The sequence below is a fragment of the Symphalangus syndactylus genome, chromosome 8, assembly GCF_028878055.3.
Source record: "Symphalangus syndactylus isolate Jambi chromosome 8, NHGRI_mSymSyn1-v2.1_pri, whole genome shotgun sequence".
NCBI lineage: Eukaryota > Metazoa > Chordata > Mammalia > Primates > Hylobatidae > Symphalangus > Symphalangus syndactylus.
In genome coordinates this window covers 143,079,171-143,151,259 of record NC_072430.2, presented here as the reverse complement: position 1 = coordinate 143,151,259, position 72,089 = coordinate 143,079,171, and the positions used below count along the sequence as shown (strand labels likewise).

The 72,089-nt window shown below is 49.8% G+C and overlaps 1 long non-coding RNA gene across 1 annotated transcript; it reads left to right on the top strand.

Annotated features, from left to right (window-relative positions):
* Positions 1-54,977: 54,977 nt before the first annotated feature.
* Positions 54,978-65,704, top strand: LOC129488649 (uncharacterized). Its single transcript, XR_008659703.2, has 2 exons — positions 54,978-60,144; positions 60,228-65,704. It is a non-coding gene; the product is annotated as an uncharacterized lncRNA (long non-coding RNA).
* The last annotated feature ends 6,385 nt before the right edge of the window (positions 65,705-72,089 follow it).

The window sequence follows — 72,089 nt, the reverse complement described above, 5'->3', positions numbered from 1 at the left end:
AGCTGCCTGACCCAGGCCTCCACGAGAGCCGGGAAGAGGCACAGAGACGTTCCGTGATGGCTGGGTGAAGAAGCAGGCAGTCGGGGTGAGCTAGGTTAAAACCGAAAGGCCCTTGTGGCTGGCCCTTTCCTGGCTGTGTGCTGTGGGGCCTGGACTCCCTCTCTCTGAATCTGTTTCCTGTCTCTAAAGTGGGTGTCACAATGACAGCCACCACCATTCCTCCACTACAAGAATCATAGGTGGTGACCTGCCTCATATTCCCGCAACGTCTCTGCATGGCAATATCCTCCTTTGAGCCTCGTCTCATCCCATCATTACCTCCTCCTGAAGGTCTTTCTGCTGCTGACACATCAGGTGCATGGGGACATCCGTAGCACGTGGCCAGCCAGGAGGACACTGAGGCCTGCCCGAGTGTCCTCCTGGCTGGCCACGTGATCATAATGCCACCAAGAAGAACAGCTCTTGTGCTTACAGGGTGCTAAGTCCTGACCATCTCGGGAAATCCTTGACACTGCCCTACAAGGTAGGGACTCTCGCTGCAGATGAGGGAGGTATGTCTCAGTGGGGTAAATGGTTTGGCCAAGGCGGTACAGGTCACCCTCAGGCTGGCCGGCGCATAGCACTCCACAGCCAGAGCAGACAGCAGCACAATGAACTACTCAGGAGCAGAAGGGCAGGCTCAGGCCCCAGGAAGAGGAGCGTGGCCACAAGCAGGATTACATGCCTGGCCTGGAAGGGACAACCGAGCAAAATTTGAAATAAGCAGCAGGGAAGAGATTCTGGTTTCTGTGGGGCCCTCACCAGAAACCCTCTGCCTGCAGAGACCACCTGCAGATGGGGCCCACGGCTGCCTGCAGTTGCCCGGGGCATGGAAGCACAAAGCTCATTTCTGTTACCACATCACTAACTGCAGGATTGGACCTCGACACGCATACTGGTTCTGGCACAAAAGGAGCTGATTTCTTGTTCTTGCAACTGTCCCAGGCAGGGGTTCCTGCTCAGGAGATGGTGCCTCTCCTAGAAGTAATTCAGGGACCAGCCACCTTCCATCCTATGCCTCCGTCACAGCCCTTGGGCCTCGCTGTGATATGCACCCCCAGCGTCAGAAAAGAGGGAGATTGGGAGCACATCTGTGTGGCTGCAGGCATCGCTTTCTGCTGTTCTCTTGTCTACACTTTCCGTGTTTTGTTGGACAATCCAGCCGTCAGGCCATGCCCACCTGCCATGTTGGATGGGCAATGTAGTCTAGCAGTGTGTCCAGAGAGAAGGGAGAAATGATTTTGGTAAACAACCACCCATCTCCACTGCAGGTGATGCAGGCAAATCCCAAAATGGGGGCTCAGCCTGGGTTGGTTCTTGGCTTCATTCAGGAAAGAATTCAAGAGCAAGCCAACAGTGAAAGAAAGCAAGTTTATAGAGCGTAGTGAACAGCAAGATGGCTGCTTCATTGGCAGAGCAGGGCTATCCCACAGGCAGAGGGGCCCAGAGTAGCACCTGTGGGTTGCTGGCTGGCTCTATTTATACCCACTCTTAATTATATGCTAAATAAGGGGTGGCTTATTCACAAACTTTCTGGAAGTGGGGTAGACTTTATCCAGTCTATCATTGATGGGCATTTGGGTTGATTCCAAGTCTTTGCTATTGTAAATAGTGCTGGAATAAACATATGTATGCATGTGTCTTTACAGTAGAATGATTTATAATCCTTTGGGTATATACCCAGTAATGGGATTGCTGGGTCAAATGGTATTTCTGGTTCTAGATCCTTGAGGAATCCCCCCACTGTCTTCCACAATGGTCTAACTAATTTACACTCAAGACTATGGGAAGAATTTTAACTGAGGTAGGAGACGTGCCTGAGAGACCAAGGAGAGGAGAAGGGATGCAGTGGCTAAGAATGGAGCCACAGAACTGGTGAAATCAGAGCTAAGCCTAGAATGACAAATAGCAAGTTTCAGTTGCAGAAGGAAAGGGTGATACGAACAGGATTTCCAAGGAGAAGCCGAGGCACGTGAAAAGGCACAAAGGTATAAATATGTGGTGCTTGCCGGGGAACGGCAACCAGGCCAAAGAACTTGGGGTTCAGTTTTACCAAGAAGGTTACCATCGCCCAGAAAAGCCCAATTAGGAGTCTTCGAATAGAACTGATTTCTAGACCAATTGCTACTTAGCAAGGCTGCTCTCACTTGGTTAGAGTCGATACAGGCTTTTGGTGCCTGCTCTGCCTCCTCACTGAACGTCTCATCTGTTCATCATGTCAGCGGCACTGCTGGGTGTAGGTTCAGAACACTGACACTAGGGCCCGAAGGTGTGAATTCAAACCCAGATCCCCCTTACCAGCTGTGTGTCACTGAGCAAGTTTCTTATCCTCTCTGTGCTTCAGCGTCCTCATCTGTAAAATAGGAGGAATAGTAGTGCTCACCTGATAAGCTGGCTGAAAGGATGGAATGGGATAATTTAAGTGGGAGACCTTAGCAAAGTGCCAGGCATTTGAAGAACATTCTAGAAGCATTAGGATTACCTTAAGCCAAGATTGTGAATCACGTTTTGGGCTAGGACTTGAGGAGATTCAGGCCATTCCAGGAGAGCAAGACACAGACCCTGCCTCCAGGGCTTGCCCCACTGACAGGGAAGACCACGTTCAGAGGGTCGCGCCACAGAGTGTGGCCAGGAGGGAGGGAGGCCCCGGCTGCTTGGGGAGGAGGGGTACGTGAGATGGGCACTTGGTTTTAAGTTGTGAAGGTTTGGGAGGTTTGGGGAATCAGAGCCCTACAATCATAATTCGAATTCAAAAATGAAACAAAGGGCCGGGCGCGGTGGCTCACGCCTGTAATCCCAGCACTTTGGGAGGATGAGGCAGGTGGATCACCGGAGGTCAGGAGTTTGAGACCAACCTGGCCAACATGGCAAAACCTCATCTTTACTAAAAATACAAAAATTAGCTAGGCATGGTGGTGCATGCCTGTAATCCCAGCTACTCAGGAGGCTGAGGTTGGAGAATCACTTGAACCTGGGAAGCAGAAATTGCAGTGAGCCACTGCACTCCAGCCTGGGTGACAGAGTGAGACTCCATCTCAAAAAAAAAAAAAAAAAAAAAAAAAAAAATAGAAATGAAACAAAGGAAAAGCAGAAACTGACTCGTTTTCTTTCCCATCAAAGGCTAACACCAAATTTTGAGACACAGGTTTGTTTCCTGGGAGTGCTCAGCTTATTTTTCTGGTCCTCACAGGAGCTTCTCTCACCTCCTGTAAAACATTTGCTTGCATTAAATATTTGCTTCTAATCGTATGTAGATATACGGTTTCTTTATATCTGATATTCTTCTCTTTTTATATCGGCCACATCAGGTAATGCGTGAAGCTGAGCTTCAGAGTTGGTCTAAACGCAGGATTTTAAAACTTGAGAGGGCCAGTCAGCTGGTGGTCTCAGCCAGAGAAAACCCAGGTCTTCCTCTTGGGCAGGTAGGCACAGTCCTCTGGGTTTACCACACCACGTGCACGCTTCCTCTTTCAAATACTCATCAAAAAACTGGCAGGGGTACTCTGCATTCACAGGGACGGTGGAAATAGTGCTCTATCCATTGTTGGTAAAAGTGCCAAGTATTACCTTTCTACTGTACAGTTCAGCAATTGATTTCAAAGCCTTAAAAATATGTACATCCCACTTCACAGTCATTAAGGTAGCTACTATCAAAAAAAAAAAAACAAAAAAAAAAACAGAAAATAACAAGTGGTGGCAATGATGGGGAGAAACTGGAGCCCTCGTGCACTGTTGGTGGGAATGTGAAATGGTCCTGCTGCTGTGGAAAACAGTATGGCAGTCCCTCAAAAAATTAAACGTACAGTTACCAGATGATGCAGCAATTTCGCTTCTGGATATGTATGAAAACAATAGAAAGCAGGGTCTCGAGGAGATATTTGTACATCCATGGTCATAGTAGCACTATTCACAACAGCCAAAAGGTAGACGCCACCCAAGTGGAATAGTATGCAGCCTTAAAAAGGAGGAGAATTCTGACCCATGCTACAACATGATTAAACTTGAAGAAATTAATGCCAAGCGAAGTAAGTCACAGAAAAACAAATACTATATGATTCCACTTATATGAGATATCTAGAAGAGTCAAATTTATAGAGACAAAAATCAGGATGGTGGTTGCCGGAGGCTGTGGGGGAGAGGGAATGGGGAGTTAGTGTTTAATGGGGACAGAATCTCTGCTGTCCAAGATGCAAAGAGATGTGAAACCTTGGCAAAGTGCCAGGCATTTGACGAGCATTCTAGAAGCAAGCCAGCTCTCCTCTGTGGAGGAATGGCGGAGTGGTGATAAGGGTAGTGCAACAACTCGAATGTATTCATAGTTAATGCCACTGACCTGTGCACTTAAAAATGGTTGATGGTAAATTTTTGTTATGTTATATTCAGGTTATATCACAACCTGAAAAAATGCACATCATTTGACCTAACATTTCTACTTCTTTTTTTTTTTTTTTTTTTTTTTTTTTTTGAGACGAGGTCTGGCTTTGTTGCCCAGGCTGGAGTGTAGTGGCACCATATCAGCTCACTTCAACCTTAACCTCCTGACCTCCAGCAATCCTCCCACCTCAGCCTCCCGAGCAGCGAAGACCACAGCACACACGACCACGCTCAGCTGATTTTTTTGTATTTTTTGGAGAAATGGGGTTTCGCCATCTTGTCTGGGCTGCTCTGCTTCTAGTTTATTATTTTACCTGATTGATTTTCAATTCCAGTGTTCTAGCTACAAGCAGGTTCTTATCCATATTATTATTTTAAAAATTTTTTAACAACCTAAATATGCAATAAGAAAGAATAAGAATTCTGGGCAAGCATTAAAAATGATATGAGGCCAGGCACAGTGGCTCACGCCTGTAATCCCAGCACTTTGGGAGGCTGAGGCGGGTGGATCACCTGAGGTCAGGAGTTCAAGACCAGCCTGACCAACATGGAGAAACCCCGTCTCTACTAAAAATACAAAAATTAGCCAGGGTGGTGGCGCATACCCATAATCCCAGCTACTCGGGAGGCTGAGGCAGGAGAATCGCTTGTACCCGGGAGACGGAGGTTGCAGTGAGCCAAGATCGCACCATTGCACTCCAGCCTGGGCAACAAAAGCAAAACTCCATCTCAAAAAAAATAAAAATAAAAATAAAAAAATAAAAGTGATATGAAAATATGTGTTGATCCAATTTTTGTAAAAAATAATATATAGTCATATATATGAAAAAATCTGAAAAGATCTATAACAAAACGTTAATTATAGATTAGATTATCTGTGAATAATTATATTTTATTTTTGCTTAAATCTCTATTTTCTGCTTTTTTTCTTATACATATATAATAGTTAAAATTTTACAAGCCAAAACATTATCTTGGAAATGGAACACTTTTTTTATATTGATATTGCAGAAGCACCTTCAATATATTAGCTGCCATCACACAGATTATCCTATTCCGTCATCAGAGAATTAAATAACAAAAAGACTTTCCCCATTTCACCATTGAAAAGCCTGAGTTCCGGCCGGGCGCGGTGGCTCACGCTTATAATCCCAGCACTTTGGGAGGCCAAGGTGGGCAGATCACGAGGTCAGGAGATCGAGACCACAGTGAAACCCCGTCTCTACTAAAAATACAAAAAATTAGCCGGGCGTGGTGGCGGGCGCCTGTAGTCCCAGCTACTCAGGAGGCTGAGGCAGGAGAATGGCGTGAACCTGGGAGGTGGAGCTGGCAGTGAGCCGAGACTGCGCCACTGCACTCCAGCCTGGGCGACAGAGCAAGACCGTCTCAAAAAAAAAAAAAAAAAAGAAAAGCCTGAGTTCCATCCAGGCTTGGTCTCTAACTACAGCACGCTTTCATAGCACCTCCTCATTTCTAGAACACATTAACACACAGGTTTTTTGCATGTTTGACGTAGATACAGTGGGTAAAGCAGAAATTGTCATCTCTGTTTTTTACAGATGAGAAAACCCAGGTGCACAGAAGTTAAAAATCCCTGCCCCTGCCATCACCAATGCCGCCGCTGGGGCTAGCGGTCCTGCTTCTTGGCTTCACGATATCACCTGCCCATCTCACAAGTGGGAGAAGAAGCAGCAGTTGGAACACTGGTGTAGACCACGAGAAGTGGATCAGCACACAGGCCCCCAGCCTGCCTCTGACACCCCAGGGGTTGGGTAGTGTAGTGCAGGGCCCAGTGACAAACCAGCAGATTCCTCGGGGGCTGAGCCAGCCACTGAGCCCTCCAGAAGCCAACCTTTGCCTCCTTGCCTGGTCCAGTCTGCAAAACAAGCCTCCCTGCTCCATGCCCCCATGCTCAAATGGAGCATCTGTGAGGACCTGGGCCAGGCTCAGCGGTCAGGGGCTCCGGCCACACAGAGGTGTCCATCTACCTGTGAATTCGGCTGACACAGTGAGTGGGCCTGGCGGGTCTCCACCCAGAACTGCTTATTCCAGTCCTCTCCCGGCCCCCCAGGGAGCTCAGGGTCACCCACTCCTGCTCTGGGATGATGCAGCTGCCACCTCCCCCAGGTGCTAGGGCAGGGCCTTCCTCAGGACAAAGCTGAGCTGAGGCAAGGGCTGTTCCTGGTCTCCTTGGTGACCCTGTGGTCCAGCCCAGCCCAGACCCCAAAGTAGGGCCCAGGGTCACCTGCTGGATCTTAGAGGGCTTCCCCGATTGCCCTGTGCTTCCAGTAAGGGGGGTGTATAGAGGTAGAGCTTGGCAGCGCCCACTGCTAGGCAAAACGGCCTGTGAACGGGTTAGGAAGAGGCGTCCCTGCTGGACAGCATAAGCCTGCGGGTGGGGGCTTGGCACCCTATCCTCCAGGTGAAGCTGCCAGGTGTGGGAAGCCAGCCTGCCCTCCCTGTGGTGGCCCTGAGAAGGGTCTGCAGACCTAAAACCCACGTGGCCCCTGGCCAGAAGTCAGTAATGGCATGTGGGCTATTGGTTCGGGACTTTTACTCCAGACAGTAGACTATTCTTAGGATGCTAATGACAGCATTTACTGTAAAAGTTTTACCAACGTAAGAGCTATTTGGAATCCTCTCACTGAAGAAGCACTTCTTGGGTGTCCTAAACGAGCCCTAAACAGCACATAGGCAGACTGTACCCCAGTAAAAGTGCCAAGTATTACCAAATGCCCACTGAAGCGGGGCTTGGCATGAGGAGTTTGGGTTTTCAAAGCTCTAGGATAGAAAACTTCAGACAGTGGCTGCCTCGGGGTAGCCTGGCCAGTCATCCACTCTTCTGTCACTGTTGTGTGACAGCTACATGCCTTGTCCCTACACAAAAGGACCCTGGGGCAGGACACCACCCACCCCCCGCCCCCACGACCAAAGGATGGGGATGTGAATGCCTCTTGATGCCTCTGTCCCTCCAGAATGCACACCTGGCACATGACCTCTGACCCTCACTACACTTGACCAGGAGAGGCCTCCAATCCCAGGGCTCTGCTGCTACACCCCATTCCCCCCTTAAGGGAAACTCCAAGGGGCTGAGTAGTCATAGTCAGGGGTTATCTCGTGGTGCCCAGTTCCTGGTTACATTTGAAACGCTAATCGTTTAAATTAAAGAAAGGATGCTAGTATAGGCTACAAATCCCAGATTCAGTGCAGTGCATGGGAAATGGTGAAAGTCTTCCATCTTACCATATTCCAGGGCGGGACCTAAACGCACGGGCTGAGATTGGGAGAGAGAGTGAGGGGATGAGTTCAGGAAGGCTTGAGTCCAGGAGCCTGCAGAAATCCACCCTGGCTCACCCAAATCATTGTCACTTATGGAGACAAGCTAGAAGATGAACCAACAGGCAGGGATATTTTGTCAGTAAATACTTCAGAACAATTGCCATGGGATGCCGCTGAAGAACAAATAAAGGATGGCTCTTCAAGGGAGGTGCATGATCCATTGAAACAAGAAGAGAGAGTTTTGTAGTTTGTTCAGTAGGCCAAGTCCTTGCTGGGCCCCATGTGGGCATGAGAGACCGAGGCTCCCAGCCCCACCTGCAGCAGGAAAGCTGGTATTATAATATGTGGTTGAAACGTGCAAATTGTCCCCAAAAGCCTGTCATTTCTCAGTCTCCCATGCAGGCTGTAGTGGGTTGAATGGTGGCCTCTAAAAGATATGCCCACCCAGAGCCTGTGAACGGGATCTTGTTTGGAAAAAGGGTCTTTGCAGATGCAATTAAGAATCTTGAGACGAGATCTTCCTGGATTAGGATGGGCTCTAAATCCAATGACAGGAGGCTTCATAAAGAGAAGGAGACAGATGCAGAGAAGGGAAGGTGACGTGAAGACACAGGCGGAGGTTGGAGCAACACATACCTAAGCCTAGGACCCCAAGGGTGGACACGTCACCAAGCCTAGGACCCCAAGGGTGGCAGCATCTCCAGAGACTGGATGAGAAGCAAGGAACCAGTTCTCCCCTAGAGGCTGTGGGAAGAGCATGGCTCTGTGGACCCCTTGGCTTTGGACTGGCTGGTCTCCAGGACTGTGAGGGAATGCATTTCTGTTGTTTAAGGCCCCAGGTCGGGGCAGTTTGTTACAGAAGCCCTTGGCACAGACCTAAGAGCGCCCATTCAGTGGGCGGTTTCTCTGATTAACCTTGAGAGTCTCTACCTGCCCACCCGCTGACTGACCTGCTGATTTCTTTGAACTCTCTTGTGATTGGGCTCTGCAAGAGGACAAAAGAGGGAGGAGTCATCGAGGTGGGTGCATGACTCGTTGAAACCAGGAAGAGATGCCTGGGTTTGCTCAGTGGGTGGGCCAAGTCCTGGATGTGTCCATGTGGGCATCAGAGGTCCAGGCTCCTGGCCCCACTTGCAGCAGGAAGCTCTGATGTGACCAGCGGGTCCTGTGATGGCACCAGGTGACCCTGCACAGCCCAGGAGATGCCAATTGGTGATGGTTCTTGTGGCCAACAGCCACTGCCCAAATGGCCCTCAAATGGAAGCTTCAAGTCTTGGCTCAAATGTACCCCTCTCAGTGTCCCCTTGGTCCCCCCGGCAGTACCCCTGCCTCACCCACCCTCGCTCTTCCTTTTTTCTGTAGCTCTCATTACCATGCTGTATACTATGAGGTTTTCATATTTATTATATTCTGGATGGAAGCTCCAAGAGACAAGCTTGCTTAGTCTCTTGCTCCCTGACATTCCTGGTCCCTGGGACCCTGCCCGACACGTGGCAGGTGCTCTGTGACACACCAGCTTGATGAAATGGGGGATCGAGTTTGCATCCAGGAACCAGATGGAATGCTACGTATTGCATTCTCTGCTCCCTGCCTGGGGGCTTTCTCTGGCCAAAGGAACTGCTTAGCCCTCTGTAGGGCAGCCCAGAAGTACCAGGGACTTAAAGCAGAGCCAATGAAGCATGCAGCCTGCTTTAGAGTCCCTTGGGGGAATGACAGTTCCTCAGGGGGTCCTGGGGCTGAGTCCCAACGACCACTGCAGGACCCTGCTCACTGACCTCCCTCCCCCTCAGCTCTCCTCCCTGCTCTCTCTCCCAGGTCACAAGTCTCACCTGGCGTCTCCTCCCAACTAAACCACTTGCATCCAAGTCTTCCTTCCCTGTTTTCAGGGAAGCCCAGACTAACACACGGCCGTGGGATTCCACTGACTGCTCCCTCACTCAGCAGCTAAAATATGCTTTGTAGTCGCACGACTCACATGGGTCCTGAAATGAAGTCTGGGAAGGCTTACTTCCAAAACCACCAGGCACTTTACGCTGGTTAGTAGTCATCTAGATTCTGAATCTGCAAAGAACTATCCCCCACCACACAAAATAGCCATTCAGAACACATTCTTGGCAGGGGAATTGCTCACTCAAAGGCTCAAGACACAAGCCAGAGGCCAGCGCGCCTCCTTTTCATGTTTGAAAGGATTCACGTGGACAGCTCACGGAGCTCGGAGAATCGGGCTTGTTCTGCGGCTGCTGCACTTGGGCAGAGAGCAGGCAGTCACAGGCAGAGATTTTCACGGACTGATTTCACTCCAAGTGGGAAACGTGTAGTCAAAGCAGGAATGCTGCCGTGGAGTGTCTTGGACCCACATGTGGCGGGGACTGTGCCTGCCAGTGCACAGAGCCTCGTGGTCTGGTCATCCGCCCCAGCGCACCCCCAGCAGCTCCCATCTCCCAGAGGCTGCCACACTTCCACCTGGACACCCCACGCTGGCCCTGCCGCCTGACGACCACTCCAGGGCTGGGCCCATCAGCCTGCTTGTCTTGGCCGGGAGACCCTCATGGCTTTTCAGTCATTCTGTAAAGCAGCTTCTTGCTGTTGCTGTTTTTAGTTTCTCGTTGGAAGAATGTAAATACCATGGGCAGGTGAAAGCCGGACTGACAGTGCAGTGGCAGCAAATAAGGAACTTTGCTGAACTGAACAAGGGAAACTGGAGGGTAGACCCAGCAACCACGGAAACCACTTTCCCCCAAATAGACCAACTTGACCGAAAAATCGGCTACCAACTACATGTGGCTCAGCTGGGAGCCAACACAATGCAGGAAAGTTCAGCCTCACCAAGGTTCAGCTCTAGGGCAGAGGCCTGGCTACCACTAGAGGGGTGAGCAGGGCGGAAAGATGAGGGGGCCTTCACTCAGTGACATTTTATAACAGTTTTTCTAAATATAAATGTAACAAATATTTATACTACGGAAAATTTGGAATCTATAAAACGTTGAAACACTGAATTTACAAGCTCAGGTCTGGCCTTTCCATGTTGCTCTCAGGATCTTTCTAAACCTAGGTTTCACGTCGGCTGCCCTCATTCCGTTCTAACATCAGAGCACATACGGTGTTTCCAGACTATTCTTGAAGACTGACCACTGTGGACATCTTTGTTCATGAAGTTTATCTCCCTTTACATGAATTTTATTCTCCCTCTCAGAAAGGAGCACGGTCTCAAGGGTGAGGGGGAGCCAGGTCCCGGCCCCGCTCTGGGCTTAGCGTCATACATAAAAGCGTAAGTAGTGGGTCAAAGGTAAGATCCCCCCTCAAAATTTAATATTTAAATAACAATTTTTTATAGAAATAACACATTCTCATCATAGAAAAATAAATTTTGTATGATGATTTTTTGGTCAAGTCCATCTATTCGGGGGAAAGTGGTTTCCGTGGTTGCTGGTTTCTATTCTCTACTTTAAATTTTAAAATAGTGTCAGAATTCAGGTTGCCTGTTCGTCATGTAAGGAGCTTAGAAGTCATCCCTTTACCCCAACAAGTGAAAAGCTTAGTGAACTGAAAAATGAACAACTATTCTTGGGTCTACCGGAGAAATGAGGTTACAGGGCAAACTGCTGCTTTCCAAATTGAAGATAAAAACAGGTTGGGGGGTGGGGGGCTAGGGGAGGGATAGCATTAGGAGAAATACTTGATGTACATGATGGGTTGATGGGTGCAGCAAACCACCATGGCACATCTATACCTTTGTGAGAAACCTGCACGTTCTGCACATGTATCCCAGAACTTAAAGTATAATTTTAAAAAAATTGAACTATGAGAAAGAAAGAAAAAATAAAAAACAGGTGGATACAGAGAATCCCAGCCCACCAGAGCAGACACATCTGCAGGAATCAGGGTGGGGTTGAAATCCTGAACTGTAATTGACAAATTGCCAGAGGCTCAGGGTGGGCAAGTTTGAGAGTTAAAAACTCCAGGCAGGCCCAATCACAGGGGGCCCTGGCCTCTTTTGTAAATTTTACCTCCAGGAGCTCCACCAGGTTCTCACAATGAAATCAGGGGAGAATCTCCTCATGCTTCTGGCAGGGGGAGAGAAAAAGGAACCAGTTTAAACTACACTGGGGCATTCTGAGGCCTGCCCTCAGAAGAAACTACGTTACCAGAGCCTAACCTGCTGGGATTTTAGCAGAGCCTAACTACCTAGGAAGGGAAATACCCAGCTCCAACCCCCTCTACACATTATGTCCTAGCTAGGAGGGGAGAGAAAAACTGAGAAACACTTGTGAAGTTCACAGTCCAGAGACACAGTCTTACCAAAGGACCAAGACCTACCCATAGAACTATAGGACGCTCCCTTCACTTCTCTCCCCATGCCTTGTACCACATCACTGAAGGCCTGTCTTCCAGAGTTCCTTTTACCCAGGATGTCATGTCAGGCTACCAAGAAAATAATTACAAGGCATACCGAAAGGCAAAAAACACAGTTTGGAGAGCTAGACAAAGCATCAGAACTAGACTCAGATAGGGCAGGAATGTTGGAATTCTCAGACCAGGAATTTAAAATAACTGTGATTGATATGCTAAGGAAAAAAAAGAAAGGAGACATGAATTACTAATAGCAGACATAAAGGAGGGTACATCACTACAGAGCCCATGGACGTTAAAAGGGCAATAAAGGAATACTATGAACAACTCTATGCCCACAAATTTGATAACCCAGATGAAATGGGCCCGTTTTTTGAAAGATACAATCTGCCAAAACTCACACAAGAAGAAACAGACAATATAAATTGGCTTATATCTGTTAAAGAAATTGAAGCAATAATTAATAACCTTCCAAAACAGAAAGCACTAGACTTAAATGGATTTCCTGGTGAATTCTACCAAACATTTAAGAAAGAAATTATACCAAGACTCTATAATATCTTCCAGAAGACAGAATCAGAAGGAATACTTCCTAACTCATTCTAATACTACTTAATACTTCCAAACTCATTCTTCCTAACTCATTTCAGCATTAGGCCAGCATTACTCTAATATCAAAACCAAAGACATTGCAAGGAAAGAAACTACAGACCAATATCTCTCATGCATATAGACGTAAAAACTCTCAACAAATATTAGCAAATTGAGTCCAAGAATGTATAAAAATAATTGTACACCATGACCAAGTGAGATTTATCCCAGGTTGGCAAGGTTGGTTCAACATTTGAAAATCGATTAATGCAATCCATTACATTAACAAGCTTAAGAAGGAAAATCACCTTCCTTCCTTGATATGATGTTGATCAATCAATAGATGTAGAAAAGCATTTGACAAAATCCAACCCCAATCATGATAAAAAATAAAATAAAAACTCTCAGGAAATTAGAAACAGAGAGAAACTCCTTCAAGTTGATTATTTAAATCTACAAAAAAACCTGCAGCTAAGATCATACTTAATGATGTTGTATGTATATATGGAATATGTATAGCATACTTAAAACTAGAAGCTTTCCCACTAAAATCAGAAACAAGTCACAGGTGCCCTCTCTTTCCACTCCTTCACAATGTTGTACTGAAGTCCTAGCTAATGCAATAAAACAAAAAATGGAAATAAAAGGTATACTCATCAGGAAGGAAGAAATTAAATTCTCTTTGTACATAGATGACATTATCTGTGTAGAAGGTCCAAAAGAATTGACAAAAAAAGTCTGGAACTAATAAGTGATTATACTAAGATTGCAGGGTACAAAGATAATATACAAAGGTAAATCACTTTCCTATATTGCAGCAATGAACAAGTGGAATTTAAAATTAAAAACATATCATTTACATTAGCACCCAAAAAATAAAATACTTAGGTATAAATTTCACAAAATATGTATAAGAGCTCTATGAGAAAAACTATAGAACTCTGATGAAAGAAATCAAAAAAGCACTGAATAAATGGAGAGATACTCTACATTGATGGATAGAAAAACTCAATACTGTCAAAATGTCAGTTTTTTACAAGTTGATCCTAGATTCTACACAATCTCAATCAAAGTCTCAGCAAGTTGTTTTGCGAATATCAACAAACTGATCCTAAAGTTTATATGAAGAGGCGAAATGCCCAGGATAGCCAATGCAATCAATATTGAAGCAGAAGAACAAAATTAGAGGACAATTATTACCAGACTTCAATACTTACTATGAGTAATCAAAACAGGTTCAAGCCTGTAATCCCAAAACTTTGGAAGGCTGAGGCAGGAGGACTGCTTGAGCCTAGGAGTTCAAGACCAGCCTGGGCAACATAGTGAGGCCTCACCTCTACAAAAAATGTTTTAAAAAATTAGCTGGGCCTGGTGACATACATCTGTAGTCCCAGCTACTCAAGAGGCTGAGGTGGGAGGATCACTTGAGCCTGAGAGGTCAAGGCTACAGTGAGTCATGATCATGCCACTGCACTCCAGCCTGGGCAACAGAGTGTGGCATTAGCAAAAGAATAAACAACTAGATCAATGGAACACAATGGGGAGCCCAGTAATAGACCCACATAAATAGAGACAACTGACCTTGGACAAAGGAGCAAAGGCAAGTCAATAGAGCAAAGATAGTCTTTTCAACAAAGAGTGCTAGAACAACTGCCATCCAATTGCAAAAATTAATCTAGACACAGACCTCACACCCTTAACAAAAATTAACTCAAAATGGACCATAGACCCAAATGTAAAACACAAAACTGTAAAACTCCTGGAAGATAACATAAGAGAAAACCTACATGACTTTAGGTGTGGAAATGACTTTTTACATATAAGACAATGACACAAACGATGAAAGAAAGTTGATAAGCTGGACTTAAGTAAAATTTAAAACTTAAGCTATGTAAAAAAAAAACCTATCAAAAGAATGAATAGAATAGCCACAGACTGGGAGAAAATATTTGCGAAATATACATCTGATAAAGGACTATTATCTAAAATATACAAAGAACTCTTAAAACTCAACAAAAAAATGTGCAACTCAATTAAAAAACAGGCAAAAGTCTTGAGCAAATATCTCACCAAAGAAGATATACAGATGGCAAATAAGTGTATAAAAAGATGTTCCACATCATATGTCATTAGGGAATCGCAAATCAAAACAATGAGATACCAGTACACACCTATTAGCACGGCCAAAATCCAAAACACTGACAACACCAAATGCTGACAAGGATGTGGAGCAATAGGAATTCCCATTCATTGCTGGTGGGAATGAAAAAACGGTATAGCTACTAATATGGTTAGGCTTTGTGTCCCCACTCAAATCTCATCTTGAATTATAATCCCTATAATCCCCATAATTCCCACATGTCAAGGGAGAGACCAGGTGGAGGTAATTGGACCATTGGGGTGGTTTCCTCCATGCTGTTCTCATGATAGTGAGTTCTCACAAGATCTGATGGTTTTATAAGTGTTTGGTAGTTCCTCCTGTGTTCATTCTCCTTCCTGCCGCCTTGTGAAGAAAGTGCTTTGCTTCCCCTTTGCTTTCCACCATGATTGTAAGTTTCCTGAGGCCTCCCCAGCCATGCTGAACTGTGATCAATTAAACCTCTTTCCTTTATAAATTACCAGTCTCTGACAGTTCTTTATAGCAGTGTGAAAATGGACTAATACAGCTGCTTTAGAAGATAGTTTGGCAGCTTTTTACAAAATTAGACACAATCTTACCATATGATTCAGCAACTGTGCTCCTTGGTATTTATCCAGATGAGCTGAAAACGTATCACTAAGGTCCTAATTTGTGGATCCCTATAAATCTTACCTCATTTGGAAAAAGGGTTCATGCAGTTGTGATTAAGGATCTTGGGATGGGGCTTGAGGCTTAACCTGGATTATACAAGGGGGCTCTATATGCAATCACAAGTATCCTTGTAAGAAAGGGGCAGAGAGAGATTTGATACAGAGGAAAAGGTGATGAGACCACAGAGGCAGATCCTGGGTGATGTGACCACAAGCCAAGGAATGCCAGCAGACAGCAAAAGCTGGAAGAGGCAGGAAACATGCTCCCCTAACGCCTCTGGAAGGAATGTGGCCTTGTAGACTTCTGGCCCGCAGAATGAGAATAAATTTCTGTTGTTTTAAGCCGCCACAACCATCTGTTGCTCTAATGCATTACAACCACCACAGAAAATTCATGCACAGTGACTACCCAGATACTCTACCTCAGTTACCACTCACATCTTAACTACACTGGCTTTACCAGTTATCCATCCATCACCCCTCTAGCCATGCACTAATCTATCTTCTTTATTATGCAACTCAAAGTAAATTACAGATATTCATGCACTTCTAAATACCTCAGCATGCTTAGCATTAATTATAATTCAATAATTTTTTCTTCTGATGTAAAATTTATATACAATGTACAAATCTTACATGTGTATTTGCTGAGTTTTGACAAATGTGTGAGCCAACCTCCTGTCAAGACATAGAATAGCACTTCACCCTTCCCGGCCAATCCTCTCTTGCATTCCACAAAGGCAATCACTGGCCTGATTTATTTTACCATAAAACAGTTTTGCCTATTCTAGAAGACTATGTAATTGGACCATAAGTATGTAACTTGTAGGTAAGGCTTCTTCCAATCAGCATAATAGTTTGAAGTCCATCTATGTTGTACGTATCAACAGGTCACACCTTGTTTCACAAAGGAGTATCCCATTGCAGGGCTATGCCCCAACCTGCGCAACCAGGTAACTAGTGATGTATGCCTGAGCTGTTTCCAGTTTGGGGCACTGATGAACAAAATGGCTGTGGTCATTTTTGTACATGTTTTTTTGTGAATGCATGTTTTTCTTTCTTTGGATCAATACCTAGCAGAGAATCATTGGGTCAAATGATAAGAAGCCACCAGAACTTTCCCAAAGTGACTGCACCAGGTACTCACCCACAAGGGTGGTCACATCCTGCATCCCCAGCCTTGCTGGCATTGGGTGTTGTCAGTCTTTTTCATTTTAGTCCTTCTTGTAAATGCAGACTGCTGTAGAAATCACCACATTCAGCATTGTATATAGAAGGAAACTTTTCTAGTGCTGCTACGTATTTTTCTAAGGCATGATTTTAATAGGCCACATGTTACTAATGGTATGAATGTATTTCATCACACCCCCTTCAACCACTCAGTCTTTTAAAAAGTAAATGTCACTGCCTCCCATGTTTCAGCCACAGGCAATCCTGTCTGTCCCCTGAGTCTGTAATCCAGTGAGGGACATGCACAGGTCCGCAGGCATCTGTAGGATAACATGATGTATTCAGGCAAACATAGCAGACTTAGGAAGCCTTAGAGCAGAAGCCTGACTCTGGGAGATTGGAAAAGGTCTCTAGAACTGATGGCCAAGCTCAGTCCCAAAGGATGAGTATGAATTCCTCAGGGCAGGGTGAGGATGTGTACGGAGGAGGAAGATGATGGAAGCAGAGAAGGCTCCTGCCAGGTCTAAGGGGTCAGGGGAGGGAGGAGACAGAGGGGCCTAGGAACAGTCCTTCCTGGCTGGCCTGTCCTGTGGACATAGGGTCAGAGTGCCTGGAGCTTGAATCCAAGGCTTCACCTTTGGTGAGTTCACCGAGATCCCCCTCCCATCCCTTTACTGGATCTCTCATCTCAGTCTCTTGGCCAAGGCCAGTATGGCTCAACCCTCCCTTAGCCCAGGCTGGTGGCCCCATCTCTAGTTCCTGTCTGCCCAGGTCTTTCCAGCCTCTGGGTGGCCCCTGGTGGACAGGATGTCAGTTGACTCCAAGCCAGCTCTCTGATGGTATAGGGCCTGCATGTGGGCACCCCACCTTCCCCAAAGCACCCTGGGGATGCAGTGTTTCCCAGACAAAGGCCCCACTCCGCAGCTCCAGCCTGTCTCAGGGTCTCCCAAGTGCAGGGGACTCATCTCCAGTGCCGCCCTGGAACCAGAGTCAGAATGAAACCCTCCTCCAGGGCAGGGCTCCCCAACCCCTGCACAGCACTCTTCAAAGGAATCGCCTTCCAGTCTCCAACCATCTCTCCTCAGCCTCTCCACCTCTTTTGTAGGCTGGAAATGGGTGGTCCACTGAGGTTATAAACTGCTTTTCTTCCACCTCTGCAGGGCCTCCATGACAGTCTTCAGCTCACTCTGGAAGACGGTGCCTTGGGTAGGACCCATGCCCTGTTTGCATGTCCTGGTTCATTTGCTTTTGCTCTGAATCTCCTCTCTCTCCCCAGCCTGTGGAGTGTGTATCAAGTTGTGAGGTGGAGAAACTGCCTCACATTCATCCTGCATTCTTCCAAAACTGTTGTTTATTGTGTGAATATGTTTATAACATTGGGGACAGAAAAATTTAACCTTCTAAGACTGCAAAAACCTGTTCTCAATATACTATCTCATGTGGGAAGTTTCAAAAGTTGATTTTGAAGGTCCAAATGCTGAAAATAGGCTCCTTTGTTTTCTATTGTCCTAGGAGGCCCTCCCTTCCTTGAGGCAGGGATCTTGGACCATGCTCATGGCTGCAGGGTCTCCAGGCAAGTGTCCTCGGATAAAACATCATTGCCAAGAATGGACATCACTCTGCAGAACGGCCCCCAGCCCTTTCGGCTTCTCCCCCACACCCAGGTCTGTGCTGCTCCAGGACCTTGGCATGCCCTGCCTCCTCTGCTGGCCATGCTTTCCTCTGGTCTTACTATGGTTGGGAAGAGTTTTTATGAGTTAACCTCAATACTACCTCCTCAGGGTGGCCAGCCCTGAGCACACGACCTAGGTGAGGTCCCATCGTTTTTACTGTGCATTGTCTTTCCTTTATAGCATTTATCACAAATTACAAGTATGCATGTTACTGGCTGCTTACTTACTTATTAAAAGTCTCCCTCACTCTAAACATAAGTTCCTGAGACTCCATAACACTTTTTAATATCTGGCATGTAGTACGTAGTAAGTGCTCAGGAAAATGCCCTTACTAAGCGAAAGTAAGTGAAGGAAGAAATAAACCAATCAAGAAAATCTGCATGTCAGGAGTTCTTCCTGTACTCAATTAATTGTACATTGCAAGAAAATCCAGACACACAGAGAAAAATGCGAAACAGTGCAGTGAGAACGAAGTTGTTTCCAGATTTTTCCTACTATTAACGACGAGGCCAGGAACCTACTGGCATGTTAATGTCTGTGTGTCTCTGATTGTTTTTTAAAAATAAGTAAGTAGAGGCTGGACGCGGTGACTCACGCCTGTAATCCCAGCGCTTTGGGAGGCCGAGACGGGTAGATCATGAGGTCAGGAGTTCAAGACCAGCCTGGCCAAGATGGTGAAACCCCATCTCTACTAAAAATACAAAAATTAGCCAGGCATGGTGATGGGCACCTGTAATATCAGCTACTCAAGAGGCTGAGGCAGAGAATTGCTTGAACCCGGGAGGCGGAGTTTGCAGTGAGCCAAGATCACGCCACTGCACTCTAGCCTGGGCAACAGAACGAGACTCCATCTCAAAAAAAATAAAAAATAAAAAAAAATAAGTAGAAGTGGAATTACTGAGTCTAATGGCAAAAACATTCTCAAGAGTTTATAGACTTCTTGCTGTCTAGAAAACTGTCAGTCAGTAGAACTGCGTATCTAGTCCCTAACTCTATGGATACTGGGTGACATTGGCATTAGACAGAGACAGAGACATGAAAAAGAGGGAGATATATATAGAGAGAGATGTGTGGCCCTATCAGATAGTTGGCATAGTGCTGACTGCTGGAATAAGCAAATCTAAATGCAGTCTGCGCTGGGCTGTACTGCTTGTCCACATTCTTCTCTTCCTCCCCTGCCCTGCCATGACTCCACCCATCCATGGAGGAGTATAACTTCCCCATCCTGTTGGTGCTGGACTGGGTTGTGTGACTGGCTTTGGCCACTGGGGTGCCAGCAGGCATGAGGGTAGCAGAGGATGTGAGTGGTTCTTGCACTTCTGCCGGGAGAGGAACATGCCCTGGGCAGCCAGCAGTCCCAGGATGAGGAGGTACCCACAGCAGACCTAGAGCCACTCTGACCTCAAGTGAGACCATCAGAGTCCCAGCCAATCCCCAGGTCCATGTGCTGTGGGGAGATGGGGATAAGGTGGCAAGGAAGAGGTGGGGTGAACACTGGGAGGCTGTTGCAATGCTCCAAGCTAGAATTGTTGATAATTTGGGTCAGGGTGACAGGTGGATGTAGTGAAAAGAACAAGAGTTATAAGTACATCTATATTTTGAATATGAAACTGAAAAGACTTACTGACAGATCGTGTGGTAGGTTAAAAATGACTACAAATTCTTTGCCATTTCTTCCATCAAAGTGACTGATAGGGTTTGGATGTTTGTCCTCTCCAAATCTTGCAATGAAATGTGATCCCCAGTGTTGGAAGGGGGCCTGGTGGGAGGTGCCTGGATCATGGCGGCAGATCCCTCATGAATGGCTTAGCACCATCCCCTTGGTTATGGGTGAGTTCTCACTCTTTTCCTCCATGCAAGAGCTGGTTGTTTTAAAATGTGGCATCTCCCCCCACCCCTCACTCTCTTGTTCCCTCTCTTGCCATGTGATACACCTGCTTCTCCTTCACCTTACACCATGATTGGAAGCTTCCTGAGGCCTCACCAGAAGCAGATGTCAGCACCACACTTACTGTACAGTCTGCAGAACTGTGAGCCAAATAAACCTTTTTCCTTTATAAATTACCCAGTCTCCAGTATCCCTTCACAGCAATGCAAAACCGACTAATACAGTGATGGAGACTTCTTCCCTTCTCCTTGAATATGGGTTGGCTCCTGCTTTGACCAATAAACTGTGACAGAAGTGACACTGCATAAATTCCAAGGTTGGGCCCTAAGATCTGTAGTTTTCACCTTTGTTCTTGGAATGCAGCCACCAAGATGGAGAGGCCACCTGGAGCAGAACCAGGGAACTCTGATTGATAGCCCTTGCTGAGCTCCCAGCCAACAGCCAACATCAACTTCCAACAATGTGAATGAATGTCCCATCCTTCAGACAATTACAGCCCTCCCAATACTAGGTGGAACAGAAGAATCAGCCAGCTAAGCCTAATCAACCCAAAGAGTCATGAGAGAAAATACATGCTGGCTGTTATTTAACTATGGCAAGTATTGTCTTTATAGTGTCCTAATGTAGAGGAGCAGCATCCAAGTAGCTTCAACCAAGGAGCCCCACCCATATCTGGACCTGATTTAGAGACGAGATCCTGGACCTCAAGCCTGAGTCTGATGCTGTAATGGGATAGAATGAAAGGACTTTGCTTAGGAGAGAGATATAAATAATTTGTGGCCATAGGGAAGACTATGCTGGATTAAAGATGGCCCCACATTATCTGACACTCTTCCCATAAAGAAGCCAAGCCATGTTGAAAGGCCATGTGGAAGACCACCAGGAACTCAGCTCCAGCTGAGCCCCCAGCTGAAAGCCAGCACCAACTGCCAGCCATGAGGTGAACCATCCTGGAGATTCCAACCCAGGTGATCCTCCAGGTGACTGCAGCCCCAGCCAAAACCACAAGAAACTAAAGAACCACCCAGCTGAGCCCAATCAACCCACAGGATTCAAGAGATAATGAATGGATACTAGGCTTTAAGCCACTAAATTTGGGGATAGTTTGTTGCATAGCAACAGGTAGTTGAAACTACAGGTGGGAGAGGAAAGAGGAGTCAAGACTGACTCCAAGATCATGGGCCTGAGCACTAGCTGACTGGTGCTGTGGTTGGACCACAGAGGAGAGAGCCGGGTTTTATTCAGGGGTGGAAATCAAGCATTCAAGGTTGAGTATTTTAAGTTTGAGATGTCAGTTGGACATTCAGTTGGTGATGGAGAGTAGACGATTTAGCATCTGAGTTTGGAGTTCAGGAGGAAAGTTCATATAAATTCAGGAGTCATCACTGTGCTGACACTGTATTACACCACGGACTGGGTGAAGTCTCCCAGAGAATGGACATAGCTGGAGCAGAGAAGAGCGAAGGGCTGAGCTCGGGACACACTAACTTGGGGAGGTCGGAGGGGGAGGAGGAGCAGCCACCTGCATGGACTCGGAGGGGAGACAGCAGAGAGGAGAAACTGCGGTGGGGGGTGTCCTTGAAGCAAATGAAAGGTTTCAAGAAAAGGCTGTGACCAAAGATGCTGAGAGGGTGAGTGGGATGAGGGTGAGAATCCACCCTTGAAGCTGGCGGGGAGATCATTACTGACCTTGACAGCAGTTTTAATGGCCCTGAGGCTGTGGAAGCCAATTAGACTGGCTTGAGGAACGGGTGGGAAGTGAAGAAGTGGAGAGAGGTGAGGAAGATCAGGAACACTTGCAAGAAATGTTGCTAAAGGGACACAGGGGAATGGGGCAGCGGCTGAAGGGACGCAGGGGAATGGCGCAGCGGCTGAAGGGACGCAGGAGAATGGCGCAGCGGCTGAAGGGATGCAGGGGAATGGCGCAGCGGCTGAAGAGACGCAGGGGAATGGCGCAGCGGCTGAAGGAGGAGGGGGATTAAGAGAAGGTGTGTTTAACAGTACGGCTGTTATGCATGTCTTTAAGGTAATGCGCAAGATCTAAGACCAGAGAAAACATGATGATGTAGAAGGTGACTGAGGAGTGAAGTTCTTGGGGTGAGGCATGTGTGAAAAAGGGGTTCGTTCTTGGCAGGGGTAGCTCATCCTCAACAGGCAGGAAGCACGCGTGGGTATAGATGCCAGTGGGTTTGCAAACTGGGAGATATTGATAACGAAGTCTTCCAAATAAGAAGTGAGGACACCAATTGAGATTGAAGAATAGAAAGAGAATAAGGAGTTTGAAAAGAAATAAGGGGCTGGGCATGACGGCTCACGCCTGTAATCCCAGTACTTTGACAGGTCGAGGTGGGTGGGTCACTTAAGGCCAGGAGTTCGGGACCAGCCTGGCCAACATGGTGAAACCCTGTCTCTACTAAAAATACAAAAATTAACTGGGCATGGTGGTTCGCACCTGTAGTCCCAACTACTGGGGAGGTTGAGGTGAGAGAATCACTTGAACCCAGAAGGCAGAGGCTGCAGTGAGCTGAGATCACACCACTGCACTCCAGCCTGGGTGACACAGTGGATGCTCTTATAAAAAGAAGAAAAGAAGTGAGGAAGGGTAGCAAGCCCTTTGGAGACAGGGAAGTGACTGAGGAAGTGAGTTAGGGGAGACACCGCCTGGCACAGAACACTCAAAAGATGTCCCTAAGAAGCGGAGGAGGAGAGAAAAGGACTGAGCACCCAGGAAAGAACACTCAGGAAGGAGAGAACAACACGGCATGGAGACAGAGACAAGCACAAGGAGGGAGGTGGTCCTGGACAGCTGGCGTCCCGGGAATGTGGATCCCCCGGACCAGTATGGGGCACTGACCTGGAAGAGGGTGAGAAGGGGACGCCATTGCCCAGGAAAAAGGCATGATCAGAAACTATGCTCTCAGACTGAGAAAGAAAATCTGGCCAAAGTGCTCACCATTGGGCAATCTCAGCCTTCACTGTTTCATTTTTTCAAACTTTCTGCAGGTTTGAAAAGTTGGGGGGAAGAGAAAAGGAAATTCTTCCCAACCCCTGCAGGCACAAATCTTCAGGTAAGAAAAGGGACCAACTGTGGCTCTGGGTCCCGTTGCCCAGAGTTGACCCTCGTAGGCCCAGGAGGATCAGGCTTGGAGATGGCAGGGTGTGGGCTTGACAGCACTGGGGACCAAGGTCTCTGGGAGCATCCGTGGGGGTGACCCTGACCCAGCTTAGTGCAGAGGGAGTAGAAAGTGCTGCCTCAACAAGGCGAGGCCTCCTGGGAGCGGAGCCCGGGAGGCGCCTCACCTCTGGGTGGGCCAGTGTGCCTGTTGGACACTAGACCACGAGCCCTGAACAGCGACCCCAGTGACAGAAGAGGCACCACAGAGGGGACTGACCACAGCCCCTGTGGAAATCAGACACAATGTCCCCAGCGCTCAGACTGTGTAAGACTTGGGTTCTTGGTGGGAGGAGCAAAGGACATTTCAAGAGAGAAAAATCTAGCACTTCAAAAACGTGTGGGGTACCTGTTTCAGGGAGCAGAAAAGTTGTCTTTCTCAGGCATCAGGTAGGACGAGAAAAGTAGTAGCAGAACCCAACAGACCAACTGCTCAGCCAGCAGCTGGCATTGGTGGCGTGCCAACAGCCTCCCTGACCCATGCGGGCCTCGGGACAGCATGCGAGCTGCAGTCTCCTGTCCTCTTGTGATGTCCAGCACAGTGTGTAGCCAGCCAGGGGGCAAGTCTGACACTGTGCTGGGGCAGGATGGAAGCAGTGAGGGCTGGACCCAGGTTTGGCTGCCCGGGAATGAGATCCAATAAGCTCTGAAGGCGGGACTGGAAAGATGAGGGTGACGTAGCCAGAGGGAGCTGGCAGCTACGAGTGGGCAGGGTGGGGAGTGAGTGTGCATGGGGCACAGGGAGGCTGGCAGGATACTTCCGTCTCAGGGAAGGCAGGGCCAACTCTGGCAGACCCCAAGAGGCTCAGCGGGGGGCCCTGTGGGACAAAGCACATCAGGCAGCCAATTGGGAGTTTTAAGAAAAAAAAGCTGTGGGATGAGCTTTGTGTTATCAGACAGGCGGTGTGCACAGGGAATGCAAAGGAGGTCCGCCAGCAGGGAGATGTCAGCGGGTCCGGTGACAGGCGCAGCTACCTGAACCAAGTAACAGACAGTGAGAGAAGGGCCTTGGGATGAGCAGAAGCTTGGGAGCTGGGATCCAGAGCCCCCAGCACAGCTGCTGAGCCAGCCCCACCACTCACCTGCCCTTGGCATAGGGCCGTCATGGTGCAAGCCATTGGCCCTCAGTGCAGACCTCAGGCCAGGTCAGCTGGGGCAAGGGCACCTGGGGCAGGGGACATCAGCGTCAGGGTGCTCACAGGCGTGTCTGCTGCTGCCCCTACTGGCCATGCAGGAGGATTGCACCTCCCTGCACCTGGAAGCCACGAGCAGCCACTGACTCACCTTGACCAATGAGGTGTGTGCCCGGCCCTTAGGAAGGGACGGAGAGTGACTCCGTGTCTACCCCTCCAGCTGCAACTACAACCCATGACACACTGGATTAATAACCCTGGGTCAGCCTGAGCCCCTCACCAACATGTGAAGAGTGAATGGCAGACAGATCTCTGGAGTTCAAGCCACCAAGACTTGAGGTGTGTTTGTTACCACACACAAACTAGCCCACTCCTGACTGATACATCCCCTCTGTCACTCCTCCACAGGGATACCTGCCTCTGCCTTCAAAAGGAAAGAGGGCACTGCTGGAACAGTCAACCTTTATTTTTCTTCAAAACAGTGCCATCAGCAAGATTTATTTAGCAAATACTTAAAATAGCATTTGCAAAGGAAACGCCAGGTCCTGTTTGAAAGACTTTACTTACCATTGACTCCCTTAATTCTCACCACAGTCCTATAAAGGGAGTACTATTCTCATCCCTATTTAAAAGTGGGAAAGCTCAGGCACAGAGAGAAGTAACTTCCCCAAGGTCACCCAGCTATTAAGTGGCATAGCCAGGATTTGAACCTGGGCCCTCTGGCTCCATACCTAGTAGTGGTTCAGCTTAACCGCTGAGATCTGCGTCTCTTGGGAAGTGAGAGCTGGTGGTAAGAATTTCAGGGAAAGGTAATTTCATTTTGTTCTTCATGAAACATTCAAAAGTGCTTATCTGTCCATTGAATAAATGAGGTGCCTTTGCAGGCCCGTGCTAGTCCCTGGAGGCCTCCCGCCTCCTAAGAAAACACAGGAGGGCTTCTGGCCTTCACCAAGTTACTTTCCTGGTGGACTTGAGGCAGGCAGGCTAGTGGGTTTCCTGTTTCGATGTGGTTGAGAGAAAAAGAACAAAAGCCCCTTACTCAAGCTGTGGCTTACGTAACTTCCAACCAATCAGCAACAAAAGACCCCGGAAGCTGCTGCATTAGGAAGCTAGGGACTTCCCCGGGATCCAACACGTGTAGTGACCCCTCCTTCATTTTAATGCTAGAAATCATGCCTAGGGGTGGAGATTTAAAACGCAAATGTTCCATGTGATGTATGAAGAAGCATGTAGAGCCGCTGGAGAACCCTCCTGTGCATGGCCTGGTGACACCCCTCCCTGTGAAATTAACCCACAGACTACTCTCAGGGAGAGGCCTGCCTGCACTTCCCTTTCGTGGTACCGACTTCTTGTGCACAAACTAAAATAAAGTTTTCTCGTCCTCCTTGCTGCTTTGTCTGGTGATCTCTCTTGATTTCTGTCCCGGGAGATTGCCAGAACCCAGGACAGCAATAATAGACTCAGATCCAACCAACTCCCAGAATGCTACAGCCCAGAGGGAGCCCAGAGACTCCTCTCACGCCTTGATAATTCAGGGATAAGGACACTGTCCTGGGCCGGTCACTGCATCCTCTGGGCCTGCTCAGTCCCTCCCACCTCGGCTGCTCATCCCAGGTGAAACAACCATAGCAACAGCTCACATCAATCCATAGTCACTGGGCTCACCTGCTGCTGTCAGAGTGGCCTCCACCCCACAATTGAGGGCCCCTCTTAAGACAGTTATGGAAGAGGACCCATCAGCAAGCCTGTTCCAGGGTTGGATGGCCCCCCGGAGGCTCTGGAGCAACCCGCAACACAGCCCAGGAGCACGGGGCAGTCGATACCCCATGGGCCAGACCATGGCTGATAAAATATGGAGGGCAGAAGGAGGCAAAGGGCAGTGGCCCGCCCCCAGCAGATACATGGCCCACTCTTCCTGCCGCAGCTGCAGGGGCTTGGTCCTGCCACGATGCAGGCGTCCCCCAAGGACCAAGCAACCGGCTGAGGTGGTTGTGGAGCTAGGCCAGCTGGGTGGGGCAGCTCTGGCCTCTCCCATCATGGCTCACTTCTGTTTCCTCACTCTTTTTTTTTTTTTTTTCCTTCTTCTGAGACAGGGTCTTGCTCTGTCACCCAGGCTGGAGTGCAGTGGCACAATCTCAGCTCACTGTAGCCTCGACCTCCTTGGGCTCAAGCAATCCCCACACCTTAACCTCCCGAGTAGCTGGGACTACAGGCACACACCACCACACCTGGCTAATTTTTGTACTTTTGTAGAGACAGGGTTGTGCCATGTTGCCCAGGCTGGTCTCAAACTCCTGAGCTCAAGCGATCAGCCCGCCTCGGCTCCCAAAGTGCTGGGATTATAGGTGTGAGCCACCGCACCCGGCTGTTTCCTCACTCCTTCCCTGGGTTCACCATCCCACTAAAGCAGTGATGCGGGAAGTTTGGTTTACGGCTCTGTTTTCTGGAGGACCTGGGCTAAGACAGTGGAGTCAAGAAAAATCAGGGGCTGCCCAGAGTCACTTCCGTGTCACCGGCAGAGCTGGGAGGGCCAGCCTCCTGACTCCCAGTCCAGGCTCGTTCCGCTGCAGTGCCCTCCCTCCCCAAGCCCCTGACCCCCGGTGGTCTAGACCAGCATTTCCCAAGGACATTGCGAGAAACATAAGGACAAGGAGACACGCCATGGAAACAAAGCCGTCTTGTTAAACAGTTTGAGAACCCCACATTCTAAAGCCCCCTGGAGATTTGCAACACACTCACATATATGACCTTCAGTTGACCCAACAGCTCCCAAACTCCTGCAGAAACTTTGGTGACATAATCCTTTGGAGGACGCCTCATCCAGGGCTCTGGGAACCGTTGTGGGAAAGTCTCTTCTGCGCGCCTGTGCCCCTGGGCTGCTGTCACACAGAACAACAAAGATTTATTCTCTCACAGTTGTGGAGCTCCAAAGTCTGAAATCCAAGTGCAGACAGTCTTGCTCCCTCCAGACGCTCTAAGGGGCATCCCTCCCGCCTCCTGCAGCTTCCCGCAGCCCCCTGCATCCCTTGGCTGGTGGCCGCATCACTCTGAGCTGCCTCCATCTTCACGTGGCCTCCTCCCCTGTGCTGCTGTGTCCCCTTCTGTCCCTTATAAGGTCAACTGTCCTCAGATTTAGGCCCCACCCTAATCCAGGACCATCTCCTCCCAAGATTCTTACCTTAATTGTATCCTCAAAAGCCGTTATTCCAAACAAGGTCACATTCTGAGGTTCTGGATGGACATATTTTTTGGGGTCACTCTTCAACTCTCCACAGCCCCCATTTTCTTTCATCCCTTTTGAAGTTGCCTGTTCAGCCTCCTCCCCTGCTCTCCAGGGCATATTTTCAGCCACTTGTTCCCGTTACGTTTCTCTACCCTCTTTCCCCCTCTGTTAATAAAATCCCCTGGGACCTCCTCCCCCACTGCCCCTGCCATTCCCAGAGGCCATCGGGAAACTCTGGTCCAGCCACAGTGGTCTGGCTACACAGGGAGACACGTGGTGACCTCCATCTCCAGCCAGGATGACACCAGTCTGCGGTTCCCAGCTCGTCGTCCAGACGGGATCATCCAGGCCCCACACGCCTGCAGCCAGGTCCTCTTTGGGCCCTGGCATTTGCTCAGCGACAGTCCAGGCAGTTCAGGCTTCAGGGTGCTGGGTGGGCCGCCAAGAGCTGGCTGCCATCCCTCGAAGGTGTGTACTGTGCAGAAGGTGAGAAGGCGCTGTGTTCCTGAAAGTGCCTCTGAAATTCCAGTGAGCATGTCCTGGCAGGGGCCGCCTACCTTCTGTTCTGTCCTGAGGGCCGGGGTTAGGCCACCGAGGATTCCAGCACTTACTCTTGGCCGTCACCAGCACTAAGTGGGGAGGCTGAGTGCACAGGAATATTATTTCAACAGCCTTTAAGAAAACTAGCTCCACGTCATAAAACTCTTGGCTGGTACCTTTGCTCTTTAGCTTCAGACTTAAATGCCATCGGCGTGTTTCTCAGCAACATTAATTAAAATCCTTTTAAAGAGCGGGCTGTTCTCCACACAGGAAGGCTCTCACCTGGGGAGCACTTTCACAGGTGAATTGGCTCCTTAAAAGCTTTTAAATTAATGTCATTCCCCATAATTCTTATTTTTCCAAAAAGTAAGTTTTTACAACTTCGCTGCCTTCCTCCCCAGTGAGCTGAGCGGTTGAGGGGGAAATGGGGGCAAGGTGGCTCTGAAGAGGGGCTCTCCATGGGAGGCCGGCCTGGCCGCCAGTGCTAACGTGTGGGGAGTCCGCACAGGGGCATTGCTTCAATGACTGGCTTCTGGAAAGGGAGGGCTCCCCCGCTTGACTTCACACACTGTTGCTGTTCAGAAGAAATGATCCATAGAGGACTCCTCGGCCCCCACATTTTGATCTTCCGTGGAGATACAGATACAGCCCAGGACTGGTACTTGGCCCCCTGCTCAGCTCAACACAAGTGACACTCACCCTAGTAACCCGCACGGTGCCCTGTGCAGGACCAGAGACATTTCATCTAACTTAATCCTTTCAGCTGTACCATGAGGCAGGTGTTGTTACTTCCTTTTAAAAATGCAGAGACAGGCTCAGAGAGGCCAAGTCATTTGTACCAGGTAGCACAGCAAGTAATTGGGAAATTAGAATTTTATTTCAATTCTCCTGGCTCCAAAGTCTGTTTTATTTCACCTAGCTACTTTGTGAAAATTATGAAGAGTGAGTTAATTTCGATAGTAATTTAATAAAGATTAAAGGTAAAACAAAGAATTAGGGATGCCGAAATGCATGGCTGGTGTTGAGAGCCCAGGCTCACACTGTCCACCCCGCCCCACAGGGTTTCTCAGCCCCAGCATCCCCTCTCCACCTGCTAGGGAGACCGTAGGAAAGGCAAAGCTCAGAGGGCTCTCGGGGACTCTCCAGCAGAGGCCTCAGAGGCTGCAGCAGAGCCCAGTGTGGCTGTAGCCCCAGCTGGCTCCAGGTGGACAGATCAGCCCTGGGACCTTCAGTGCCTGTGGGACAACAGGAAACCCAGGCACAGTACCTCCTAGACACAGCATCCCCCAGGCACAGCACCCCCTAGATGCAGCACCCCATGACACGAAGCACCCCCCAAGACACAGCACCCCCTGAGACGCAGCACCCCCTAGACACAGCACCTCCTAGACGCAGTATCCCCCAGGCACAGCACCCCCTAGACGCAGCACCCCCCAAGCACAGCACCCCCAGATGCAGCACCCCACAAGACACAGCATCCCCCAAGATGCAGCACCCCCCGAGATGCAGCACCCCCTAGACGCAGCACCTCCTAGACACAGCATCCCCCAGGCACAGCACCCCCTAGATGCAGCACCCCCCAAGCATGGCACCCCCCAGGCGCAGCACCCCCAGGTGCAGCACCCCCCGAGACGCAGCATCCCCCAGACGCAGCACCCTCAGGCACAGCACCCCCTAGGCACAGCACCCTCTGAGATGCAGCACCCCCCAGATGCAGCACCCTCAGGCACAGCACCCCCCAGGTGCAGCACCCTCTGAGAGGCAGCACCCCCCAAGATGCAGCACCCCCCAAGATGCAGCACCCCCCCGAGATGCAGCACCCCCCAGGTGCAGCACCCTCTGAGACGCAGCACCCCCCAAGATGCAGCACCCCCCAGACGCAGCACCCTGAGGCGCAGCAGCCCCCGAGATGCAGCACTCCCCAGACGCAGCACTCCCCGGCCATGGAGCTGCTGCCCTGCACCTGCTGAATCAAGAATGGCAAGAGGCATGATATCAGCCGGCTTCTGCTGAAAGCAGAGCCTAAGACGCAGAGCTTTCCAGGCCGTCCTGTGTTGGGGGCTGTGACCCCCACTAACAGGAGTAAGAGCAAGAGTGGGAGTGAAACGGGAAATGTTCCCTCGTCCCCCTCGCAGGGTGTGCAATGGGGGTGTGACTCACTTCTTCATGCCCCGCTCTCAGACCTCTGGGGGAGCATATAGAGGGGCAGGCTGTAGGGCTTTGACCCCAGGCAGTGTCTAGGGGTGAATGTTTTCAGCTCCTGAAGCCCCCGTGGGCGTGTGTCACAGTGTTGTCTTTTAGTTTTGCCGTCTCTAGGCGGCTTGTGTTAACCAGCTCAATTACACCCTCTGCCTTGTCGCAAGGACAACGGGCTTTCTGTATCCCGGGTTCTTCCTTGGTGTACTGGAAGGATCAGGTCACATGTGGGCTTGGAGAATGAGTGCAAGGTTTTTTTGAGTGGAGGTAGCTCTCAGCAGAGGGGAAGCCAGAAGGGGGATGGGGTGGGAAGGTTTTTCCCGGGAGTTGGGCTGCTCAGTGGCCTGGGCTCTCCTCTGACTGCCCCAGCCAAACTCCACATCATTCTGCTTCTGCCCGTCGGTGGCCTGCCGGCATGCCGGTGTGTGTCCGGGCGTTCCTCTCCACATCCGGCCACCCGTGTGTGCCCCCGCTGATGTGCTCCTCTCCACATCCGGCCGCCCGTGTGTGCCCCCGCTGATGTGCTCCTCTCCACATCCGGCCACCCGTGTGTGCCCCCGCTGATGTGCTCCTCTCCACATCCAGCTGCTTGTGCACCTGCCTGCTGGGGTCTCAGGGCTTTTCATAGGCACAAGATGGGGGCGTGGCAGGCCAGGGTGGTCTTGGGAAATGCAACATTTGGGTGTGAAGGCAGGGGTGCCTGTCCTCACCTAGGTCCGCGGGCACAGGCCCGGGGGTGGAGCCCTCACCAGGGACCCGCCCTCTTCCCTACCCAGCACTTCCCTGCCCCTCTCCCATATCAGGAGGAAGAACTGGCACCAGGGCGTGTTGTCAGCTCATCCGAGACCAGCAGTGCAGCGGGCCACACCCTGGGCGGTGTACGGACGGGCCCAGGACCACCCGGCCGGGAAGTAAGGGTGACAGCTGACTCCATCTCCCACTGACCAGCACTTGCCAGAGGCCAGAAACCCCCAGTGGCACAAGCGTTGATTCCCAGGGGATTCCAGTGTCCTCGCCCTGACATCAGCAAGAAGCCAGGGCTTGGGACAAATTATGGGATAGCAGGTAGATGCCCAGCAGGGAGCCTACGAGGGGGGCTTGGCCACCACACTGTCACACCTTCCTCTGCGTCCACGAGGACTCTCCCAGGAAGGTCTATGACGTGCACACATTGCGCTGCAGTGTGTTCTGAGGGGCTCAAGGAGGTGCTGGGCCTCGCATCTGCACCAACAGGGTTCAATCCAGATGAGGGGCGCGACGCAGCAGCCCAGGGAGGAGAGGGCGCCCGGAGAGGTGAACTTTCGGGGGCTTCAGGAGCCCCAGGAGGCTCTGCACATCCAGAGGCTGAGGAGTCAGCAGAGGCCTCAGATTCCTGGATCCCACAGGCCACAGACAAGGTCTCTCGTGGGAACTGGGGCCACTGCATTCCTGAATGAGCTAGCCTGGGGGTGGGGGGGACGGCCAGGCCTGGGAGATGGGTGCTGTCCCCATCCCTTTCCACTCTGATCTAAATTAAAACTTGAACTTCTCACCAGTTTAAAGCTTCTCTCCACCCTCAGCTCAGGCCTGACGCACAAAGTCCTTGCACAGCAGGGCAGAGCCGAGGAGGCCATCTGCTTCTACCCCGACGCTTCTCCTTCTCCACCCGCCACCAAGGTTCTCTATGGTGGGAGGAGAGTGGGAGGGGAGACAAGGGGCTGTTGTCGCCTGCACTGATGCCCTGCCCTGACGTTTGCCCACACGCTCGCCATGGGGACCTCGAGCGCTGCCTGTCCTCATGCTGTGCCAGCTGACCGCTGCCCACCCACCCCAGCTCGCGGCCCCAATGGCCCAACTCTCCCATCTTTCCTGCCTTCCTCTTGGGAGGAGCCTTCAAGCTGGCTGGAACTCACCCATTTTCTGGGGCCCCCACCCAGTAGCTTGGGCTCATCCCAGATAGAGATGCAGAGAGATGTGATTCCCAAGCTGGGATTTGGAGGTGGGGCCTGCAGCCCAGCCAGGATCAATGCCAGTTGGCAACGGGCATGGCAAAGAATAGCTGAGACCCAGAGAGATGGGCCTGATGCTTCCCCCGCCCACACCAGGCAGGGGCCACCCCATCCCAGCAGAGTCTGGACCCAGCCCAGAAAGACGGGAAAGAAACCCAGAATTGGCAGAGTTTTCACAACTGGGTTGATCCGGAAGACATTTGGTTACGCTTGTGTTATCAGGCTCCATGGAGCCTTGATTCCAAAAATAAGTTTACTTGTGGAAAAATATAATCATTTTTGGAAGTTTTTATTAAAGTGTAATACACAGACAGAAAAGTGTGCGTATCATAAGTGTTGGGCTCAGTGAATTTTTTTCATGAACTAGGGATACCCATAAAAAAATACTTTTTAAACTTTGCATGTGTGGCCGAGGAGAATATTGTTCCACCGCACAGGAAATGAGTCTTCCTGCCAACAAGGGCCTTTAATCCCCTCGCAGAGCCCCTCACAGACACATGCCGCCCGGAGAGGTCCCAGCCTCCAAGCAGAGCACGTGGGCCTCCAGGAGGAGAGTGTCTAGCACTTTTCTTCACGGGGACCTGGGGGCTGATGTAGAACACACAGAATGGCCATGCACGACAATTATCTGTGAAACTTGCAGAGCCCTGGCTGCACCTCAGGCCAATTAACCAAAACCATGAAAACGGGACCCAAGCATCGTGTTTGTGAAAGCTCCCCAGATAGCCCCACAGGCATCCCAGCCTGAGGACCATGACTTGAGTTCACTGTGTAATCTGTGTAACTAACTGGTTTAAATACACACTGCACCTAGTTCCCATCCTACCGGTGGTTTAGACAATCTAAATGAATCCTTTAATCTTATGCGAGAAGTTAAAGAACAGCCCAAGGTCTAGTCAGCCTGTGTGGTAGCCTGCTCAGGCTGTCATGACAACGTACCCCAGACGAGGGGCTTGAACAGCAGGTATCCTCACAGTTCTGGCGGCCCGAAGTCCAAGATCAAGGCTGCAGCAGGAGTGGTTTCTTCCGAGGTCTCTCCCCTGGGCTTGCAGACACCATCCTCCTGCTGTGTCCTCACTTGGGTATCCCGCCTGGGTGCTGTGTCCTAATTTTCTCTTCCTATAAGGACACCAGTCACTAGGGCCCACCCCAGTGACCTCACTATAACTTCATTACTTCTTTAAAGACCCTGCCTCCAAATGCAGTCACACTCTGAGGTACTGAGGTTAGAACTTCAATATATGAAAATACATTAATTGAGTGGGGCACAGCTCAGCCCATAACAGTCAGATACATCTTACCTGACTAGCAAACGTGCCTGGTGTCAGGTCTGGGAATACGGGGTCAGGGGAGCCCCTTACACGGGATGCTGTCTGCCTGAGAATGCAGTGTGATGGGCCGTCCTCTGGATGAGCTGGCCTTCCAGCACCCAGAAAACCAGACCTTGCCAGCAGCCCCTGCTCCGGCTGGCTTTCCCTGGCTGCTTCTGGAGAAATCTCCACACCTCACAAGGGGGCTCTGCCACGCAAGTGAAGGTGAATTTGAGCAGGAAGAGGTTTGGGAAAGGAGGCACTTCGAGGCTGTCGCAACAGTCCTGGGAATAGGTCACTGGGACCCGCACTGAGGTGTGGCCTGTGAGGGTGTGTGTCATCTGTGGAGTCATTTGCAGATGTCTGCAAGCAGAAGGACAGCCAGACTGCACGGAGGACTCACCATGGTGGCCTGAGGACGCCACAGTTGATGTGCAAGGGGCAGCAGCCCAGCTCCGGGACCTTCTGCAAATGCGTCCCTGTCTGGACTCCATAACTGCAAAGGTGTTTTATTTCCTGGAACTTTTAGATCAAAGGACATTGTTTTAGGACTCTGAGCTGCTATTTCCATTTCTCTGGAGAAATCGTAAGAGGCAACAGCCAATTACTATCAGTGAGGGTTAAAGGAACAAGAAAGAAAAGGGCTATTTTCCCTTCAACAGTGAGGCTCATCAAAGACCATAGAGTTTGCCAGTCTCACTCCTCAGGAAATGCACGGCTTGAAAGAAACTCTGCCCCAACAGAAGATACTGAATGGAAATTCCTTTAGCAGGCGGAAAAAGAATCAAGTCCTGCGAGTGAATTTGCACCAGGAAATATACTCTTATGTGCTCTTTGAAGCCACGAAGAAAAGAGAATATGCCCCATTTGCTACTTCTAGGGAGGTGAAGGCTGACTCTCCACCTACATCAGCTGGTGGGGGAGCCCCCTAGGTGACCTCACCTTGCCCAGACCACCCGTCTGCCACTGCTTCCCTCAATCTTCTTCCTTAAGAATGGTGAGACGGCTCAACTGGAATGTTCCAGATGAAAGGAGACGCTTCATGATCACTTCCACCCGCGTTACTCCCCTTTCCCTTTAAAAAAGGTTAAAACATTGCCTGGGTTTTATGTGTAAGTGGATCCGAAGACCACCCACGTGTTGGGAAGCTGAGGTTGCCAGAAACATTCCCCGATTTCCAATATCTCCCTTCCTGGAGCTGAGAGCTTCATCTCACTACTGGCGGATTAGTGTTTTGCACAAAGGTATGAGTTCTCAAACATTTTTAAGCAAGAGAGCCATTTGTGAAATAAAATTTTACACAGCAACGTAATTTCTAAAACGGGGTGGGGGGCACCCTCATCAGTCCCCAGTGCGTCGCTCCATCTGTCCATGGAGTCCCACAACGTGCCAAGCACTGCACAAGTCCCTGAGGACACAAATATCTGAGACCATCTCAACTTGCACTCAGAGTATTGACAGACTCCAGCAGGAAAGATGCTGCAGCAAACAGAAAACTTTGATTCGCTGAAATGAGATGTGATGAAGGAGAAACAATGAGGAGAGATGGGGTGTGCTTCTGACCAACTACACTGTAAATAAGTCAAATTAATGTGACTCCAAAACCTTAACTAAGTGATTCTGAAGATGAAAGAAGAAAGGGATAAGAACAATTCAACATTTTTGGAAAGAGGGGCAGTGGAGGAGGCTTGCCTTCGAGGATATTAAAACAAGTGAGAAAGCAATCAAAACAGGAACTTCATGGTACAGCTGATGACAGGTAGAGGATGCCCCTGAAAAAGACGCTTCTAGCAAAGGCTGAACACGTGGACAAAGTCGCGTTACGGACGATTAGACTGAGGATGGAATTTTCAATTAATAGTGCTTAAAAGTGTGACTCCTTGGGAAAAAAATCAAGTTAAGAGTGTCACTTCAAACCATATCCCAAAGTAAATTCCAAATAGATTGACAAGCTGAACATTGAAAAGAAGCCATAAAATCTTTCAAAGAAAATAGAGGTGAACATTTAACTGACTTTATAGTAAGTTGGGTAAGATCTCTTAAAGTATTATATTTTCTTAGTCCATCTGCTGCTGCTATATCAGAGTACCCGAGGCTGGGGAATTTATTAAGAAAAGGAATTTGTTTCTGCCAGTTCTGGAAGCTGGGAGGCCTCAGGTTCAGGTGCTGCATCCGATGGGCTTCTGGCCAGGGCCTCGTGCTGCATCAGAGCATGGTCATTATAACAGCCCCATGCTGGTGGTAACCAACCCCTCCTGTGAGAACCCACTGATCTACCCATCCACGAAAGGATTACCCACCTCCTAAAGGCCCCGCCTCTCAATACTGTTACCTTGGGGATTCAGTTTCAACGTGAGTTTCACAAGGGACAAACATATTTCCCTTTGAAACATTTCATAGCAAGTAGGAAAACAAATAACAAAGGAAAATTTTATCTAAAATGGGAAAGTATTCATACCTCAAATAATAAAATTAAGCAAATAAGAAGTCAGGAAAAAATACAAGTAACAAAGGTAACAGAGAGTTCATATCCTTACTCTAAGAAGGGTGCTTTAACACAATTATCTTTTAAAGCCAAGCTTTCAGTAGGAAAAAGAGGTAAAGACCTCATAGGCAACTCACGGAAGAAAAAAAGTAGAAATGGATGATGAGTGTAGAAAGTATATTAAACCACACAAATGTTTTCTTCTTTATACATTGCTGTTTTCTAAACTTTGTAAATGCCCATGTTATTTTCATAATCAGGAAAGAGTACAGCCAGTGTGAATTCATCTAGGCAAAGCTCAAAGCTAATCTTTGGAGCCAGGAGTTCAGGACAGGGTTCACCTCCAGGGGCTGATCGCTGTGAGGGGCGGGAAGAGGCACTCGTGTTCTTTCTAAGTCTTGATTTGCTGGAGATCACATGGGTGTGTTCAGTAAGTCAAAATTCATCACAGTATACACTTCCGAAGTGTGTACTTATCTGTATTTGTATATGCTTTGATTTGTAAAGTTTACTTTAGCAAACTCAAAATATGTCTATGGCAAAAGAGATCACAAAAAAGAAATATATATATATATATATAGACAGAGAGAGAGAGAGAGACGGAGTCTTGCTCTGTCACCAGGCTGGAGTGCAATGGCACGATCTCGGCTGACTGCAACCTCTACCTCCCGGGTTCAAGCGATTCTCCTGCCTCAGCCTCCCGAGTAGCTGACAAAAAATATTTTTAACGTAGATGACCACTAAGGTGTTAATGCCTCAAATATACAGTAAGCGTTTATGAACCCACAGGAAAAAGCCAGACATCCAGCAATAAAGTGGGCAAGAGATACGAATGGGCAGAAGTGAGTCAGAGCAAATAAATCCAGCAAACCTGAAAAGATGCCTGAAGTCACGAGCAGCCAGGGAAGAGCATATTTGCACAACAGAGAGACATTAGTACACCCATCAGGCCACAAAAAAAAACTTTAAAGAAAACTGTAACACACTTTGCTGGCAGGGAGATGGAGAAAGGTCTCTAATACACTGCTGAGGGGCGTGTTAAGATCCTGGCCTCTTTAGGAAGCTGCAACTGCTACTAAAATTAAAATGCAAAGACCCTTCAGGTTGAATTCAAGCTAATGGAGAAGGTAAGTAGACAAAGCCGCTTTGCATTTTCAGGGAAACATTTCTTTTCCTCCTGGTCTTCAGAGTCGTATGAGTTCCACTGTTGGATTTTCCTCATTTCTTCATCCAGGAAGGAGAGGCTGGCCCAGACCAGGGTCCATTCCCTGGTGCTGTCTGAGGACTCGTTCGGTCCTCGGGAGGCCTAGACCCATGCACAGGTCTCCTCTCGGGTCCCCTGGCTCCCACTCTGCCACTCCATCCATCACGTGCACTGCAGCCAGCAGGAGCCTCTGAAAACACACTTCGGATCACGACACCATCTCTGGGTTGTGCTTGAATGAAATGTTCCTACCGCACTGTCCGGGTCTGTCCCTACCAGCCCCTCCAACCTCCTTTCTCCAAACCCCGAATGCCCTCCTGGCCCAGTCCTGCCCTTCTGACCTGTTTCAGTTTCTGAGCTGCACCGAGCTCTTGGCCATCTGGTGCCTCTCATGGCCTCCAGTGCTGTCCCTTCCCTTCCCTGGGCGTGGAGAGGCCTCCATGTGTGCTCCCCGTCCCAGGAATATTCCCAGCACTTGTGCGGTGGTGATTCATGAGTCTCCCTCGAAGGCTGGAGCTCGGGAGCTGGGACCCTCCACCTCACCGTCCGCCACGCCCCAACCCCAGCAGTGTCCCGCATGAGGAAGGAGCTGTAAGTACTAATGACTGGCACACTCTGGCCTCCTGCCCTCTGGCAGCTGAGACGTGAATGGCCAGTGTTGTGTGCTAGGAGAGGGAGGGTGGGAGAAAGGAGGCAGCCCCAGCCATCCTGGTGTCTCCTGGAGGTGGCAGTGCAGGCCCAGGACCTCGGGCCTTCCCTTGCTGGCCGGGCGTCCTCCCAGCCCCTCCCATGCTGGGTGTCCAGACAACACCCCACAGGCCCAGAGGCCACTCTGGTCTTAGTCTTGGTCCAGGCCAAGCAGGGACTAGACCTGTTTGGTGAGGACTGTGGAGAGGACTGTGACCTCTCCATCCGTTTCTGAACCTAAAAAATGGGCAAAGGGAAGGAAGAGGAGGACGATGACCCCCAGGGCCAGCTCCACAGGTGTGAGGCCTGGGCAGACTCATAGGGGCCGGCTGAGCCCACAGGGGCCCCATGCTCTGTTCAAGGCCTGGCCTTCGCTGCCTTGGAAGTCTGAAGGCCTTCTGAACTGGGGGCCCCCACTTCCATTTCACCCTGGGCGCCATAAACAGCACACCCAGGCCTGAGGGCGCCTATGCGAGAGAGCTGTGGGCTGCGGGCTGAGGCGCGGGCTGCCAGGCTACCCCAGGCTTGCAGGGGCCGCTGGCCTGACTCCTCACAGTCTGAGGACACCTGAGGACTCCTGCGGCCATCGGCCACCCCCGCCACAGGAGGCAAGTGGTGGAGAACCTCAGCACCTTTTGCTTCTCCCCCCACTGCTGTGGAGCCCCCTCTATGTACTGAGAAAAGCCAGGCCACTCCAGGAACGCGCCCTGCAGCGTCCCATGGACACATTACAGCGCCTGCCCCTCGAGTTTGGCGGGGGGGACTGTAAACCCCTCTCCCCTCCCAGGTGGGCCCTCGCCAGGGCAGCTTTATGACAGGGATGATGGGCCTCGAAGGGGAGAGAACTCTGTTGAATATCAATATCCGGGCTCATTAGGAAGGAGATATTTCAAGAATTATATATGCAAACAGTGAAAAGGCAAATGGTTTTAATAATGACTTATTAAAAGGCTTTTCCCCGGACTGAGAGTCGCATAGCGCATAAAGCCCCCAGCACTTAGCGGGATGGATTTAAGCAGCAGAAGGCACGCTCCGTGCAATTCTCCCCATAGCTCTGCCGACACAGGTCCCCTCTTGGGGGCTCTGGTCTGGTTTGTTTTTCAGCAGCCCGGGAGGCTCAGGTCTGGCTGGGTGCTGGGTTCCCATGGCTGCTTCTGGCTGCAGCTAGAGATGAAACGTGGACTCCATTCTTCCAGAGCTTTCCGAGGGCACACTATAAACCCAAGCCATCCCTAGTGAGGCACCTCCTCTCTGCGCCTCAGTCTCCTGCGTCTGTGGCTGGGGAGGGGCTGAAGCTGTGGGCTCTGAGCCTTCTCCATGGTGGGCACCCCCCTCTGTCCGGATCACTGCCAGCTGTGCTTGGATGGGCCCAGGACACAGAGGGCAGCACAGCCGGCAGAACCTGGCACTCAGGGGCCAGCCCCACAAGACAGCCTCAGTTGAGGGATGAAATCCAAGATTATTTAAATACCTTCTGTTCTAACTTTGAAAAGCAGATGAGAGAAACACTTGAGTTGACCTCTGAAAGTACAGCCTCTACAAGCAGGCTCTTGAATTCACTTCGCCTCATTTCCATCATCCGCAACACTTTTTCCGCTGTGTGTTAATAGCTCTCGAGAAAACGGGGCTGGCTCAGCTGGCGATGGGATGGGCTCCCCTGGAGGACCGGCCATGGGAGGGCAACGGAAACCCACAGGGCACTGGGTGACTGCCTGGGGAGTGGGGTGCAGGGGCAGGACACCAGCCCCGGAGCCCTGGAGGGGCCCAGAAGACCCTCACTCCCTGAGAGAGGCCAGGACTAGAGGTGAGGTGAGGGAAGCCAGTTCCTGGACACAAACAGGGAGGCCAGCGGAGGAAGGGCCAAGCGCCAGATTGGAGCCCTGGTAGCCGCCAAGGCAATGGAGCCCTGCAGGTGGCAGGTGTGGGCTCAGGGACCTCAGCTGGGCCAGAGGAAGACCCAGCGCAAGAGTCAGGAAGTGCTGTCCTGGCTAGGGCCTTGGACAGCAGAATCCAGCGCCCATTCTACAAGGAGAAAATCAAGGGGCAGACAGGCAAGGCATGGCCCCCAATTCTTACGGGGAGTTGGGGCTGAGCTGGGGTCTGCACCCGGTTCCTACACCTCAAGGCAGAGCCCACTCCAGCAGGCCAATCTGCACAAGGCTGGACCAGTTAAGGAATGCAATGCAAGCAACTGGCTGCTCCCAATGTGAACAGCTTAGTGTGAACGCCACACCAAGCTGGACAGGGCAACGCCCAGCCCTGTTTAATCGATGTATAATGAAGTCGGGGTCCATCAGTAGGCCCTCTGCGACCCCACCCTGACTTGCCCTTCCAGCCTGACCTCCTCGGGAGTACAGCTCAGCCCCTGACCTCACCCCACACCCAGCCCCACGGAGCCACTCCCCTAGCATCTCCCCAACTCCAACCACACTAGACCCAGCCCTGCTTCAGAGTGACCAATTCCCTCCCATTTGCCTGGGCCTCGGGGTGGAGAGGGGACTGTTTCCCCGAATGCAGGACTTTCCATTATAAAACCAATGAAGTCTCAGTCAAACCAGGATGAGCTTCTTCTTCCAGCCTCATTCCTTCCTTCACTTCCCCACAGCCCAGGCCAGCCTGCCCCTTTCGGGGGGGTCTTTCCCATGCACCCAGCCTGACTGTCCTCGTGGGGCCTCCCTGCCGTTGACCACTTTCCTGCCTGACCCAGAGACACCCAGGCACAATGCTCCCAAATTACCCCATCTGCAAGCTCCTCTGTTGCCTGCAAGGCCCTGCCTGTTGCAGTGTGAAACACACAAGCTAAAGGGTGCCCCGTGCTGGGACCCTGGGAGGCAGCCCTGCTGGCAGCGGGCCCTCTGACACAAGTGAGACAAGGCAGAGGGCAAGGGCCTTCTGGGGGCATTTTGGGGAAAGGAAGGTCATTTACGCTATTCCAATATCCCGGCTCTGTGGGAAAGCTGTGGGGCCCGGAGCGAGGGTCTTCTCTTCCAGCAGGGCGACTGCTCAGAACGCAGTAGTTAAACAAAACGTCGTGGAGACTTCTGTGAAGCACGCATTCGTTTGAGGTCTCCTCCCACCCACCATTTTGCTGCCCCCTCCAACCCCACAGACCAGCATTAGGGAGTGAGTGTACGATCCCTGGGAGCCAGTTTCCAACAGGCTGTCCTGTTCTATGGGACCCCCGAGCCAAGCTTGTCTCAGGATCGTGGGGTGCAGAGAAAGCTAGTGGACGACCTGAACTGTGCCACTGTCAGCCAGCAGCCTGTGCTGGGAATCGCTGAGATGACCCTCCACAGTACCTTGGGGCTGGTGACAGCTGGGAGATACTACCCCTAGTTCTGAAAGGCAAGGGGCAGCAGGAGTAGCTAATGGCAGCTTGAGACAGACCCACCTGTCGTGGGCTGGGAGCTGGAGACCCGCCTGTCGTGGGCTGGGAGCTGGAGACCCGCCTGTCCTGGGTTGGGTTTTTCAGAAGCAGGAGTTGAGACAAAGTCAGGATACAAGATGTTTATGAGGGTCCAGCACCTGGACGGGAGGGAGGAGGGAGAAGCAGGTGGAGGGAGACGTTCAACTGTGGTACAGGCCTGTGTGGAAGCTCCCAAGTGCAGAGTACCCATCCAGCGTCCCACCTCGGGTCTCCCAAGACCCTCTCCCAGTCTCCGGGTGTGAGCTGGGCATGAAAACTTGACCCAGGCCGGCTGGGGCTCATCACTGGGAAGATCCTAAAGAGCTAACAGGTGGAAGCCGTGTTCTGTCCACTCCCCAAAGCTGGGAGCAAGTCCTTCCTGGAAGGGGCATCTGGGTGGCACATCTCCAAGTCTGTCACACAGGCTGAGAGGAGCCGAGACATCAGCAGAAGGGCAGAAGTTGAGACAACGTTTGGGTGTAGGCAGAAGTAGAAGGCAAATGACAGCAGCAGACAGGGTGGGAGCCAGGCGGCCTTGCCCAGCTCCTGCCCCCTTCTACTCTCTCTCCTTGGCTGCCAACCTGACCAGAGGCCGAAGAGCACAGAAGCCACTGGGGTCTGGCCCATGCAGTCAGCCTCCTGCAACACAGAGCATGGCAAGGATGGAGGTGGGTCTGGACCAGGAGTAGACAGCCAGCACCCCGGTCAGCAAAGCATGGCACTGTCCCTAAAGATACAGGGCTTCACCAGCAGTCAGCAAAGCATGGCACTGTCCCTAAAGATACGGGCCTTTGACAGTCAGCAAAGCATGACACCGCCCCTAAAGATACAGCGCTTCGCCAGTCAGCAAAGCATGGCACTGTCCCTAAACATACGGGACTTCGTTTTCCTTTATTATTGCTTGCATTTGAAGGAGTTTGGAAAGCATGAGGAAGATTGCAGGCTAAAACACACACACACACACACACGCACACATGCACACATGCACAGACAGGAACATACTTGCCACATACACACACATCATGCATAATACACATCACACACACATATGCATGTGCACACATGCACACAAAGGCACACACACAGCATGCACAAACACCCCAAAAATATGCACATGTATGCACACATGCTCATATAGGCACACATTCTCACACACCATACACACACACACAAGCTACACTTTGTTGCGTTGATTCTTTTACAGCTTTCTCAATGTTTCTATAGATGTTGGTGCATTTGAATATGTTATCACTTCTTCAATTAATTTTAATAATATATACTTTTCAAAAATTACCTTCTTCAACTATATTTTCAAACTCTTTTAACTTAGAATGGTAAGAATTGTTCTCTGCAAATTCTGGCTTATCCAAGGCTAGTCTTATGAGGGGCATTCGTGTTTTCTTACATTTCTTCTTGGTTAACGAGTTAGTAGATTCTCTATTCTATTTTTCTAGAGTCAGCTCTCAGGCTTCATTTATCAATTCACTTGTTTCCATTTTTGAATTCATTATTTCTGCTGTTATCTGTAGTCCTTACTTCTGCTTTCCTTGGGTTTGTTTGTCTTTTATTTCAAGTGATTTCTTAATTTCCTTTGACAATTTTAAAACTGTGGAATTATTTTCTCAGTATAGTCCAAGCTACATCTAATAAGCTCTAGCATGTAATTTTCTCTTTTTTGTTCTTTTCTAAATATTGTGTCACTGCTGATTTGGTTTTTCTCTTTTATCCATGAGATGACTGTTTTAAGTTCCCAGGAAGTGGGTCTTCTGGTTCCAATTTATTCCTGAATTTTTATTTTGATTGTCATTACACTGTAGTTAGGAGATGTGACCTCTACTGTCTCCAGCATTTAGAGCATATTGCGGATCCAGGGACACAGGAAGTAAGGTGGGCTCTGTTGCAAGGATGGTTACAACATAGACTTCCATGTCAGTCTTCAATTATTTGCATACTCGAGACCCTGATGTGCTGGTTAATTTGCCAAGAAACCCCCGCAGCAGACTGCGTCCGCAGGGCAGGGCTGAGTAGCAGGGGCAGCACCTCTCACAGGGGCAGGGCCGCTTGCCCAGCCTTGAGGGAGGGGGACCCAGACATCGCCTTTCTCAATACTGAGTCCCTAAACAGGATTTCTGGCGGTCTGGGGTCTGGGGCTAGGCTATCTGGACCGTCAAACTCTTCCCACTGCGCCATCAGCCCCACCAGGAAAGAAAGGGGAGAAATTAGGGCTTTGCTTTAAAGAGTTCAACGGTCAGAATGTGTCCCCCGCAAACTGACGTGCTGGAATCCTCATCCCCAAGTGAGGGCGGGGCCTCCCATTAGGAGGTGATGAGGTCACAGAGGCAGAAACCTCAGGAATGGGATCAGGCCCCTCATCAAAGAGGCCTGAGAGACACCTACTAGCTGGAAGGCGGTTCCGCACCAGACACCGAAGCTGCTGGACCTTCGACCTCGGACCGCCATCTTCCAGAACTGAGCCACACATTCCTGATGTTCCTAAGCCACCCCGTGTACGGCATTTTGTTACGGCAGCCCAAATGGACCAAGATGGGAGCTAAAGGTAACTGACCGCACCTCCAGCCCACCCGCAGAGCTAACAGACAGGTCCTCAGCTGCAGGCCTGGGGTAGAAGGGCTGCCGGAGGGGCTGTGGGGGTGACAGGGGACTGCATCCCTGTGGCCCCACTTGGCACAGGGGCTTTGACTCACTGCTGGAGCTGCCAGGCTTTGAGTGGACAGGCCCGGCCTGGGAGGGGGCAGCAGCGGCAGAAGGCACCTTGGACAGACGACCAGGTCTCTCCCCTTTGTCCGGAAAGAAGTCCCTATGTGGAGTTCAAGGGAGGCGTGAGGCTTCAATTGAAAAAAAAAAAAAAAAAAATCTAATGTCAGACTTCCTACCAGTCTTTGCATAGGGACGTTTTGGCTAAATTTTATTTGATTTGGAGGGAAAAGTTAATGTGACATCATCCACACTCTGCGTAATATGGAGCCCACTTACCTTCGTCTCCAAAACCTACCAGGGACTAGGAGATTGACAGTGTCCACAGCTGTAGTGCCGCCAGTTTCTCCTTGTGGTTCCAATCCCTCTTCAAATAATTTTTTTTTTTTTTTTTGAGACGGAGTCTCGCTCTGTTGCCCAGGCTGGAGTGCAATGGCGCGATCTCACTGCAACCTCTGCCTCCCGGGTTCAAGCAATTCTCTACCTCAGCCTCCCGAGTAGCTGAGATTACAGGTACCCGCCACCACACCCAGCTAATTTTTGTATTTTTAGTAGAGATGGGGTTTCACCATCTTGGCCAGGTTGGTCTTGAACTCCTGACCTCATGATCCACCCGCCTTGGCCTCCCAAAGTGCTAGGATTACAGGCGTGAGCCAACATGCCCGGCCTCTCAAATAAATATTAATACTATTATATTTAGTTGTATGGAAGTGTATAACTTCATTATGGATTGAACATTTTATCAACAAAAAGAAGCCCTCTTCATGCAGTTTTTCTTCTTTGAACTCTAATTTTCTGGTATTAATATTGTGACTCCTACTTCACTCTGGGTTCTATTTTCTTTTTTATTTACCTGGAAATATTCTCATGATTCTGTGTTCACTTTTCTTATTGTAAACACACAAAAAGTCTCTGGGTTTATGTGGCCCCTGAGAGTCTTTTTCTTAAAATGGGTAAATTTGTCCCATGTAGATTTATAGTTATAATTGATACATTTGGTCTTACAGGATCTTATTTCAATCTCCTGGTGGAATGCTTCCTGGGGGTTTTCTTCCATTGTTGTTTTATATATTGTTAGGTTGTTTTCTTTCTCTCTGTCCTCTCCTATACCTTGGAAGAATACAGTCATCATCGTTGTTGTTTTCACTGTAATTCTTTTTTATATAAATATAATGAAATGAATACGGGGAGAAGTTAATTCTGCTGAGTGGAGTGGGATGTCGAAAGGATCATGAGGAAGCTAAAGTGCAGTGGCCCCATAACAGCTCATTGCAGCCCAGAACTCCTGGGCTCAAGCGGTCCTCCTGCCTCAGCCTCCCAAGCAGCTGGGACCACAGGTGCACAGCCCTACACCCAGCTGATTTTTTTTTAATTTTGTAGAGATGGGATCTCTCTATGTTGCCCAGGCTGGTCTCAAACTCCTGGCTTCAAGCAATCCTCCCACCTTGACCTCCCAAAGTGCTGGGATTCCAAGCATGAGGCACCACACCCAGCCTTAATTCTTTTTATAACTTTAAAAATACTTCTTATCCTGTGTTTCTGAACGTTATGATCTACTGTAACAAAACAAAGTGAATAAATTAGTAGAATTACACTTATTCCAACTTCCCCAGCTACCTATTTTTGGTTGGTGTTCTCTGCACATTTTTTGCCATTTTGGTTAATCTGTTGTGGTTTTTATCTTATTAAAATTATTAACATTTATTCAGAAAATACTTACTGATTATTCCCTAAGTTCCAGGTTCTGTTGCTGCTGGTGGTTCAGTCATACACACAAAAAAATGTGTCCTCAGAATAAATAATCTGTCCTCAGAGAGACTGCAGTCTAGAAGGGAAGAGAGATGTTAGGTGACTAATTCCACAATAGACATGTAGTCTGCCTTGGTCTGTTCAGCTGCTATAACAAAACACTATGAACTAAGTAGCCTGTAAATAATAAAAATTTATTTCTCATAGTTGTGGAGCCTAAAAGGCCAAGATCAAGGCAGACTCACTGTGTGGCGAGGGCCATTTTTCTGGCTCATAAACAGTGTCTTCTTCCTGTGTTCTCACATGGTGGAAGGGACCAATAAGCTCTTTTGGGTCCCTTTTAAAAGGGCACTAATCCCATTTATGAAGGCACCATCCTCGACCTACTCACCTCCCAGAGGCCTCATGTCCTAATAGCATCACCTTAAGGATTAGAATTTCAATATATGAATTTGTAGGGGCTGGGGGGTCACAAACATTCAGATTGTAATATAAAACTTTTCAGCTTGAGTGACACTTACCTTATCATTAGTGGCACTTTACAATCTCCATCAGCCACATGGAAACCTGATAAGATTAGTGATCAGGGAAACGTTTATGTTCTGACGTATGTCCAGACTCAAGACTATTATTTGGACTTAATTTCAAATTTAAACGAATTCCCTGCTCACCATCTGCCCTTTCTTTGTCCAATTCATGTTTAGTTTATAATTTGGATTCATCTTTTGGTTGGTTGAAATAAATCTTCATGTAGTAGTAATAGCTGTTGCTGTTGATGACATCATCTAATTGAGAAAGTGCATACACGCGAAACAAGTTCTCCTACATGAGATATTGTCTTCTGCTGCATTATACAAGTAGGAACTTTGGCTAGGAGAAAATCTTGGGTTCACAGACTCTTCATCTGAAGAATTACAAATACTGGCCTTTCTAACACAATGTTGAGATAATTCTGAGGCCAGCCTCACAAGTTCCTTTACTAAATAATCCTTTTCTTATCACTAGGTGCTTGTGAGATTCCACCCATCATACTAGAGGTGTGAGCACTGCACCTAAGGGTGCCTTGGATCATCCCTGAGATGCAGGCACTGCATCAGGAGGTGTCTTGGATCATTCCTGAGGTGTGAGCCCATCATCAGGAGGTATGTTGAATCATCCCTGAGGTAAGAGCACTGCACCAAAGGGGTCTTGATTCATCCCTGAGGTGGGAGCACTGCCCCAGGAAGTGTCTTGAATCATCCCTGAGGTGTGAGCACTGCACCAGATGTCTTGGATAATCCCTGAGGTAAAAACACTGCATCAGGAGATGTCTTGGGTCATCCCTGAGGTTCAGGCACTGTGCCAGAATGAATCATCAGAAGCAGTATTACACCAAGAGGTGTTTTGGATCATACCTGAGGTGTGATCCTCCTTGAGGTGTGAGCACTGTAACAGGAGGTGTCTTGGATCTTCCCTTTGGTGTGATCACTGCACAAGGAAATGTCTTGGATCATCCCTGAGGTGTAAGCACTGTAACAGGAGGTGTCTTGGATCCTCCCTGAGGGGTGAGCACTACACCAAGAGGTGTCTTGGATCATGCCTGAGGTGTGATCACTGTACCAGGGGGTGTCTTGAATCATCCCTGAGGGGTGAATACTGTAAGAGGAGGTGTTTTGAATATTCCCGGAGGTAACAGCACTTCACCAGGAGGTCATTGGATCATCATACCTGAGGTGTGAACATTTCACCCTTAAATGTGTGAACCTTATATAAGGTGTGAACATTTCACACATTATATCATGCCTGAGGTGTGATTCATGCACCAGGAAATGTTTTGTATCATCCCTGAGGTGCAGGCACTGTACCAGCAGGTCTCTTGCATTATGCCTGAGGTGTGAGCACCGCACCAGGAAGTGTCTTAAATAATCTCTGAGGTGGGAGCACTCCACAAGGAGGTGTCTTCATTCATCCCTGAGCAGGGACTACTGCACCAGGAGTTTTTTTGGATAACCCTGAGGAGGAAGTATACACCAGGAAGTATCTTGGATGTTAACTGAGTTGGAACCACTACATCAGGAGGTGTCTTTTAAGTAATCTCTGAGGTGGGAGCACTATACCAGGAGGTGTCTTGGATCATCCCTGAGGCGCAGACACTGCACCAGGAGATATGTAGGATTATGCTTGAGGTTTGAGCATTGCACCAGGAAGTGTCTTTTATCAACTCTGAGTTGGAAGCACTGCACCAGGAGGTGTCTAGGATCATCCCTGAGGTGGGAGCACTACACTGGGAAGTGTCGTGTCATGGAGCATCCCTGAGGTGGGAGCACTGCACTGGGAAGTGTCATGGAGCATCCCTGAGGTGGGAGCACTGCACCAGGAAGTGTCTTGCATGTTGCATCATCCCTGAGGTAGGAGAACTACACCAGGAGGTATCTCGGATCATCCCTGAGGTGTGAGCACTTCACCAGGAGGTATCTCAGATCATTCCTTAGGTGGGAGCACTTCACCAGGTGGTGTCTTGAATCATTCCTAAGGTAACAGCACTGCACCAAAGGGCTGTGAATCATCCGTGAAGTGAGAGCACTGCTCCAGGAGCTGTCTTGGATCATCCCTCGGGAGAGAGCACTACTCCAGCAGGTGTCTTGGGTCATCCTTGAGGTGTGAGCACCGCACAAAGAGGTATCTTGTATTATGCCTGAATGTGAGCACTGTGCCAAGAGGTGTCTTGGATCATTCCTGAAGGTTGAGCACTGTACCAGCAGGTATCTTGGATCATCTCAAAGGTGTGAGCACTGCACCAGGAGGTGTCTTGGATCATCCTTGAGGTAGGATCACTGCATAAGGAAGTGTCTTGAATCATCCCTGAGGTGTGAGCACTATAACAGGAGGTGTCTTGGATCCTCCCTGAGGTGTGAGCACTGCAACACGAAGTGTCTTGAATCATCAGAGAAAAGAGCACTACACCAAGAGATGTCTTGGATCATGCCTGAGGTGTGATCACTGTGCCAGGGGGTGTCTTGAATCATCCCTGAGGGGTGAATACTGTAAGAGGAGGTGTTTTGAATATTCCCGTAGGTAAGAGCACTTCACCAGGAGGTCTTTGGATCACCATACCTGACGTGTGAACATTTCACCCAGAAGTGGCTTATATAATTCCTGAGGTGTGATTCATGCACCGGGAGGTGTTTTGTACCATCCCTGAGGTGCAGGCACTGCACCAGTAGGTCTCTTGCATTATGCCTGAGGTTTGAGTGCTGCATCAGGAAGTGTCTTTTATCATCCCAGAGGTGTGAGCACTGCACCAGGAGGTTTCTTAAATAATCTCTGAGGTGGGAGCACTGCACAAGGAGGTGTCTTCATTCATCCCCAAGAAGGGACTACTGCACCAGGGGGTTTTTTGGATAACCCTGAGGAGGGAGCACTGCACCAGGAGGTATCTTGGAAGATAACTGAGTTGTAACCACTGCACCAAGAAGTGTCTTAAATAATCTCTGAGGTGGAAGCACTACAACAGGAGGTGTCTTGGATCATCCCTGAGGTGCAGACACTGCACCAGAAGGTCTGTAGGATTATGCCTGAGGTTTGAGCACTGCACCAGGAAGTGTCTTTTATCATCCCTGAGTTGGGAGCACTGCACCAGGAGGTGTCTTGCATCACACCTGAGGTGTGATCACTTTACCAGGAGGCATCTAGGATCATTCCCGAGGTGGGAGCACTGCACTGAGAAGTGTCATGGAGCATCCCTGAAGTGGGAGCACTGCACTGGGAAGTATGTTACATGTTGCATCATCCCTGAGGTGGGAGCACAACACCAGGATGTATCTTGGATCATTCCTGAGGTGTGGGCACTTCACCAGGAGGTGTCTTCAATCATCCCTAAGGTAAGAGTACTGCACCAAAGGGGTCTTAACCATCCCTGAGGTGGCAGCACTTCACCAGGAGATGTCTTAGATCATCCCTGGGGAGAGAGCACTACTCCAGGAGGTGTCTTCAGTCATCCTTGAGGTGTGAGCACGGCACCAAAAGGTGTCTTGTATTATGCCTGACATGTGAACACTGCACCAGCAGGTGTCTTAGCTCATCCCTGAGGAAGGAGTACTGCACGAGGAGGTGTCTTGCATCACACCTGAGGTATGAGTGCTGCACCAGAAGGTGTCTAGGATCATCCCTGAATTGTGAGCACTACACCAGGAGGTGTCTTAGAGCATCCCTGAGGCAGGAGCATTTCAGCAGGAAGTGTCTTGCATGTTGCATTATCCCTGAGGTAGGAGCACTACACCAGCAGGTGTCTTGGATCTTTCCTGAGGTGGGAGCACTTCACCAGGAGGTATCTTGATTCATCCCTAAGGTAAGAGCAGTGCACCAAAGGGGTCTTGGTTCATCCCTGGGGAGGGAGTACTACTCCAGGAGGCATCATGGGTCATCCCTGAGGTGTCAGCAGTGCACCAAGAGGCATCTTGTATTATGCCTGAGTGTGAGCACTGCACTTGGAGGTGTCTTGGATCATTCCTGAAGGTTGAGCACTATAGTAGCAGGTATCTTGGATCATCTCAGAGGTGTGAGCATTGCACCAGGAGGTGTCTTGGATAACTGCGGAGGTGGGATCACTCATCAGGAAGTGTCTTGAATCATCCCTTAGGTGTGAGCACTGTAACAGGAGGTGTCTTGGATCCTCCCTGAGATGTGAGCACTGCACCAGCAGGTGTCTTGAATCATCAGAGGAAAAAGCACTACACCAAGAGTGTCTTGGATCCTCCCTGAGGTGTGAACACTACACCAGGAGGTGTCTTGAATCATCAGAGGAAAGAGCCCTATACCAAGAGGTGTCTTGGATCATCCCTGAGGTGTGAACATTGCACCTAGAAGTGTCTTATCATGCCTGAGGTGTGACCCATGCACCAGGAGGTCTCTTGTATCATCTCTGAGGTGGGATCACCACACCATGAGGTGTCTGGGATCATCCCTCAGGTGTGAGCGCTGAACCAGGAAGTGTCTAAAATCATGCCTGAGGTGTCAGCACTACACCAGGAGGTATTTTTGATCATCCCTAAAGTGCAGGCACTGCACCAGGAGATCTCTTGCATTATGCCTGAGGTTTGAGCACTGCACCAGGAAGTGTCTTTTATCATCGCTGAAGTGTGAGCACCGCACCAGGACGTGTCTTCGGACATCTCTGAGGTGTATGCACTGCACCGGGAGTTGTATTGCATTATTCCTGAGGTCAAAGCCCTACATCGCAAGTGTCTTGGAACGTGCTTGATTGTGCCTGACCAGCAAATGTCTTAACTCATCCCTGAGGAGGGAGTACTGTAAAAGGGAGTATCTTGGATCATCCCTGAGGTGGGAGCACTGCATCAGGAGGTGTCTTGGATCATTCCTGTGGGTTGAGCACTATACCAGGAGGTGCTTTGGATCATCCCTGAGGTGTGAGCACTGTACGAGGAAGAGTCTTGTATTATGCCTGAGTGTGAACACTGCCCCAGGTATCTTTTTGGATCATTCCTAGGTATGAGCACTGCACCAGGTGGTATCTCAGATCATGCCAGAGGTGTGAGCACTGCATCAGGAGATGTTTTGGATCATCCCTGAGGTGTGAGCACTGGACTAGAAGGTGTCTTGGATCGTGCCTGAGTGTGAGCACTGTACCAGGTGGTTTTTTGGATCATCCCTAGGTGTGAGCACTGCACCAGGAAGTGTCTTGGATCACGTCTGAGTGTGACCACTGCACCAAGGGTTATCTTAAATCATATCTGAGTTGTGACCACTGCACCAAGAGGTGTTTTGGAGCATCCCTGAGGTGTGAGCACTGCACCAGGAGGTTTCTTGGATCATGCCTGAGTTATGACCACTGCACCAGGAAGTGTTTTGGAACACCCCCGAGGTGTGAGCACTGCACCAGGAGGTGTCTTAGATCATGTGTGAGTGTGAGCACCTCACCAGGATGTACCTTGGATCATGCCTGAGTTGTGTGTGCACTGCATCAGGATGTGTTTTGGATCACCCTTGAGGTGTGAGCACTGCACCAGGAATTGTCTTGGATCATTCCTGGGTGTGAGCACTGCACCAGGAGGTGTTTCAGGTCATCTATAAGGTGTGAGCACCGCACCAGGAGGTTTCTTGTATTATGCTTGAGTGTGAGCACTGCACCAGGAGGTATTTTGAATCATGCCTGAGTGTGAGCACTGCATCAGGTGGGTTTTTTTGGATCATCCCTAGGTGTGAGCACTGCACCAGGAAGTATCTTGGATCATGTCTGAGTTGTGATTGCTGCACCAGGAGGAGTCTTAAATCATATCTATGTTGTGAGCACTGCACCAAGAGGTGTTTTGGAGCATCCCTGAGGTGTGAGCACTGCACCAGGAGGTATCTTGGATCATGTCTGAGTTGTGATTGCTGCACCAGGAGGAGTCTTAAATCATATCTATGTTGTGAGCACTGCACCAAGAGGCGTTTTGGAGCATCCCTGAGGTGTGAGCACTGCACCAGGAGGTGTCTTTGATCATGCCTGAGTTGGGAACACTGCACCAGGTGTTTTGTAACATATCTGAGGTGTGAGCACTGCACAAGTTGGTGCCTTGGATCATCACTGAGGTGTGATCACTGCAGCGGGAGGTGTCTTGGATCATCCCTGTAATGTGAGAACTGCACAAGAAGGTGTTTTCAATCATCCCTGACATGGGAGCCCTGCACCAGGAGATGTCTTGGATCATCCCTGGGGAGACAGCACTACTTCAGGCAGCGTCTTGGTCATTTTTGAGCTGTGAGCATTGCACCAGGAGGTGTCTTGGATTATCCCTGAGGTAGGATCACTGCACCAGGAAGTGTCTTGAATCATCTCTGAGGTGTGAGCACTGCAATAGGAGGTGTCTTGGATCCTCCCTGAGATGTGAGCACTGCACCAGCAGGTGTCGTGAATCAGAGCAAAGAGTACTACACCAAGAGGTGTCTTGGGTCATCCCTGAGGTGTGAGGTCTGTAGGATTATCCCTGAGGTTTGAGCACTGCACCAGGAAGTGTCTTTTATCATCCCTGAGTTGGGAGCACTGCACCAGGAGGTGTCTTGGATCATCACTTAGGTGGGAGCACTGCACCTGCAAGTGCCTTGGATCATGCCTGATGTGTGAGCACTGCACCAGCAGGTGTCTTGGCTAATTCCTGAGGAGGGAGTACTGCAAGAGGAGGTGTCTTGCATCACACCTAAGGTGTGAGCACTGCACCAGGAGGTGTCTAGGATCATCCCTTGAATTGTGAGCACTACACCAGGAGGTGTCTTAGAGCATCCCTGAGGTGGGAGCACTGCACCAGGAAGTGTCTTGCATGTTGCATCATCCCTGAGGTAGGAGCACTACAACAGCAGGTGCCTTGAATCTTCCCTGAGGTGGGAGCACTTCACCAGGAGGTATCTTGAATCAACCCTAAGGTAAGAGCACTGCACCAAAGGGGTCTTGGATCATCCCTGGGGAAAGAGCACTATTCCAGGAAGTGTCTTGAGTCATCCTTGAGGTGTGAGCACTGCACCAAAAGGTGTCTTGTATTATGCCTGAGTGTGAGCACTGCACCAGTTGTTGTCTTGGATCATTCCTGAAGTTTGAACACTCTACCAGCAGGTGTCTTGAATCATCTCAAAGGTGTGAGCATTGCACCAGGAGGTGTCTTGAATCATTCCTGAGGTAGGATAACTGCATCAGGAAGTGTCTTGAATCATCTCTGAGGTGTGAACTCTGTAGCAGGAGGTGTCTTGGATCCTCCCTGGGATGTGAGCACTGCACCAGCAGGTGTCTTGAATCATCAGAGGAAAGAGTACTACACCAAGAGGTGTCTTGGATCATCCCTGAGGTGTGAACATTGTACCCAGAAGTGTCTTATCATGCCTGAGGTGTGACCCATGCACCAGGAGGTCTCTTGTATCATCTCTGAGATCAGATCACTGCACAATGAGGTGTCTTGGATCAAACCTGAGGTGCAGGCACTGCACAAGGAGGTCTCTCGGATCATCCCTGAAGTGGCAGCACTACATCAGAAGGTGTCTTGGATCATCCCTCAGGTGTGAACACTGCACCAGGAAGTGTCTTAAATCGTGCCTGAGGTGTCGACACTGCACCAGGAGGTGTTTCTGATCATCCCTAAGGTGTAGGCACTGCACCAGGAGGTCTCTTGGATTATGCCTGAGGTTTGAGCGCTGCACCAGGAAGTGTCTTATCATCCCTAAAGTGTGAGGACTGCACCAGGACATGTCTTGGGTCATCCCTGAGGTGTGTGCACTGCACCAGGAGTTGTTTTGCATTATTCTTGAGGTTGGAGCACTGCATCACAAGTGTCTTGGATCGTGCCTGATCATGCGTGACCAGCAAGTGTCTTAACCCATTCCTGAGGAGGGAGTACTGTAACAGAGGGCATCTTAGATCATGCCTGAAGTGTGAGCATGCACCAGGAAGTGTCCTGAATCATCCCTGAGGTGGAAGCACTGCACCAGGAGGTGTCTTGGATCATCCCTGTGGGTTGAGCACTACACCAGGAGGTGCTTTGGATCATCCCTGACGTGTGTGCCCTGCACCAGGAAGTGTCTTCTGAGTGTGAACACTGCACCAAGTGGTTTTTTGGATCATTCCTAGGTGTGACCGCTGCACCAGGAGGTATCACGGATCATGCCAGAGTTGTGAGCACTGCATCAGCAGATGTTTTGGATCATCCCTGAGGTGTGAGCTCTGGACCAGGAGGTGTCTTGGCTCAGGCCTGAGTGTGAGCACTGCACCACGTGGTTTTTCTGGATCATCCATAGCTGTGAGCATTGCACCAGGAAGTATCTTGGATCATGTCTGAGTTGTGATCACTGCACCAGGAGGTGTTTTGGAACATCCCTGAGGTGTGAACACTGCACCAGGAAATGTCTTGAATCATCCCTGAGTGTGAGCACTGCACCAGGAGGTGTTTGGGGTCATCCATAAGGTGTGAGCACCACACCAGGAGGCTTGTTGTATTATGGCTGAGTGTGAGCACTGCACCAGGAGGTATATTGAATCATGCCTAAGTTGTGAGCACTGGACCAGGAGGTGTTTTGGATCATCCCTGAGGTGTGAGCACTGGACCAGGAGGTCACCTGGATCATCCCTGAGTTGTGAGCACTGCACCAAGAGGTGTCTTAGATCATGCCTCAGTGTGAGCACTGCACCAGGTGGTTTTTTGGATCATCCCTAGGTGTGAGCACTGCACCAGGAAGTATTGCTGATCATGTCTGAGTTATGATCACTGCACCAGGAGGTGTCTTAAATAATATCTGAGTTGGGAGCACTGCACCAGATGGTGTCTTGGATCATCGCTGTGGTGTGAGAACTGCGCAAGGAGGTGTTTTCCATCATCCCTGAGGTGGGAGCACTGCACCAGGAGATGTCTTGGATCACCCCTGGGGAGACAGCACTACTCCAGGAGGTGTCTTGGGTCATCTTTTAGGTGTGAGCATAGCACAAAGAGGTGTCTTGGATCATCCCTGCAGGTTGAGCACTGTACCAGCAGGTATCTTGGATCATCTCAGAGATGTGAGCATTGCACCAGGAGGTGTCATGGATCATCCCTGAGGTAGGATCACTGCACTAGGAAGTGTCTTGAATCATCCTTGAGGTGTTAGCACAGTAACAGGAAGTGTCTTGGATCCTCCCTGAGATGTGAGCACCACACCAGGAGGTGTCTTCAACCATCAGAAGAAAGAGCACTACACCAAGAGATGTCTTGGATCACGTCTGAGGTGTGATCACTGTAACAAGAGGTGCCTTGAATCATCCCTGAGGTGTGTGCACTGTACCAAGACGTGTCTTGGTTCATCCAGGAGGTGTGAGCACTTCACCAGGATCATCATACCTGACCTGTGAACATTTCAACCAGAAGTGTCTTATATCATGCCTGAGGTGTGATTCACGCACCAGGAGGTGTTTTGTACCATCCCTGAGGTGCAGGCACTGCACCAGTAGGTCTCTTGCATTATGCCTGAGGTTTGAGCACTGCACCAGGAAGTGTCTTTTAACATCCCAGAGGTGTGAGCACTGCACAAGGAGGTGTCTTAAGTAATCTCTGAGGTGTGAGCACTGCACAAGGAGGTGTCTTAAGTAATCTCTGAGGTGGGAGCACTGCACAGGGAGGTGTCTTCATTCATCCCCTAGAAGGGACTACTGCACCAGGAGGTTTTTTGGATAATCCTGAGGAGGGAGCAGTGCACCAGGAGGTATCTTGGATGATAACTGAGTTGTAACCACTGCAACAAGAAGTGTCTTAAATAATCTCTGAGGTGGAAACACTACACCAGGAGGTGTCTTGGATCATCCCTGAGGTGCAGACACCGCACCAGGAGGTCTGTAGGATTATCCCTGAGGTTTGAGCACTGCATCAGAAAGTGTCTTTTATCATCCCTGAGTTGGGAGCACTGCACCAGGAGGTGTCTTGGATCATCACTTAGGTGGGAGCACTGCACCTGCAAGTGCCTTGGATCATGCCTGACGTGTGAGCACTGCACCAGCAGGTGTCTTGGCTCATCCCTGAGGAGGGAGTACTGCACGAGGAGGTGTCTTGCGTCACACCTGAGGTGTGAACACTGTACCAGGAGGTGTCTAGGATCATCCCTGAATTGTGAGAAGTGCACCAGGGGGTGTCATGGAGCATCCCTGAGGTGAGAGCACTGCACCAGGAAGTGTCTTGCATGTTACATCATCCCTGAGGTAGGAGCACTACACCAGCAGGTGTCTTGGATCTTTCCAGAGGTGGGAGCACTTCACCAGGAGGTATCTTGAATCAACCCTAAGGTAAGAGCACTGCACCAAAGGGGTCTTGGATCATCCCTGGAGTGGGGGGAGCACTACTGCAGGAGGTGTCTTTGGTCATCCTTGAGGTGTGAGCACTGCACCAAAAGGTGTCTTGTATTATGCCTGATTGTATTATGCCTGAGTGTAAGCACTGCACTTGGAGGTGTCTTGGATCATTCCTGAAGTAGAATCACTGTCTCAGGGAGTGTCTTGAATCATCCCTGAGGTGTGAGGATTGTAAGAGGAGATGTCTTGAATCATCAGAGGAAAGAGCACTACACCAAGTGGTGTCTTGGATCATCCCTGAGGTGTGAACTTTGCACCTGGAAGTGTCTTAACATGCCTGAGGTGTGACCCATGTACCAGGAGGTCTCTTGTATCATCCCTGAGATGGGATCACTACACCATGAGGTGTCTTGGATCAAATCTGAGGTGCAGGCGCTGCACAAGGAGGTCTCCTGAATCATCCCCAAGGTGGCAGCACTGCACCAGAAGGTGTATTGGATCATCCCTCAGGTGTGAACACTGCACCAGGAAGTGTCTAAAATCATGCCTGAGGTGTCAGCACTGCACCAGGAGGTGTTTTTGATCATCCCTAAGGTGCAGGCACCGCACCAGGAGGTCTCTTGGATTATGCCTGAGGTTTCAGCACTGCACCAGGAAGTGTCTTTTATCATCCCTGATGTGTGAGCACTGCACCAGGAGGTGTCTTGCATCATCCCTGAGGTGTGTGCACTGCACTAGGAGTTGTTTTGCATTATTCCTGAGGTCAGCGCACTGCATCACAAGTGTCTTGGATCCTGCCTGATGGTGCCTGACCAGCAAGTGTCTTAACGCATCCCTGAGGAGGGAGTACTGTAACAGGTGTCTTGGATCATCCCTTGGAGTTGAGCACTACACCACCAGGTGCTTTGAATCATCTCTGAGGTGTGAGCAGTGCATCAGGAAGTGTCTTGTATTACGACTGAGTGTGAATACTTCACCAGGTGGTTTTTTGGATAATTCCTAGGTGTGACCGCTGCACCAGGAGGTATCTCGGATCATGCCAGAGTTGTGACCACTCCACCAGGATATGTTTTGGAACATAGCTGAGGTGTGAGCACTGCACCAGGAGGTGTCTTAGATGATGCCTGAATGTGAGCACCTCACCAGGATGTACCTTGGATCATGCCTGAGTTTTGTGGGCACTGTATCAGGATGTGTTTTGGATAACCCCTGAGGTGTGAGCACTGCACCAGGAGGCATCTTGTATCATCTCTGAGTTGTGAGCACTGCACCACGTGGTCTTTCTGGATCATCCCTAGATGTGAGCGCTGCACCAGGAAGTATCTTGGATCCTGTCTGAGTTGTGACCACTGCACCAGGAGGTGTCTTATATCATATCTGAGTTTTGAGCACTGCACCAAGAGGTGTTTTGGAGCATCCCTGAGGTGTGAGCACTGCACCAGGAGGTGTCTTGGATCATCCCTGTAGTGTGAGAACTGCACACTACAGGATGTTTTCAATCATCCTTGAGTTGGGAGCACTATACTAGGAAGTGTGTTGGATCATACCTGGGGTGTAAGCACTGCACCAGGAGGTCTCTTAGATGATGCCTGAATGTGAGCACCTCACCAGGATGTACTTTGGATCATGCATGAGTTGTGTGTGCACTGCATCAGGACGTGTTTTGGATCACCCTTGAGGTGTGAGCACTGCACCAGGAATTGTCTTGGATCATCCCTGAGGGTGAGCACTGCACCAGGGGGTGTTTGGGGTTCTCCATAACGTGTGAGCACTGCACCAGGAGGTGTCTTGGATCATCCTTGAGGTGTGAGTACTACACAAGGAGTTGTCTTGGATCATCCCTGAGGTGTGAGCACTGCACCAGCAAGTGTTTTGTATTATGCCTGAGTGTGAACACTGCACCAGGTGGTTTTTTAGATGATTCCTAGGTGTGACCACTGCACCAGGAGATATCTCGAATCATGCCAGAGTTGTGAGCACTGCATCGGGAGATGTTTTGGATCATCTCTGAGGTGTGATCACTGTACCAGGGGGTGTCTTGAATCATCCCTGGGAGTGAACACTGTGACAGGAGGTGTCTTGAATCATCCCTGAGGTAAGAGCACTGCACCAGGAGGTCTTTGGATCATCATACCTGAGGTGTGAACATTTCACCCAGAAGTGTCTTATATCATGTCTGAGGTGTGACCCATGCACCAGGAGGTGTTTTGTATCATACCTGAGTCGTGACCACTGTACCAGAGGGTGTTTTGGAACATCCCTGAGGTGTGAGCACTGCACCAGGTCGTGTCTTGGATCATCTCTGTAGTGTGATAATTACACAAAGAGGTGTTTTTAATCATCCCTGGGGTGAGAGAACTACACCAGGAATTGTGTTGGATCATGCCTGAGTGTGAGCACTGCACCAGGAGGTATTTTGAATCATGCCTGAGTTGTGAGCACTGCACCAGGGGGTGTCTTGGATCATCCCTGAGGTGTGAGCACTGCACCAGGAGATGTCTTGGATCATCCCTGAGGTGTGAGCACTGCACAAAGGAGCGTCTTGTATTATGCCTGAGTGCGAACGCTGCACCAGGTGTCTTTTTGGATCATTCCTAGGTGTGACCACTGCACCAGGAGGTATCTCAAATCATGCCAGAGATGTGAGCACTGCATCAGAAGATGTTTTGGATCATCCCTAAGGTGTGAGCACAGGACCAGGAGGTCTCTTGGATCATCCCTGAGTTGAGAGCACTGTTCCAAGAGGTGTCTTGGATTGTGCCTGAGTGTGAGCACTGCATCACCTGGTTTTTTGGATCCCTAGGTGTGAGCACTGCACCAGGAGGTATCTTGGATCATGTCTGAGTTGTGATCACTGCACCAGGAGGAGTCTTAAATCATATCTGAGTTGGGAGCACTGCACCAAGAGGTGTTTTGGAGCATCCCTGAGGTGTGAGCACTGCACAAGGTGGTGTCTTGGATCATGCCTGAGTTGTGACCACTCCACCAGGGGGTGTTTTGGAACATCCCTGAGGTGTGAGCACTGCACCAAGTGGTGTCTTGGATCATCCCTGTAGTGTGAAAACTGCACAAGGAGGTATTTTCCATCATCTCTAACGTGGGAGCACTACACCAAGAAGTGTGTTGGATAATGCTTGAGATGTGAGCACTGCACTAGGAAGTCTCTTAGATGATGCCTGAGTGTGAGCACCTCACCAGGATGTACCTTGAATGATGCCTGAGTTGTGTGGGCACTGCAACAGGACGTGTTTTGGATCACCCTTGAGGTGTGAGCACTGCACCAGGAATTGTCTTGGATCATCCCTGAGTGTTAGCACTACACCAGGAGGTGTTTGGGGTCATCCATAAGGTCTCAGCACCGCACCAGGAGGTTTCTTGTATTATGCCTGAGTGTGAGCACTGCAGCAGGAGGTATTTTGAATCATGCCTGAGTATGAGCACTGCACCAGGAGGTATTTTGAATCATGCCTGAGTTGTGAGCACTGCATCAGGAGGTATTTTGAATCATGCCTGAGTTGTGAGCACTGCATCAGGAGGTATTTTGAATCATCCCTGAGGTGTGAGCACTGCACCAGGAGGTGTCTTGGATCATCCCTGAGGTGTGAACATTGCACCCAGAAGTGTCTTATGTCATGCCTGCAGTGTGAGCACTGCACCAGGATATGTCTAGGATCATCCCTGAATTGTGAGCACTGAACCAGGAGGTGTCTTGATTCATCCCTGAGGTGTGAGCACTGAACCAGGAGGTATCTTGGATCATCCCTGATATGTGAACACCTCACCAGGAAGTGTCTTGGATCATGTCTGAGTTGTTAGCACTGCACCAGGAGGTGTCTTAAATCATCTCTGAGGTTTGAGCACTACACCAGGAGGTGTCTTGAATCATGCCTAAGCGTGACCACTGCACCAGGAGGCATCTTGGATCATGTCTCAGTTGCAACAGGAAGTGTCTTGGATCATCCCTGTGGTATAAGCACTGCACCAGGAGTTGTCTTGGATCATCCCTGGGATGCAGCCAGTGCACCAGAAGGTGTCTTGGATCATCCCTGATGTGGGAGCACTGCATCAGGAGATCTGTTGGATCATCGCTGAGGTGTGAGCACTGCACCAGGAGGTATCTGGAATGATTTTTGAGGACAGTGTAGTGCACCAGGAGGTGTCCTGGATCTCCCGAGGTGGGAGTACTTGCACCAGGAGGTGTCTTGGATCTACCCTGAGGTGTGAGCGCTGCAACAGGAAGTGTCTTGGATCATCCCTGAGGTGTGAGCACTGCAAAAGGATGTGTCCTCAATCATCCATGAGGGAGGATCACTGCACCAGGAAGTGTCTTGTATCATTGCTGAGGTGGAAGCACTGCACAAGGAGGTGTCTTAGATCAACCCTGACTTGTGAGCACTGCACCAGAAGGTGTCTTGGATCATTGCTAAGAGGCAAGCACTGCACCAGCAGATGTCTCAGATCATCCTTTAGGTGGGAGCGCTACACAAGGGGTGTCTTGGATCATCCCTGAGGAGGGAGCACTACACCAGGAGGTGTCTTGGATCATTTCTGAGGTGCAGGCACTGCATCATGAGGTGTCTTGGATCATCGCTGAAGTGTAAGCACTGCACCAGGAGGTGTTGTGAATCATCGCTGAGGTGTGAGCACTGCACCAGGAGGTGTCTTGGATTATCCTTGAGGTGTGAACATTGCACCAGGAGATGTCTCAGATCATCCCTGAGGTGCAGGCACTGTACCAGGAGGTATCTTGAATCATTTCTGAGGTGCAGGTGCTGCACCAGGAGGTGTCTTGAATCAGCCCTGAGGTGTGAGCACTACACCAGGAGGTGTCTTGATTCATCCCTGAGGTGAGCACTGCACCAAAGGTGTCTTGATTCACCCCTGAGGTGTGAGCACTGCACCAGGAGCTGTCTTAAATCACTTCTGAAGTGTGAGCACTGCACCAGGAGGTGTCCTGTATCATCCCTGTGGAGGGAGTACTGCACCAGAAGGTGTATTGGATCATCCCTGAAGTGTGAACATTGCATCAAAAGACATCACAAATCATCCCTAAGGCTTGAGCACTGCACCAGGAGGTGTCTTTGATCATGCCTGAGATGTGAGCACTGCACTAGGAGGTGTTTTGGATCATCCCTAGGTAGGAGCACCACACCAGGAGGAGTCTTGGATCATCTTTGAGGTGGGAGTACCACACCACGAGGTGTCTTGGATCATCCCTGAGGTGGAAGCACTGCACCAGGAGTTGTCTTGGATCATTCCTGAGGTGTGAGTACTGCACCAGGAGGTATCTTGTATCATCCCTGAGGTCAGAGTACTACACCAGGAGATGTTTGGATCAAATCTGACGTGTAGGCACTGCACCAGAAGGTCTCTTGGATGATGCCTGAATTGTCAGCACTGCACCAGGAAGTGTATTTTATCATCCTTGAGGTCAGAACACTGCATCAGCAAGTGCCTTGGATTGTGCCTGAGGTGTGAGCACTGCACAAGCAGTTGTCTTGGCTCATCCCTAAGAAGGGAGTACTGCACCAGGGGATGTCTTGGATTATGCCTGAGTTGTGAGCACTATATCAGGAGTTGTTTTGGATCAGCCCTGAATTGTGAGCACTGCACCAAGAGGTGTCCTGGATCATCCCTGAGGTGGGGGCACTGCACCAGGAGGTGTCTTTGATCATCCCTGAGGTGGGAGCACTGCACCAGGAGATGTCTTGGATCATCCCTGAGGTAGGATCACTACACTAGGAGGTTTCTTGGATCATTGCTGAAGTGTGAGCACTGCACCACGAGGTGTCTTGGATCATCCCTGAGGTAGGACCACTACACTAGGAGATATCTTGGGTCATTCCTGAGGTGTGAGCACTGCACCAGGAGGTCTCTTGGATCATCCCTGAGGTATGAGCACTGTACCAGGAGGTGTCTTGGATCATCCCTGAGGTGCAGTGATATGGTTTGGTCATGTCCCCACTCAAATCTCATCTTGAATTGTAGCTCCCATAATCCCCACATGTCATAGAAGGGACCCTGTGGGAGGTAACTGAATCATGGAGAGAGTTACCTCCATGCTGTTTTCATGATAGTGAGTTAGTTTTCAGATCTGATGGTTTTATAAGGAGCTTTTCCCCCATTTACTTGGCACTTCTCCTTCCTGCCATCCTGTAAAGAAGGATGTGTTTACTTCCTTCCATTTTGATTGTAAATTGTGTGAGGCCTCCTCAGCCCCACAGAACTATGAGTCATTTAAACCTTCTTTCTTTATAAATTACCAAGTCTTGGGTAGTTCTTTATAGCAGTGTGAGATCAGACTAATAAACACCCCCATGATTCAATTACCTCCCACCAGATCCCTCCCATGACACATGGGGATTATGAGAACTACAATTCAAGATGAGATTTGGGTGGGACACAGCCAAACCATGTTATTCCATTCACGGTCGCTTTAAAATATGTCCTCACATTTCAAAACACAATTATGTATTTCCAACAGTCCCCTAAAGTCTTAATTCATTCCATCATTATCCCCAAAGTCCAAATCTAAAGTCTCATCTGAGACAAGGCAAATTCCTTCTGTCAATGAGCCTGTAAAATCAAAAGTGAGTTAATTACTTCCAAGATACAATGGAGATACAGGCAGTGGACAAATACACCCATTCCAAATGAGAGAAATTGGCCAAAACAAAGAGGCTGCAGGCCCCAGCCAAGTCCAAAATCCAACAGGGCAGTAACCAAAACTTAAAGTTCCAAAATAATCTCCTTTGACTCCATGTCTCACATCCAGGTCACGCTGATGCAAGAGGTGGGCTCCCATGGCCTTGGACTGCTTCACCCCTGTGGCTTTGCTTTCACAAGATGGCATTGAGTGTCTGAGGCATTTCCAGGTGCACGGTGCAAGCTGTCAGCGGATCTACCATTCTGGGGCCTGAAGGACGGTGGCCCTCCTCACACAGTTCAACTGGGCAGCACCCCCGTGGGGACGCCCTGTGGGGGCTCCAACCCCACATCTCCCTTCTTCAATGCCCTAGCAGAGGTTCTCCATGAGGGCTTTGCCCCTACAGCAGGCTTCTGCCTGGATATCCAGGCATTTCCATACATCCTCTGAAATCTAAGCTGAGGTTCCCAAACCTCAATTCTTGACTCCTGTACATCCACAGGTCCAAGACCACGTGTAAGCCACCAAGGCTTGGGGCTTGCACCCTCTGAAGCAACAGCCTGAGCTCTATGTTGGCCCCTTTAGCCACAGCTGGAACTCACTATCACCAAATCCCTATACTACACAAAGCAGCAAGGCCCTAGGCCTAGCCCATGAAACTCTTTTTTCCTCCTAGGCCTCTGGGCCTGTGATGAGAGGGGCTGCTGTGAAGAACTCTCATATGCCCTGGAGACAGTTTCCCCGTTGTCTTGGTGATTAACATTTGGCTTTTCATTACTGATGAAAATTTCTCCAGCTGGCTTGAATTTCTTCTCCGAAAATGGGTTTTTCTTTTCTATCACATCATCAGGCTGCAAATTTTCCTAACTTTTATGTTCTGGTTCCCTTTTAAACATAAGTTTTAATTCCAAACCATATCTTTGTGAATACATAAAACTGGATGCTTTTAACAGCACCCAAGTCAAATCTCGAATGCTTTGCTGCTCAGAAATTTCTTCTGCCAGATACCCTAAATCATGTCTCTCAAGTTCAAAATTCCACAGATCTTTAGGGCAAGGGCAAAATACTGCCAGTCTCTTTGCTAAAATGTAGCAAGAGTCTCCTTTATTCCAGTTCGCAAAAAGTTCCTCATCTCCATCTGAGACCACCTCAGCCTGGACTTCGTTGTCTACATCACTATCAGCATTTTGGTCAAAACCATTAAACAAGTCTCTAGGAAGTTCCAATTTTCCTGGAAGACATCTTCCTGTCTTCTTCTGAGCCCTCCAAACTGTTCCAACCTCTGCCTGTTACCCAGTTCCAAAGTCACTTCCACATTTTTTGGTATCTTTATAGCAGTGCCCCACTACTCAGTATCAATTTACTGTTTTAATCCATTCTCATGCTGCTATGAAGAACTGCCTGAGACCGGGTAATTTATAAAGGAAAGGTTTAAATTACTCACAGTTCTGCCGGGCTGGGGAGGCCTCAGGAAACTTACGATCATGGCAGAAAGCAAAGGGGAAGCAGGCACGTCTTCATGTGTCTGGAGAAGGAGGAAGAGAGCAAACAGGGAGGTGCCACACACTTTCAAACAACCAGGTCTCCTGAGAACACATTCACCATCACAAGAATGCAAGGGGGAAATCCGCCCCCAGGATCCAATCACCTCCAACCAGTCCACTTCCCCAACACTGGAAATTATAATTTGACATGAGATTTGGTTGGGGACACAGAGCCAAACTATATCAGCGCTTAACCTCATTTGAGTTGTCACACGCAACCAGGAGGCTTGAATAACCCACTGCTTCCAGACTAGATGGCTTTCCGTGTGACCCCAAGAGAGACTCCCAGCCTCTGCTGATTCCTATGTAAAGTGTGGGTTGGAACTGGATGGTATCATAGGCTCCTTTAGCTCTGTATGATTCTCATGTAAAATTCCACCCAGCAGTCAGGCAAGAGGTGCACTGGGGAGAGGAGGTGGAACCCGCAGGTTATTGATAAAATCCTGAAATCCCTTGGCTCTGTGCTTTAAACAGGCACCTTCCCAACATCTATGACTGTCTTTGAACTGCTCATAAAGAGCACTGATTAATGTGACACTTCACATGCCCACCATGAAATTAGGAAGGCCCTTAGATCTCCTTCAAACCCGCGGTGCCGGTGCCTTCGCCCCATCAATCAGAGATGAAACTGTGATTGCGTTGCAAGGAGACGAGGCCATCCTGGAATTCTGCCATGAAAGAATCGCTGGGACTCAAAGGAGGGGAAAACAAGGGAAGGGGAGAGGGGGAGAGGGAAAGAGAAGCTGCTTCCAGAAGGAATAAATTTGTGCGTGTACTTTGATCCTGCTATGATTTTTATTTGTTTTAGCCACATCCTTTTCACTGCACCACTCAGCTAAAGGTGCTTTAAATTAGATGGCGCTAGGAAACCCTCTTCCTCCCCCCTCCTTCCCCTGCCTGCCACACAGGCCCACGGTCTTCAATCAGTGTGAGATGTATAATCATGCCATGCTCAAATGTAACTGGAATAAATTGAGACAAATAAACTCAAAGGCACCACATGCATTTAGAATACTCTTTGCCAGGGTTTCCTAACGTGCTTGCAGGCAGCTAACTCTCAAAGCAAACAAAAAGTGGCAGTGTTTACCCAGCTTTGCTTTGGAGCATGTTGAGAGCCTCTGACTCACAGATCGCTGCTGACTGAATCTGCACATACATCGGTGTTCACCTCCCCCAGCTAGCTTCCTTCTCTCTTCCACACTCCTCCCTTTCCCAGGTGTCCAGGCTGAACAGGGACTTGTTTGGGGTCCTCTGTTCCTCACCTCTACCTGTCTTCAATAGGATAGCACAAAGATCACAAAGGCCTTGAGAGCAGAGATGGGAAGTGAGAACCTTGTCTCACTGTGAGGACCCCAGGACCTTTGTTCAAACAAAGCAAAGCAGCGCCTGGCATGGCCGGCCCGTTCTGCTCAGCATTCAGGAGAGAGCTGCCTTCCAGAAACCTCCTCTTTGGTGCTCTTGTTAAAGAAGAAGATGCCTCAGGGCACCTTTAAGAGAAGATCTGAAATGAAGATCTGAAATGAACCTCTTACCTTCCAAAACCTTCTTTCTCGGCCAATCTTGTTCCATGACCAGCCATGTGGCTGTGGATTTACTGGCTCTCTGGACCCTCACCCTCCCGTCAGGGTGCCATCTTATCCATGTCTCTGCTTGAGGGACACACATGTCAGCTCTCTGCTCCTGCACTGCCAGGCACAGCCATGATGGTCTCAGAGCCATTGGTCCCCAGCACAGAGGTGAGCTTCAACTGGTACCGTGATGATGAAGGCGGCAGGTGCCTAGTAGCTACGGACTTTGGATTATATCCATTTCCAATGATTAACAAGAAGCCTCTTTAATTTTAAGTACGTACTTTTTTTTTCAGAGATAAGGTCCCACTCTAGCACCCAGGTGGGAGTGCAGTGGTGCAGTCATGGCTCATTGCAGCCTCAACCTCCCAGGCTCAAGCAATCCTCCCACCCCAGCCTCGCAAGTAGCTGGGACTACAGGCGCACCATCATGCCTGGCTAATTTTTTAAATTACTATTTTAATAGAGATGGGGTATTGCTATGTTTCCAAGGCTGGTCTCAAACTCCTGACCTCAAGTGATCCTCCCACCTCAGCCTCCCAAAGTGCTGGGATTACAGATGTGAGCCACTGTTCTGGACCAAGTATGTACATTTAGAAGTAACACCCATTTTCCTGTGATTTCCTTAGCTTCGTTCTATGAACTGCTAGCTTGTCATGCCTCCCTGTCATATTCTCTGACAGTTTCCACAGTCTTATGCCCCATGGATGTCTCTCTCTCTCTCTCTGTCTCTCTGTGCTTTCTGTAATTCCTCTTTGGCTGCCAAGAGTTCATTTTCTCAGCCTGTGACAGCACCCCATGTTCCCCAGCTTCTTATGGGGAATCACAGCTCCCCTGCTACATTTAGTCTGTTGGGAGCACAATTCCAGGTAATCAGCTTCTATGGCAGAAGTGACAGGGCCTGAGCAGCCTCTCACTAGATTTGGAAGAACTAGAGAGCAGGTCTGGTGGCCCACAACCCAGCCCCTAACGCCATGCTATGGCACTTCCTGCACCCTGAGTTTCACTGATTCCACACCTGGCACCCAGCCCTCAAGTCCATTCTGGGAGCATCCTGTCCCTCCCCCAGACAGACACATGCACTGGATATCCTTTCAATAAAACCATCTGGGATGGTATCCAGTCTGGAAGGTAAATCTTAGAAACCTTTCCCTTGTCTTCTTACGCATCTCTTTGGAATTCTTACATCTCAGATCAATTCTGCTAGTTAACACTTCCCAGGAAAGTCACCAACCCCTCTGACGTCAGAATGTATGAGGAGAGAGTCTGTGGCACGGAGAGTAACATTCCTCAGAGTTCAACCCAGTCTCCACATTGTCCTGCCTTCTTACCACACAGCCAGAGCAGGGTCATGTGACTGGTTCTGGACCAGTTTGGGCAGGAGTGGTGTGTGTCATCTCTGGGCCAAAATATAGAAGAAACAGTGCGTGAGCCCCCAGGGGTCCCTTCCGCTGCTCTACTCTCCCAGATGGTGGAGTCTCGATCAGCCTGGGTCCCGGGTGTCTCGGTAGAGCAGAGCCCCTGCCGACCTCCACAAAACACGTAGCCTGAAAAAGCAATCTGTGCTGGGTCAGTTTCCAGGACACCAGGACTGGCTCCAACGTGTTCCTAATATCAATGATTTCTATGTCTCGGCTAAAAATACCTTGCCCTCCCCAAGGAGACAAAAATACTCTCCTATATGTCCTTCTGGAATTTTTCAGTCTTTATTACACCTAAATCTTTAATGCAGCTGGAATGTATTGTACGTATGGAATGTATTGTACGTATGGACTGGCAGAAGGATGTTACCTTTTCGGTAACATTGTTTTCCCTATGGATAGCCAGTGATCTAAAATCTTGTACTGAATTCTCCCTACTTATTTGAAATGCCGCACATATCAAATGATAAATTCTGCCACATACGGTCTCCAGATCTGGAATCTCTGCACAGGGATCAGTGCACTAACTGGAATCACAGTGCCTGCTGTCAGTTTTGGGGAAGTTATTTAGTGTGTTCACCAATTCTCCTCGAGCCAGTGCCTACTCTGGACATTCATGATACAAAAAGGCAGGGCTGCATTCCAGGTGAGCGTGTGTAGGAAGGCATGAGAAACCTCGCAGGGAGCAGACACTGGGGGGAGGTTGGGGAGGGCCAGACGGACCAAAGCTTTCCTGAGGAAGGTCAAGGGGACTTGCCAAGCCCACTTGATGGACAAAAACTGAGAGCAGAAGAGGGCAGAGCCCATTGGCCCCTGAAAATCTCCAGCTCCAGGACCAAGAATCAGAGTCCTGGAGGCACCATCCCTCATGCCAGGACAGCGCTTGAGACTGTTGAGAGGCACAGGCCCAGGGGCCAGGCGCAGTGGCTCACACCTGTAATCCCAGCACTATGGGAGGCCAAGGTGGGCAGATCACAAGGTCAGGAGATCGAGACCATCCTGGCTAATACAGTGAAACCCCATGTCTACCAAAAATACAAAAAAAAAAAAAAAAAAATAGCCAGGTGTGGTGGCAAGCGCCTGCAGTCCCAGCTACTCTGTAGGCTGAGGCAGGAGAATAGTTTGAACCCAGGAGGCGGAGGTTGCTGTGAGCCAAGATTGTACCACTGCACTCCAGCCTGGATAACAGCGCAAGACTCCATCTCAAAAAAAAAAGAGGGGCACAAGCCCAAATCAGACCCGCACTGCTCTCCGGCACCTTCCAGACACTAATAGAGGCCTGAGCCATGGTCCACGCGGGGGACTGGGTGTGGCAAGAGCAGCTGCAAGTGCAGCCGTTGTTGGCCAGTATCCCAGGAAACCCCATGCCGGCAGCTCACAAAGCCATGGACTGACGACTTCCCTTTTCAAGATCAGCTGTGTCTTCTCTTCCTCAGGCCACCACTCTTTCCAATAACAGGGTAGAAAAAACCCTTGATGAAAAAAAGGCAACAGGACATGCTGGGCAAGTTAAATCACTTAATATTTCAAAATATTATTCGACCACAATAATTGTAGTTGTCTAAGAGAATCTGCATTTGTGTGGTTCCTTAAACTGTACTCTTTTTTTTAATATAATTTTTTTTTTTGAGACAAGGTCTCACTATGTTACCCAGGCTGGTCTGAAACTTCTGGGCTCAAACGATCTTCCCCCCTTGGCCTCCCAGAGCACTGGAATGATAGGCATGAGCCTATCTTCCTGTAGCCTTTCTTCCTGTCTTTAAAATTCACTTGACTTCCCGTTCAAAATGGCAGACCGAAGCGTTTACATCTTCTGCCACAAATCCCATTAAATTAACAAAGTAAGTACGGAACTAGGAATATATTTCCTACAGTACTAGAAATAGAGAATGGTGCCTAATTCTGGAGGATGTAAGTAGAACCCATCACACTGATGCCAGAACAAAACGGAGGGAGAAGCCAAGGGCAGCACCGGTGTGGGACGGGCTTTCCCTGAGGAACCTCGGCAACAACTCATGTGTGGCAACATTTGTGACTTTCAGCAGGAAGGGGCATGGGACTGCGATGGGACTCACAGCAGACCTCCTAGGACCTCTAGAATAGATATAGAGAGCTTGGCTGAACCACGCACCCTGCCCCCGACCAGGCTTCAGCTAGCGACAGCTCCCTAAGTCATGGGGTGACCTGCCTGGGAGCCACAGTAAGAACCTGCGGCCACGAAAGGACACAGGGAGTGCCCGGTCACCAGCTTGACAAAGGAAGGAAACAAACGCTTGGGAGGGTGGCAAAGTCACCCCAGGATAAAGCCTCCGAGGACATCCTAACATCCAGGACGTTCCAGTAATTTTGCTTAGTAAAAAGGGACCCAAGAACTGCAGTTCAGGAACCAGGGGATCCCACGGGGCCGACCTCCCCCTTGGCCCCACTGAGCTATTGGCTGAACAAGCACAAGCCCCGAGCTCCATTCTAGGCAAGGGGAAACGCATCCTGCTCCTTGGAGGAGCCTGAAAATGCACAATGTGTCCAGGGGAGCCCAGGGCAACTCCAGTCCACGAAACTCCAGTGGTATCGATGAGCCAGGTGTCAGCCCTCACTTCCTTCCCCTTCCCCTGACCGAAGCACCTTAGAGACAGGCCAAACTGATCATTTGTGCCCAACAAATGAAGGCCAACGGGTGACCTGAGCCGCCAGTCAGCACCGCCCAGGAGCCTGGACAGCCAGCTGCTGGGGTTCACACACCCGCTCAGGAGGGAGGGCACGCGTGCCCATCGGTTCTGCCCGCCTGCCCCTGGGGGCTGCACTGTGATCAACTCCAGCCTCCCCGGTCATCTGCCACTCCAGCCATCCAAAAGAACCGCCAAGAAAGGGGAGCTTCAGCCAGCTCTTGAGGTGGGAAGTGACGGGTTCCAAATTGCCTTTTAGGAAAATATGCACCAAGAAAGGATTGGACCAGGCTGGATAATTCCTTTGCTTGGGATCTCAGGGGATGAGGGGTTCAGGAAAGCCCGAGTTGTCAGGGAGGTGTGGATTTGAATCTCAGCGCTGACTCTGACAAGCTGTGTGACTTCAAACAACAACCCACCCGCTTTCTGTCCAATAGGGACGGAAACGCCACCTGGCCAGGCTCTTCAGGGATATAACCCCAGTGGGCCCGGCCTGGGCAGATGCTGTGAGATGGCACCGTGTCATGTTGGCATGGGCTGCTGCCCCTCGTGAACATTTCTTTTTGGTCCTTGTTAGCTGGTGTCTTTGGGTGAGTTTCATGGTGGTGTCTCATGCCGTCAAGCACGGCAGCAGGGAGCCCCCTCCACCCGCCCCACTCCCCCAGGACTCCAGGCTTCCCTCTCACCAGCTGTACAGAGAAGACGTCAACCCACAGAACCATGTGCTGTGTAAGCCCCTCACTGCAAACACCCCCAAAGGTCAGACACCAGGGGACCCACAGGAGAACGAGAGGCCTCCGCCTCTGAGGTCAGGCCTCTGACCATGGCCGTGTGTGCTGTGATGCCCTGCGTGGCTCTCCTCCCCCAGGAGGCCCGCCCGGCTCAGCTCTGTCTATGGGGGAAGGCCACAGAGCTCTGGGGGCTGGCTTTCCTCAGCCCTGAGTAATTACAGACATGTGTCTGCACATGTCACTGGTCAGACTCCCACGACCCTGCAGTAGATCCTCATTAACCCGGGGACTCAGGGACTCTGAGAGGAGCAAGGGGCCAAGAGGAGCGAGGGAGACCTGGGCGCTGGCAGGGATGGGGAACCTGCAGAGAGGCCCAGACGTCCTGTGCCCATGCTGATGGGCAAGGTATGCCACCTGCCCTGCGAATGGCGAAGGGGGAGCCTGCCGCGGGGCCAGGGACGGGCGCGGGGAGCCTGAGCAGAGCAGGTTGGGGAGCCACAGAGAAGAGTTTATGAATCGGCATCCAGCCCCCTCCCCTCTCCCTCCTGAGCACGGCTATTAAACCCCTTCTGGCCTCCAGATGCGCAGTCTGCAAGCTATTTCCCTTTTGTTATTTCAAGCTCAGGGCCTTGATCTTTTGCCACTTTGGAAGAAGCGGAGAAACAAAGGGATCTGGTGCTGTTGCTTAATAGCGCGGCTGGCTTGGCCCTGCTGGGCCAGCATGTGTCTGATGCTCTGTGCCGTCACTGCAGAGCCATCCCTTTGATGGGAGCAAGGCAGGGA